General features: G+C 36.8%; 2 long non-coding RNA genes and 1 other non-coding gene across 3 annotated transcripts; 1 reads left to right on the top strand and 2 right to left on the bottom strand.

Annotated features, from left to right (window-relative positions):
* Window positions 1-15,719: 15,719 nt before the first annotated feature.
* On the bottom strand, window positions 15,720-18,120 carry LOC131644846 (uncharacterized). Its single transcript, XR_009296728.1, has 3 exons — window positions 17,649-18,120; window positions 17,099-17,513; window positions 15,720-16,061 (listed from the first exon to the last, which is right to left on the bottom strand). It is a non-coding gene; the product is annotated as an uncharacterized LOC131644846 (long non-coding RNA).
* A 6,486-nt stretch (window positions 18,121-24,606) lies between these two features.
* Window positions 24,607-27,007, bottom strand: LOC131644845 (uncharacterized). Its single transcript, XR_009296727.1, has 3 exons — window positions 26,536-27,007; window positions 25,986-26,400; window positions 24,607-24,948 (listed from the first exon to the last, which is right to left on the bottom strand). It is a non-coding gene; the product is annotated as an uncharacterized LOC131644845 (long non-coding RNA).
* A 24,267-nt stretch (window positions 27,008-51,274) lies between these two features.
* On the top strand, window positions 51,275-51,381 carry LOC131645339 (small nucleolar RNA R71). The gene has a single exon (XR_009296968.1). It is a non-coding gene; the product is annotated as a small nucleolar RNA R71 (small nucleolar RNA).
* Window positions 51,382-72,089: the final 20,708 nt, after the last annotated feature.

The following is a 72,089-nucleotide window of genomic DNA, read 5'->3' as shown; positions in this document are numbered from 1 at the left end:
TCCATTTGAAGCCTTAGATATTCAAAATCTTTTGATGAAGTGCAAACCCTAGCTTGAGGAACCTTTGATTAGGAGAGAGTGACTTGAATAAGCCCTTGAACCTTGAATCATTAAAGATGAAATGAAGAGGGCAAATTTTGGGGTATGACAGTAGTTCGTAGTATGTTGGTGTTTTTTAGAGGTTGTATGCCTTTGAAGTTTGTATGTTGAAGTGTATTTTAAATTACCGTGCGCAGTTTGGTAATTGTCGCAGTTTTGTGTAAATCGCAGTTTGTGAAGATGTTAAAAGTTTATTATATGGCATACAACCCTTTTTAATATTTTGAAATTTTATTAATCGCGTTGATCAATTGATTTGATCAACATAATTAACAAATTAGTAAAGAATTACTAATTATCGTAACCAATTGAATTGATTAAAACCTTTAGTAAATAGAACCAGTTTAAATAAATTAAATAAATTAAAGTAAATTTGAATAATTGATTATTAATCATCATAATCAATTGATTTGATTAAAACAATTAATAAATCGACCCTAATATAAATTAGCTTGACAAAAATTAATTTTTGTCGCTAATCATCGTAATCGATTGATTCGATTAAAACAATTAACGAATTAAACCTTAAGTGTGCATATAAAATTATATCCAATTATTAATATCAATTTGAATATTTTTGATCCGAAGAAATATTATTAATCAACGCGATTATTAAATACAATCGAACCAAATAACAACTATTTTAAATTAATCATGTAATTTAAAACAATTAATTAGTCTTTCTTTTGACTAGAACGCATGAGGTGTATTTTTTTGTTTAATATTAATCCAGGGGGTGTTAATCTAACCCTAAGTTGAAGAATCCTAACCCTAAATTTCCAGAAACCGACATCAAAACACATATGCATTCGACATAATAACCTAAGCTAAGTCCGATTTGTTACCTTTTGTCTTGTATTCTGGATCGTGTAAGCTCCAATCTCTTCACTAATCCTCTTCTTTTTTGCTCGCAGGTGTCTTCGCAAGGTTGAAGGCTATGGATTCGCGACTCTCCACCTCTGATTCCTTTTTTTATTTTTCTTTTTTCTCTTAGATTAGGTTTTAGTTTATATAGCCTTAGGGATCGATTTATTTTAGTAAGATTAGATTCAATCTGTTATAATCTTTAAATTTGATTAGATTAGATTGATTTGTATTTGATTGTAATATATTTGATTTGTTGTAAATTGATTCGTGAAATAAGATTTGATTTTATTTTAGGTTTTGATTTAGATTTTTAGGATTTGATTCAATTTGTAAATTAGATTGATTCTGTATTTGGACTTTAATTGTATATAAGATTTGATTTTGATAATAATAATGATTAATAGTAATATTATAATTGATATAATAGATTTGTTTTTAATGATAATACTAACTAAATAATAAAATAAAGATAATAATTTATATATAGTTTGTATAAAAAGAAATTAATGTTAGAAAAAAAACATGTTTTGAATAGGGAAAAACCGAAGTATATAATTTAAACAAAAAATTAAAAATTAAAAATTAGGAACAAGTTAATGGGCCTAAATTTTCAATTGGGCTCAAAGGACATCCTATAGATACACCCCCACATTCAATTAGAAGGTTTTTTATTATAAGAGATTTGGTTTAACAATACAAATGTTAAACCCCATAACTCCTAATTTTGATACCCTCAATAAATTAATAGACGTGAATCGTATCGGGTAAATTTTGGGGTATGACACTTTTCAACACTCCAGTTTTCATTTTGGATACCCCCTAAGCTTGAGAACACTTGAACAAACTTGTTTTTGATGGTTAGAGATAATTAAATCATTTAAAAGAAATATATTTGAAAATATGAAAGAGTTAAAAATAATTATTTTAAGGAGTTAATCAGATTATTTCAACCTTAAAATAATTTTACCTTTTTCAAGGAATAATTCTTGATAAATATTTCCCACATGGGATGAACATCTCATGGTGTATCCTTATCATCACATTGTTGGATGCAAGAATTGATAAATAAATAGATAAATAAACCCATCATAGACTTATTTATTTTATTGACCATCACATATTATTAAATTGGGAAATTCTCAAATAGAGTTTCTTTGATCATAACTATTGAGTGTATGTCATCATTGTTTATTCTCCGTAATCTAAGTCTTTAAAATGTATACTACTGGAGTATAATTCTACTCTTTCAAATTATCTTTCTTTTGAGTTCTAGAGTATTGCCTGCAAAACAATTTAAATAAGTTACTCTGATTTTTTCTTTCCATTTCTTATTTTCCTTGTAAGGTGCATTTGAGCACGTATTATCTTCTTCGTTGGAAGACGATTCTTTATATTTCTCCCCAAGGTTGAAAATTTTCCTCTTAGTTCAATTGACTGAAGAACTCCTTCATCTTTTTTCTGTTCTTTGAATATGAGGACTCCTTGAATGATTGGAATGTGATATAAGTGATGATCTTTTTGGTTTGATACTTGGAGAAACTCCATATATCCGTTGGTTTGATAAATGGATAAACTCCATATATCTTTTTCCAAAGTATCTTACATTTCCTTGGCGGTAAAACAAAAAAGAAAATTATAATTGGTCAAAAAAGTTTTTCCACTCCTTCATCAATTATTTGATGAGTAGGATAAAACAAACCAAAGAAAAAAATTCAAAAGGAAAATATTTAATAAATAAAATAAAGAATATATTTTCAAAAAAGGTGGTGGTGAGAAAAAGAATCTTGTGTCAGAAGTCATCCTCCTCCTGAGACAATTAGTCCTTTTAAACAGGAGTTAGACTTTGATGCCACTTGTTAGACTTGATACTTCACACACAAGAGCGAGGAGGGGTAAATTGTGTGGTTTGGAAAAACATGGTTTTGAAAACTTTTCGGGATTAAAAACAGAGTTTGAAAAACATTTTTCTAAATCTAAGAAGTTTGAAAAATATTTTTATCTAAGCAGCAGAAAATAAATATTAGAATAAAGTGCGGAAATTAAAGAGTTTAATGAAAGAAGAAAAACACAGAGAATTATAGAGGTTTGATTAAATCCAAAGGACCTACTCCTCTCCCCAAAAATTGATCTTGAGAGTTTCCATTAAGTACTTGAGAGCATTTAGTATGTGAAACTCACGAACCCCCTTATATAAGGAAATGGTGGTTGTCCTTCAACCATGATAATACAAGATATATGATATGATCATTTTAGTCTTCTCTATTAAAATGTTGAGATAGAAGTGGCCAAGCTTCCTTCCCAATGGTAGGTTGAAGCGGTAATACTTCTCTCCATAAAATATTTGAGCTCAATTTGGTTTAACGCAATAACCAATAACCTCTTTAATTTTAACAGGTTGATCATCTAACCTATGGTTTATACGGTCTAACCATGAACCTAATGGTAAGTTCATAAATATTGAAGAACTTCATCCTTTGAATGAACAAGGCTTTATAATAGTCTAAAGGGAAGTTCAATCATATTAAAGATATTCAACCTAACTAAATAGTAGGAACTTATCACATAATTCCCAACCAAACCTTTTAATGAGTTTAGCTTCCAACCACATATTTTCATCCTTAAATGAATTTTGTTCATCCAAGATGCATGAACAACATTCTTATACAACTTATACAATGCTACCCATCCAGAATTACAGAGATACCTCACTCACAAAGATCTTTCCACACAAAAGCATTTGACTATAAGAACAAATGAGAGAAATTAAAAAACAAAAACTTAGAGAGAGAGAGAGAGAATGTGAGTCAGTACTCAAATCGAGTTTTGAATGAAATGAAATGAGAAACAAGACCTCTTTTTATAGGCTTCTAATACTCCAAAAGAGAAAACCTCATTAAATCAAATTTGACCGTTACTAATCGCTTAGATCACTTAAAGGTAACGGCTATCAGTTTCAAAATAGGTATGAATTGATATATAGTCATCGCTAATCATTTGGGTACATTCAAAGACCCTTAATATTAAAAAACGCAGCAATCTAATCGATTGGCATAATCGATTAGATCCATTCAAAATATATTTTCAGGCTTTTTGAATGTTCCCATTTATTTTTATGCAACTTCTACATATCTTTCTCAAATTATTTCTTTTCGAAGGACATTTAAAAAGGTTTTCAGTGTGTGTGTGTGCTTATAGCCATATAATTCTATAAAGAAAGACTTTAGCATTTACAAAAGTTTCACTGAATTACTAAATTGGAATAACTTCCCTAAATCCGTGTATGATGTATTCGTTGTGTTGCCACTTTGCTTGAGATCTCCGGAGGCTTTTGATATAGTCTGTTTGTTTTCCTTGTTCTGAGTAACCTTTGATGTCTGAGGATTTATTTGAAACTTTTTAAGTCCTTTATCAAACCCATGGCTTGAATCTTTAGCTGCTTAAGTGCATTGGTTGGCTTTCACAATTGTTGCATCTTTATTATGCTGAGTGTTTATCTTTTTCACATCTTTTACTGTTGACATCATTTTGCATCTTTATCATGTTGAATATATTTTTCTATTTTTCATGGTTGAGAACATGTTGATGTGATCTTTATAGTTTCTCACAGTTGTCACGTTGAGGTTGTCTTTATAGTTCCTTACAGTGGTCATCATCAAAACAGAAAACCTATTATCTCCAAAACAAGATTCCACAACAACATGGTAGATCGATTATCCTTATTGCTTGGGGTGAGGATGAGATGCCCATCTATTTCTTTGTAGGTTGATTTTATTTATGGCCAAGCAACAAGGTTGTACCTTGGAGACATACATATTATGTCAGCCAATGGAGGGCAAAAAGGTACGCATTAGGGCCGTTCTTTTTTGCTCTTATGTGACGCATTAAGGCCAATTGTAAGCTTTTTCTTCATGCATGGTATCTTAATGATGGGACTATCATATGGGATTCACAGGAGGTAGCTAAAGCCCCTGACATCATTTAGGAGACTGGTCCAAGATTAGGTCTCGAATTGAATATTGGTAATACTGAGATAGTTTGGCCTTCACGCGATGGTAGTAAGCTTCGTGAGGATTTGTTCCCGTCAGACATTGGGATGCCAATGTTGGCGATGGATTTCCTTGGAGGGGCAGTTAGTCGAGATGATAGCTTTATCAAAGGGTTGTCCATGAAGAGAGCTTCCAGGGCTATTGAGCTGATGCATATCTTTTTCCACAACTAAGGATCCTCAAAGTGAACTTCTTCTACTTTGATCCAGCATGGATATTACCAAAAATTTCTTTGGCCTAAGAACGTGTCAACCTAATCATATGGAGGAAGTAACTATTTGGTTTGATAAAGAGTTGTGAAAGGATGTTGAAGACATGATGGATGTTGGAGGTCCTTTCTTAGGGGAACTTCAATGGAGTGTGTCTTCTTTATCCATTAGAGTTGGGGGATTGAGTTTGTACTCGTCAGTAGAGGTTGTCTCTTTTGTGGCTTCTAGGGCCAAATCTTGGGCATTACATGACCATATATAGAGAGACAATATGGTATATATATGGTATAGACTCAGATTTTGACATAGCTTTGGATGGTTTTAGGGCTGCTATTTCAGATTTTGACCTTAACAATTTTACTAGCAAGGACACCATCTCTCTTAAAGCACAACATGTTTTGGCGAGTGCACTTTTAGTAGAATTGTTAAGGACATGATTGTAAAGTTTTTCATGACTACTAGACTGAAAGCAATTTTTGGTTGTTTGCAAGCCGCACATGCTCCGTGATCAAAGTCTTTAAAATGTATACTACTGAGTGTATGTCATCATTGTTTATTCTCCGTGATCAAAGTCTTTAAAATGTATACTACTGGAGTATAATTCTACTCTTTCAAATTATATTTCTTTTGAGTTCTAGAGTATTACCTGCAAAACAATTTATATAAGTTACTCTGATTTTTTCTTTCCATTTCTTATTTTCCTTGTATGGTGCATTTGAGCACGTATTATCTTCTTCGTTGGAAGACGATTCTTTATATTTCTCCCCAAGGTTGAAAATTTTCCTCTTAGTTCAATTGACTGAAGAACTCCTTCATCTTTTTTCTGTTCTTTGAATATGAGGACTCCTTGAATGATTGGAATGTGATATAAGTGATGATCTTTTTGGTTTGATACTTGGAGAAACTCCATATATCCGTTGGTTTGATAAATGGATAAACTCCATATATCTTTTTCCAAAGTATCTTACATTTCCTTGGCGGTAAAACAAAAAAGAAAACTATAATTGGTCAAAAAAGTTTTTCCACTCCTTCATCAATTATTTGATGAGTAGGATAAAACGAACCAAAGAAAAAAATTCAAAAGGAAAATATTGAATAAATAAAATAAAGAATATATTTTCAAAAAAGGTGGTGGTGAGAAAAAGAATCTTGTGTCAGAAGTCATCCTCCTCCTGAGACAATTAGTCCTTTTAAACAGGAGTTAGACTTTGATGCCACTTGTTAGACTTGATACTTCACACACAAGAGCGAGGGGGGGGGGGGGGGGGGGGGGGTGAATTGTGTGGTTTGGAAAAACTTGGTTTTGAAAACTTTTCGGGATTAAAAACAGAGTTTGAAAATCATTTTTCTAAATCTAAGAAGTTTGAAAAATATTTTTATCTAAGCAGCAGAAAATAAATATTAGAATAAAGTGCGGAAATTAAAGAGTTTAATGAAAGAAGAAAAACAAAGAGAATTATAGAGGTTTGATTAAATCCAAAGGACCTACTCCTCTCCCCAAAAATTGATCTTGAGAGTTTTCAATAAGTACTTGAGAGCTTTTAGTATGTGAAACTCACGAACCCCCTTATACAAGAAAATGGTGGATGTCCTTCAACCATGATAATACAAGATATATGATATGATCATTTGAGTCTTCTCTATTAAAATGTTGAGATAGAAGTGGCCAAGCTTCCTTCCCAATGGTAGGTTGAAACGGTAATACTTCTCTCCATAAAATATTTGAGCTCAATTTGGTTTAACGCAATAACCAAATTTATTTATACCCATCCCCTTCTTCGTAATGTTCTTCGATCCTATTGAACGGAAAATTAGCAAGTGTACTATTTTTCATCAATGTAGTTTTAAAAAGGTGTTTATACCCAGTATCGAACTCGCGGACTGCGTAGGAAATACAAGTTTCACAATTATTCAACTGAACAAAATATCATGGGATTTGTTTGTTTGTAGAGAAATTATATTAATTATAACTAATGAAAGCAAAAGTAAAATAATGGTTCTTGACAATATGAGAAAGCATGCTAGGTTAGGTGTTTAAATTGCCGCGCAATGAACTTTATTCCCCAATTTATGAAATATAGTTATAATGAGCTACTACCGAATCTCAAGAGTTGTTTTCCTTAATTCCTTAACGGAAAACCTTTGGTGTTTATCTTTAATCCTAATTCCTTAGCTATTAAAGATAACAACAAGCGCTATAATAATGAATATCAAGAATTAAACGGTTACTACGGTTAAATCCTCATTCCTAAGCAATTTTACCGGAGTATTATTGTGCAAATTGCGTTGAGTTGGTTTGTCCGACCTAAATCTCAACCGTGAATCCGAAAACTATTTGTCCGATAGAAAAGGCATTAAGAATTTTGCACAATAAAACTAAACTCATAAAACTTCAATAACATAAATTGATGAAAATAAGGTTCATAACAATGTTAATTCAGGGACACCCCCTAGCAATGGGGGGTTTAGCTACTCATAATAATGTTCGAAGAACTAAAGATAAATATGATAGACATTACAAAAATTATGGAAGTCTTTGATCTTCAATTGCGATTGCTGTTGAAGATCTCCGTTCTTCGAAACTCTTGTTAGCTCCTCTCCTTCACCATAAAATTCTTCAATATGATCCAAGATAATCCAAAAAACTCTTAAACTAGGACTAAGTAGTGTTAGGTTACATTCCATTCATGCAAAAAGTCGAAAATGCCCTTAATGAGACTTGAAATAATGAAACAGCTAAAAAAACAATTTTTGGCCGCAACAGCTGACGCGGCCGTGTCCCACGACGCGGGCGCCCGCGTCAGCCTCTGTTTTCTCTTAAAAAGGCTCTTTTTCCATGTATCAGCTGACAAGGCCGTGTCCCACGACACTGGCGCCCGTGTCAGCTTCCAACAACATTGTTTTCCTTTTCCAGCTGACGTGGCCGTGTCCCACGACGCTGGCGCCCGCGTCAGCTTCTTTTCTTGCAATTTTGGCTTTGTTTTCTTCTGTTCTCGTCCCATTTTTTCGGCGATTCTTCCTTACACCTGAAATAACCAATAACTACCAACAAAGTGATCAAAAGTAACTATTCTACTAAAAATTACCACTAACAATTAGATTAACAAAACATGAAAGAACTACTTAAAACAAAGAACAAACCATTCACAGTGTTACCGAAATGACCGATTTTTACCAAATAATTTGCGGAGTATAAGTGAAATTGGTGACCGATCACCTATGCTCAGTTAACTTTGCGTTTCAACTTTAGCAAAGCTTGACGTCGTAACATTGACATTTGATGACGGATAAAGCAACGGGAGTTTATTTGGACAGGCAATCATCCCTTTTTGTAACTCTTTTTTCCTTTTGTCGAGGATTTGTAATGACCTCTTTTTTTTGACTTTGTTATCCCTAACTTTTGCCTGAACTGTTTAATTTGTGGAGTATAAGTGAAATTGGTGACCGATCACAACCCCAAACTTAGCTCGTTGCTTGTCCTCAAGCAATGCCTGAGACATCAAGCAAAGGTCACCCCTAAATTTATGCTTCCACAATACAACCGTGATTTTCACAACTCGACTTCCACCCTTCCGGTCAATCGTGGTAGCTTTTACTCCCCGAATTTTCCGTTCCACTTTCACATTAAAATTCTCCTTCACCTGTAAGCTTTTTCACACTTCTCACCAAGTCTCTCACGGTTAAAAGTAATTCACTCATAAATCACGATATGCAATATCAACTTTTAAATTTGAACAAATTCTACTTTCATACACAAACACTTTGCACACACTTTTTGAGGTCTTTGGGTTGTAACGAGGCTTAGGACAGGGTGGATAAACAAGGAAACGGATACACAAAGGTTTTGGGGAGCTCGGCATTCATGTTGTCTTTCTTGTCATTGTGCTTATTTTAATACGATGGGGTTTAACATTGACTCTTTAACTTCACTCAATTATTCGAGTGTTTCAAATGTAACCAAGTCATTTAGCTTGGACAGGTGTATTTTTATGAGTTCTATATTTTTTCTTTCTTCTTTTTTTTTCTCGGAGCATTCAAGAGTCTCCATTTTTTTTCACACTTGCCCTTTTCGTATAAGGTTCACCACCCCAAACTTAGAACTTTGCATAATTTCTACATCCACAGCGTTTATGCCGAGCACGGGTAAAAGGGAATATTTATTTTTTCTTTTTGGCCAAGGGGTAATATATGCGGTTTTAAAAAAAAGGGATACAGGCTCAAAGGGGTTTGCAATGGGTAAACATAAATAAGGGACGGCTAGAAAAGCTCAAGGGGAAATAAAAAAAAATGTGCCTCAGTGTGTGTTATCATGTAGTGTCATATGAATAGAACTTACGCAAATTCAAAGTGATAAAGTCATACCTGACTACTCTCTCATGATGATAAATTTCTGGCTTTTTATTATCTCACCATGTTGGGCATAACTTACAGGATCCCGAGTACTTATTGTGTAATGTCGCTTCTTTTCCGGTTTGTATGTACCAACTTTCAATCTCGGTCCGGTGTCATCAAGTTGCGTCCAACAATTATTTTCGGTTGTATCAATTTCCAGGGATGCCTGGGGTGCAAGCTTGGGTTGGATCTTTCATCCTTTTACTACCACTCCATCAACCATCCGATAAATCTCATCAATCTGTAACACATGGTAGACATAATAGCATAGAAATACTAGGAAAAACAAATACTCAAAATAAAAACGGAACGCAATAAAAACCCCCCCACACTTGAACCAAACATTGACCTCAATGTCTAAATTCGAGATAGCGAGGGTGAACTCACAAAGGGTACTGCGACTCCAGCTGCCGCTTACTAGCTTTCACCTGAGACACCCATTTTTTTTATTTTCTGAAAAACAAAACAAATAGTAAACCGCATTATTAAAACTGTGGGTTGCCTCCCAAGAAGCGCTTCGTTTAACGTCGCATGGCTCAACGGTCCATTACCCTTTATTAAGGAGGGTACTTCCTCCTCCAAACCTGGTTACTATTCACTTCTCCAAACCTGGTTGGTTTTCTCTTCAAGTTACTATCCACTTTCATCTTCTCACTTTGATTGTCCTCTTTTTTCTTCTTTTTGACTTCTTGAATGAACGCAGAACTTATGATAGATGCATGAGCTGAGCCCACATGAGAGACTATGCTCGAGACTTTTTCTGGGAGAGGTTTTGGACTTTTGCTTTCTCCCTCACTTCTAATCATACCAACCGATGATTTATTATTTCCACATGCACCTTTCTTTTTGACATCTAAGACCTTCATTGTTACCTCTTCATCAAATGATTTTACTGTCAGTGTCCCTTTCTCGAGATCCAGATTGCATCGACTAGTAATCAAAAATGGCCGCCCAAGAAGGATAGGAGTCTCTTCATCTTCGGGAATGTCCATAATGTGGAAATCAACTGGAAAGATAAACTCACCGATCTCCACCAATACATCTTCAACTATCCCATATGACTGCTTAATGGTGTGATCAGCAAATTTCAATTTGGTCTCACTCTCGCTTATCTTTCCAATGTCAAGCTTTTTGAAGATAGACAATGACATTAAACTTACACTAGAACCAGAATCAATTAACACCTTCTTGAACGATCTGTCATTGATAGTGCAAGGAATTGCCACTGCTCCAGGGTCTTCTTGATTGGGATCCTCCTTTCTGGTGAGACTCTACCACACTTTTCAGCTACCACTTCAGGCTCCACTCCTACTGGTCTCTTTTTAGAAATCACTTCTTTCATGAATTTCTTGTACAAAGGCATATTCTCCAGTGCTTCAAAGAAGGGTAAGTTAATCTCTAACTTTTTGAACATTTCAGCAAACTTCTCAAAATCCTTCTCTTTCGAATCCTTCTCGGCTACACTAGAGGGGAATGGTAATTTAATCACCGGTTTAGCCTCATTATTATTTTTCTCTTCAAGTGGCTTAACCGGTAGTGCCACTACTTCAGGTTCTTTCACATTCTCTCTTATTTCAAGATCTACCTCTATTACCAAGTTGTCATCTATTTCCATTTTTTCTTCAGACTCTGGTATTTTATGACTTCTTGTTGTGACAACATTGATATTCTCTTGGTTTTTAGGATTTTTCACAGTTGAACTTGGAAGAGTAATTTGTGCCTGTAGAGTGAGATGTTGTGCTATCTGACCCACTTGAACTTCCAGATTTTTGATTGAAGCTGTGGTGTTCCTATGGTTGTTTCTCGTCTCTTCTTGAAACTGAGAAAATTGTCCGGCCAGTCTCTCAATAGCTACTTCCCATTCCGCCTTCTGAGGTACTTGTTGTTGTTGATCTTTCCAAGAGAAGTTTGGATGATTCTTCCACCCCGGATTATAGGTGTTAGAATAAGGATTGTTCTGCTTCAAGAACTTGATCTCTTCAATTTGTTGAGGAGTTGCCAAACAATACACAGTTTGGTGAGGGCCATTACAGATCTCACAGCTGACAGTTTGAGCCGGTTGAACTTGAGCCACAGTTTGAGTCTCAACAGTCATCTTCTTGAGTCTTCTCTCGACTTCAGTTGCAATTTGGTCTTCCATTTTTATAACTTGATTATCCAACTTCAAATCAATTATCCCTTCAGGCTGGCTTACACTACGGTCATATAATTCCAAATGCTCATTCGCCACAATAGCTTCAATGATCTTCTTGATACCAGTGGCTGTTGTAAAATTAGATGAGCCACCGGCAGCTGTGTCAATAAGTTGCTTAGTCTTCATCTTGAGGCCATTCATAAAATTCTGCATTTGTTCAGTTGCATCCATGTTATGAGTAGGACATGCAACCAATAATCGTTTAAACCTCTTGTATGCATCTCCAAGTGATTCTCCTTCCTTCTGTTTAAAATTCACTATGTCATACCTCTTACGGATATACACAGAAGCAGGAAAATACTCGTTGAGAAATGTCGTCTCCATCTGTTGCCAAGTTGTAATGCTCCCAGCAGGTAAAGAGTAGAACCACTCTTCAGCATCTTCTGAAAGGGTAAAGGGAAACATTACCAATTTTTTTGCTTCCTCGGAGTGCCCTTCAATTTTCAATGACGTGGTCATCGTAAGAAATCTCTGTAAATGCTTATTTGCATCTTCATTGATTTTTCCCGAAAAAGGCCTCCTCTCGAGTTGCCGGATCGTTGAAGGGTGCAACTGAAAATGGGCAACATCGACCGGTTGATTTACTATTGTCATCCGGCCAGCTGGTGTATTTGCTCCACCATAATCACCTAACACTCTTTCTACGGGAGCTGCCATAGTTTCAGCCTCCGAATCCGAGTGCTCAGAATGAACAGAAAAAGTATCCTCGTTATCAGATTCAGAAGCTATCAGATTTCCTTCTATCGATTCCAGTCTTTCTTGCTTTGCTTTTCGAAGTCTAGCTCGCAACGATCGTTCTGGCTCTGCATCAAAAAGAAATTTTGCTGAGGTCTTACCTCGCATACAAAGATTAGATAATTATTAGTAATGAGCAAACACAATAAGAGAAAAATAAAATTTTAGTTGCAGAGCAACAAAAATCCAATTGAATTATTATTTAAACTTATATTTTGGCAGTCCCCAGCAACGGCGCCAAAAACTTGATCGGAAAATTAGCAAGTGTACCATTTTTCATCAATGTAGTTTTAAAAAGGTGTTTATACCCAGTATCGAACTCGCGGACTGCGTAGGAAATACAAGTTTCACAATTATTCAACTGAACAAAATATCACGGGATTTGTTTGTTTGTAGAGAAATTATATTAATTATAACTAATGAAAGCAAAAGTAAAATAATGGTTCTTGACAATATGAGAAAGCATGCTAGGTTAGGTGTTTAAATTCCCGCGCAATGAACTTTATTCCCCAATTTAGGAAATATAGTTATAATGAGCTACTACCGAATCTCAAGAGTTGTTTTCCTTAATTCCTTAACGGAAAACCTTTGGTGTTTATCTTTAATCCTAATTCCTTAGCTATTAAAGATAACAACAAGCGCTATAATAATGAATATCAAGAATTAAACGGTTACTACGGTTAAATCCTTATTCCTAAGCAATTTTACCGGAGTATTATTGTGAAAATTGCGTTGAGTTGGTTTGTCCGACCTAAATCTCAACCGTGAATCTGAAAACTATTTGTCCGATAGAAAAGGCATTAAGAATTTTGCACAATAAAACTAAACTCATAAAACTTCAATAACATAAATTGATGAAAATAAGGTTCATAACAATGGCAATTCATGGACACCCCCCTAGCAATGGGGGGTTTAGCTACTCATAATAATATTCGAAGAACTAAAGATAAAGATGATAGACATTACAAAAATTATGGAAGTCTTTGATCTTCAATTGCGATTGCCGTTGAAGATCTCCGTTCTTCGAAACTCTTGTTAGCTCCTCTCCTTCACCGTAAAATTCTTTAATATGATCCAAGATAATCCAAAAAACTCTCAAACTAGGACTAAGTAGTGTTAGGTTACATTCCATTCATGCAAAAAGTCGAAAATGCCCTTAATGAGACTTGAAATAATGAAACAGCTAAAAAAACAATTTCTGGCCGCAACAGCTGACGCGGCCGTGTCCCACGACGCTGGCGCCCGTGTCAGCCTCTGTTTTCTCTTAAAAAGGCTCTTTTTCCATGTATCAGCTGACACGGCCGTGTCCCACGACACTGGCGCCCGTGTCAGCTCCCAACAACATTGTTTTCCTTTTCCAGCTGACGTGGCCGTGTCCCACGACGCTGGCGCCCGCGTCAGCTTCTTTCCTTGCAATTTTGGCTTTGTTTTCTTCTGTTCTCGTCCCATTTTATCGGCGATTCTTCCTTACACCTGAAATAACCAATAACTGCCAACAAAGTGATCAAAAGTAACTATTCTACTAAAAATTACCACTAACAATTAGATTAACAAAACATGAAAGAACTACTTAAAACAAAGAACAAACCATTCACAGTGTTACCGAAATGACCGATTTTTACCAAATAATTTGCGGAGTATAAGTGAAATTGGTGACCGATCACCTATGCTCAGTTAACTTTGAAGGATAGAAAAACACTTAGAAAGGGGGGGGATTGAATAAGTGTGACTTTAAATCTTGGACGATAAAAATAAATTGCACAATTATTTTTATCCTGGTTCGCTGTTAACGAAGCTACTCCAGTCCACCCCCGCAGAGATGATTTACCTCAACTGAGGATTCAATCCACTAATCGCACGGATTACAATGGTTTTCCACTTAGTCCGCAACTAAGTCTTCCAGAGTCTTCTGATCACACACTGATCACTCCAGGAACAACTGCTTAGTTCACTCCTAAGACTTTCTCTAGAGTCTACTGATCAACACGATCACTCTAGGCTTAGTTCACTCCTAAGACTTTCTCTAGAGTATTCTGATCAACCTGATCACTCTAGTTACAAACTGCTCAGCCAACTGCCAAGACTTCCTAGAGTATACTGATCACACGATCACTCTAGTTCCTTACAACTTAATGTAATCAATTCAAGAGTTTACAAATGCTTCTTAAAAGCGATAATCACAACTGTGATATTTCTCTTAACGTTTAAGCTTAATCTCACTAAGATATTACAACAGCAATGTAGTGAGCTTTGATGAAGATTCTGAGCTTTGATTGAATAGCGTTTCAGCAAGTTAATTTGAGTTGTTTTGGAGCAGAATCGTTAACCTTGCTTCTCATCAGAACTTCATATTTATAGGCGTTGAGAAGATGACCGTTGAGTGCATTTAATGCTTTGCGTGTTCCGTACAGCTTTGCATTTAATGTTATACGCTTTTGTCAACTACCTCGAGCCTTGTTCACGCTGTGTCTACTGACGTAGCCTTTAGTAGCTTTTAACGTTCCTTTTGTCAGTCAGCGTAGTCTGCCACCTGTACTTCCTTCTGATCTGATTGTTGCACCCCAAAATTTGCCCATCCTAATTTACATCTATCTGGCTTATGCTTTTCAAATCATTTGCATACCTCCATTAAATTCATCTAACAAATCATGCATTCATTCATTTTAAATAATATTGGTTCATTAAATCAATGAGGATGAATTGGAGACATCAATTTGATCAGGGTTTGTTCCCATATTCATTTAATCAAGAAAAATTTTCTTATTGAGTTTGGATACAATTATGTGGGGCATTGCTTGAATTATGGTGCGATACTTGGTGAATTCATTTGGTTATTGGCGCATATCATTGAAAGAAAGCCTCGAGAAACAAGTTACTTGGAACTAGAGAAAATGGCATGTACGAGGTTATTTAAGCATCATGGAAAGCATGTTCATTCATCAAGAGTTAACTCTAGTTTGCTAGAAAAAGGAAAAAAGGTTCATATGCTTTTCTTGGAGTATCCGATAAGCTCTCAACATAGTTCGAGTTTGTGGTTCTATGCATACGCATTGCGTAATCATATAAAGAGTGCTTCAATTCTGAATTCAATGACGTCAATACAAGTTCATTCAAAGTCTATGAGGATCCATTCCGTTTTGGAAGGCAAGGCATTAAAAGAAAAAATTGAGGCAATCATCTTGACTCCAAGTCCATTCAACATCCAATATATTACATGTTCATTATTCTTGTTCAAAGGCTATTACAACATGAATTGAAAAAAAGAAAATCCTTTACAAAATATATATTTATCCAAGAGTCCAAATGTCATGTTGTCACATTACAAACAGAAATCTAAACATGAGAGATATTATGTTGTTGAACTTCATGTCACGGTCTAGATACAAGTCGCCTCAATGTCGCCTACGCTCTTACAAGTCCTTCATGTGCAAACATCAACTCCAAGCCTCCTCATTCAAGCTTGCCGTCTTCACCACATTATTCCCAAGCGGCGCATCCTTGCGACAATTCTGCTGCTACCTGAAAAAAATACCAATGCTGCCATATCAGAATTTATTCTAATTATAACTGACTGCAATCTTCATGTCTCGAACCTATCTATCATCAAGAAAATCCAAACAATACAAACTAAATGCAAAATCATAGTCATATACCATTCAGCCCTGTACATTTCAAACTTGATCCCTAATCCATTTCTATCCACTTCCAGTTTTTAACAGTTAACAGAAATTACAAACTAGCTTCTCATTTCCCAACTATCTAACTTTAACCAATTTTCAATTCCGATAACCAATTCAAACCTCAGTCCGAAACCCATCAAAATCGGGCCACATACATTCAGCATAACAAAAAGCCTAACAAAAGCCACATCATATATCAAAAAAACCAGTTTCAGAATAAACCAACACAGTTCCAATCCAATACACACACACTTCAACTCTAACAGGATTCCCTAACTCCTAACCAACTCTCAAACCTCCTAACAGTTTCATTAACTCCAAACAGCTGCTGCAAATTACAGAAGAAAAGTCCAAACAGTTACTATCCTAACAATCTATAACCACATCTCCAAACCAGCCCTGTGCACCATTAAACCCTTCGAGCCATGTTCGACATAACCTCTTAATTAACCTAACAGTAGTCTCTAATTAACACCATGCTACAAATCAACCACCATTCAGATTCCTAACAGTTTCTAACAACCTCTAAACCATGAACCAAACCGAATCTCTAACAGCTTATAACAGAAAACTAACCCACTTCAGTTACCCTCAAAAACCCCATATATACATAACCAGTCCCAACAGTTTTTTTTAATTGATCTTCCTATAACAGTTTTTGAACTATTCTCTAACCATATATCTGAACCCTTAACAGAATTTCCATCTATTTCTAGCAACCAACTTCCAAACATATATATAACTAACAACTAACTGTTTTGTTTATCTAATAACCTCTAACAGAAATCAGTTACATATACTAACCACCCTAACCAACTTTGTAACTAATTCTCAACCATCTAACTAACATAACAGAAAAAACAATTTATAACTAACCTCTCTACCAGGTTCAATCTTCTCCATCGAATGTATAACAAACTGCTTCAATCAAAGGCTGAGATGCATCCACAACCAACTCTCCAACCTCCTTCAACTTCTATAAAATCAGAACCACCACACTTCAGTTAGTCCTCTTCACCATTTTCTCAATTCATCATCTTCTTCTCTCCACCATTCCATTCTTCACTTCTCTTCTCACTCTCTCCACCATAATCATCTCATTTCAGCCCTTCACTTCCATAACCACCTTCAATCTTCACTCTCCACACAATCTTCTTCACTCTGAATCTCATTCATCATCATCTTCCATTCTCCTCAATTTCTCAAACTATCATCTTCAACCTTCATCTCTACCACAACATCAACGCACCAACAACAATCATCACCTATCCACTGTTCTTCTTCAAAAAATCTGCAGAACAATAACGATAACAAGATTCAGAAACTTCATCCATCTCCATCTTCGTCATCAATCTCAACGTAACAACATGGCAGAAAACGAAAAGAAAGGGGAAGATCGTAACAGAAAATGAATGTTGCAACTAACCTCTTGAAACTTCAATGTTCAACTTGATTCTCCTCTCAATTCACGATTTCCACATACTGTCCTTTGAATCTTCCTCCATCATGATACATCGACCTTCAATCATCACTCTATCATTGTTCAACCGAACCTTGGTCCATTTGGAAATTACATTCAACTATCTCTGTTGTAGACAACGATCGCAAGAAAAATCTTCAAGCTCTTCTCTGCATAAATCGCGCGTCACATCTTCACCAACGGACAACAACAAGGCGGAAAGACGAAGAATTAGAAGGGAAGAAGTGTGAATCGACACGGAGAAGCTTCGATCGGGGTTGAATGAGAGGATCGTCGCCGCTGTTGGTTTGATCGACGGAGAAGAAGAGAGGAACCTCGCCGGAGAGGGTGACACCGGCGCCGCCGTTCGTTCGCGAGAAGGGAGAAAAGCATTTCAGAATTTGAAGCGACTTAACTCGTAACCCTAATTCCCTTCTATTTTCTTTTATCCATTTAATTGTTTTTTATTCTAATTATTATTATGATAATAATAAAAATGGACCAATCAATCTCTGAGCCTGAAACGTTGCCGTTCACACCCTGGGCCCAGCGCCTTTACTATTTGCACCCATTTATTTAGTTTGCACCCCCCTGCATCTCTTTATTTTACTAGTTAATTTTAGACTTTTTGTTAAGTAATAAAAACACAATAAAAGTTAGTAATCTTCTTTTTAGACTTTTAACACAATTCTTGACATATAATGATCACAAAAAATATTAGTTTAGGCTATTATTGTAATTCTTTTGCTTGATTAGAATTCTTGTTTTTGTCATATAAAAATCATAGAAACAATAGTATTTTAATTCGATTTTTGTACTATATTTTACATCTTTTGCTTCCATGCTTTGTACTATATTTCAAGTCATCTTTAAATCATTTTGTACTATTTTGTATCATTTGTTTACATTGATTCTTTTGACTTATAATTTTGTGACTTCACTTGTATGTTTCCTTTAAGATTTAGGACCTATAATCTTCATAATATTAGGCCTAGTCTTTTCCCTTAAAATCCTAACACTTAGGTATAATCATAACATTTAGGCTAGTTATTCATTTTAGGCTAGTTCTCTTTCTCTTTTTCTTTTCAACTTTAAAACATTTAATAAAGGAAGAGGCGGATCACACTTCACTAAAAGTGGGAGAGAAATGAGTGGGATTCATTCCCTAATCTGTTTCTCAATCACTTAGTGGGAGAGAAATGAGTGGGATCCATTCCCTAATCTGTTTCTCGATCACTACAAAGAGAAATGAGTGGGATTCATTCCCTAATCTGTTTCTCAATCAATAGAGAAATGAGTGGGATTCATTCCCTAATCTGTTTCTCGATTATGCAGAGAAATGAGTGGGATTCATTCCCTAATCTGTTTCTTTGACATCATACATTCTATGTGATTCAACTCGCAGATTAAAATCCCTTAAAAAACACTCAACCAAAAACATCTAAAACATCTAATAAAGGCTCAGACCTAAATCAAAGTAACGAAGTGGTGCGGAACCTTGTATTGGGTTTTGTTCATCATGAAGTTACATAAAAAACACAAACCAATTTTCTCTCTTCTCTCTCTTGCCTCCGAGGCATTCTTTCTCTTGCCTTCAGGGCATTCTTTCTCCTAATCGGACACGTTATTTCCGCTCCATTCCCAGCTTAAGACTCCAGAGGTCGAGCAGCGGAGTGCGAATGTAACTTCGTCCACTAAAAAACACAAAAACAAACAAAAACTAAAGAGCCGAACTACGGCGCTCTGATTCCTGAAAAGGATACGTAGGCATTAGGTCGCGGGGCCTAAGCGAGCACAACTATTTATAAACCTTATTTTCCCCGTGTTTCTTTTCTTTCATTTGCATGCATTCCCTTAGTAATTAAGCTTTAGATTTATACACCCTTAGAATAGAACAAACATAGGTGGATACCATCGAGTACGATGGGCGTGAGGGGTGCTAGTACCTTCCCCTCGCGTAACCGACTCCCGTACCCTATCTCTGGTCGCAAGACCTTCTCTTATCCTTATTCTAGGTTTTCTGATATTCCTTTCCCTCTTTGGGATAAATATATTGGTGGCGACTCTGTTCATTTTCGCGAGCGTGCGACAGCTGGCGACTCTGCTGGGGATGTGATAGACCTGTGCTGGTCCATTCTTAGCGAGTCGATCCTAGCTTGTGTTTGTTTTCTTTTCTTTGGGTGTTTATTTATTGCTTTATTGCTTTATTACTTTATTGCTTTATTGCTTTATTTCTTTATGCATCGCATTTTATTTTCATATACTATGATTATTATTCTGCTGTCTGTTGGGATGGGATGTTACTGATTTGAGGTAAAAGGCCCAATACCCAGGCCAAAGTGATACTTAGGCTACCTAGGACAGAGTGGATAGTCATGACGCCAACAGAATGTCAGGTTCTGTTGATTGCGATCATGAGACCCACGACCAGTTGAGGTTCAAATGGGATACCATTGTTGGCATGTATTTGCAACAATGATGGTGTTTCAGGAGAACTGTTAACGCTGGAGACCTTTTGACCTACCTTGTATTAGATCCTACCTGTGAGAGGGGTTGGGAAATTTTGTTTTGCAGGAAAACAAGCCTCCATCCCACCTTATGCCATTCAGACTATCTATCATAATCAATGTCGAACCTCCGAATCTGGAAGGTTTGACCTTATGTTGACTTATGCAAAGGTTATCTATCAGAATCAACGTCGGACCTCTGAATCTGGAGGGTTCGACCATCTTTGACTTATGCACAAGCTATTTATCCAGAAAGCAACGTCGAACCTCTGAATCTGGAGGATTCGACCATATCTTATTGAACATGAGAAGTTATTATCACAAGAGGCCTTGATCCTTGATCCTGATTCCTACTGCATTTGCATCATCATTAACATTTTTGCATTCATGCATATGCATCCATGGTTACCAAGACTCCTACATTCTTCCTCTCCATCAGATCAGACAAGACAATTCCTCCACACCGATATCTGACGAGAGTTCACCGACAAAGAATCATGGGGAATTACAAACAAGATCAAGCTACTATCAGAGAATCCCATGCCTCCTCATGAGAGAACCTTCCACCAAATGAGCCTAAAGACTTTATGTTTGTCGGAGAACATTTCATTTGCATTAGAATAAGGCCAAGCTTGTCATTGTTTAGACTTCTCAAGTATTTTCAATTGTACTATTTTCGTTGTTATCAATTACTTCTTATTGTAAGAAATTCATTATGTTTGAATAAATAAAAATAATGCAATATACATGTTTTTCTCAAATCATTTCATCTTTGTCATTATGTTCATTGATACTTCACTCATTTGTCTTAAGCAACTAAAAAAGGAGAATGATGAAAATCAAAAAACACATGAACTACTAACCGTATGCTTTTGGAACAAAGATCCTGCTGAGGATGTACAGGCATTGTTTCAATTCCTAAACACCGGAGTTATAAGGGAGTGAAACCTTCGTAAACCCCTTTGAGCCTATGGAGTAGTAGTTTCTTTTCAAAAAATGCAAAACCCTCAATCTTTACCAGGGGCAGGGTAGTATTCAGTTAGTGCGACCGAGCGCTCAACTTTCAGGTATTCCATCAGAGGATCAATCATATTCTATTTCTCACAACAAAGAAGAAGAGCATAATCCACAATGGATGTCTCTCATTCACTGAGAAGAAGGCAGTCACAACCTTTTCATCAAGTCAATCATCAAAGTCATACAACTTGTTCCCGAACGAGACAAAAAGAATAAAAAAAAGAAAGTTATGAATCATGATCAAAAGAAAAAAAGAAAGAAGCAATAGCCCGCTAAGTCAAAAAAAATAATAAAGCTTTGAAGCAAATGACTTAGGCAAAAATTAGGGCATATCCCGCTGGACAACGAAAGCCAAAATCAAAAGAAACTTTTTGTCCAGGCAAAAAAATTAGGGAAAGCAAAAAGCAAAGCAAAAGAAATTTCCTCCAAGGGACAAGTTGTCATGATCATCAACGAAAGTATCAAAGGGTGGCTGCCACCTCCATCAAAGTTGCAAAGGATCCTCATCCATTACAATCCTTCCTGAAAGGTGAACACTCGTGTCAAGCTAACTGAACGTAGGACTGGAGAACATCACGAAGAGGGGTGGGTTAAGTAGAACTTGAGCCTTTATCCTTTGTTTCTTAAACCGTGAACCCGGCCACGTTACAACCCTCGAAAGTCCTAATTGAAGCAGGGTTCGTTCCGAAAGCATACAAATTGTAAAAACATGTCAAACTGACTCCTAATGTTGCTGCGTCACTTGTGTTAGTATCAATACAACATTTTGACAAATAAAACTTTTCTTTGAGATTAACATGTGCATTGCATTCTCATTATCTCTTTCAAAACAGAATTGTCTCCAACATTGAAAGTAAGTGCTTGATACCAAGAAAAGTTCAACATCGAAAGTCAACCGAGTAATCTTACAAAGGCAAAGGTTGGTCATTCACAAGGCAAATACCTGAAGCATCCACCTGGTGGAAGAGTTCCCTTCAATCTGGGGCATTCATCCCATGACCCACACTGGGGCAGACTATTACAAATCTCCATGATTCAAGCATGTCAAAATTCTATCTCAAAAGGTCATACAAGCTGGGGCAAGCTAGTGACAATTCATTTTTCATCCCCAAGCAAGTGTCAGATATCGAGACAAGTGTCGAGGGGTCAAACTAAACACCTCACCTTCACAAGTTTTATCCTTCAAGCAATAATCTTCCACAAAGGCATACTCCATCCACTCCTGGTATCTTGGAGACTATCATCCCATTCATAATCATACAATCATCATGCATATCTTGCATTCTCATTATCATTTTTCCCACATGATCCGATCATTAATAAAGCAGGGGCATCCACCCTCACCTTGAATCGCAAACAGAGTTTCAGAACTCCACCTAATCTATTCCATACAAAGCAGAAACCCTGAACAATCCATCAGTACATTGCATATAGAAATCATTGCATCGCATCTTCAAAAGTGCATAGAATAAATCAAACATTTGCATATGAAGCATAAGCCAAGTTACTCATCAGATGAGGTCCCTACAAGCGTTCAATTGATAGTCCACTGGATCACTCAGAGTTACCATTGTGGTGTCATCTCCTAAAGTCAATCTTGTTCATCTTTCTTCAACCCAGAGTTGATGTTTTTGAGTTCAACCCAGAGTTGATTTTCCCTCCATATTTTAACCCCGAGTTAATTATCTCTTCCCACTCAACCCAGAGTTGACGGTTATCTTTTATTCAACCCAGAGTTGATCCTTGTCTTTTCCCACTCAACCCAGAGTTGACGGTCATCTTATCCTCTTCCCACTCAACCCAGAGTTGACGGTCATCATTTGTCTTTTCCCACTCAACCCAGAGTTGACGGTCATCTTATCCTCTTCCCACTCAACCCAGAGTTGACGGTCATCATTTGTCTTTTCCCACTCAACCCAGAGTTGACGGTCACCTTTTATCCTTTCCCACTCAACCCAGAGTTGACGGTTATCCTTATTTCAACCCAGAGTTGATCTTTTCCTTTTCCCACTCAACCCAGAGTTGACGGTTATCTTTTCCCCTTTCCCACTCAACCCAGAGTTGATGGTTATCTCTTGTTCAATCCATAATTAATTCCTTTTCCCTCTCACCCAGAGTTGACGGTTATTTATTGTCCTTTCCCACTCAACCCAGAGTTGACGGTTATTCCTTGTTAATTTCTTTTTCCACTCAACCCAGAGTTGACGGTTATCTTTTCTCTTTTCCCACTCAACCCAGAGTTGACGGTTATCCTTTGTTCAATCCAGAATTGAATTTCATTTCCTTTCCCACTCAACCCAGAGTTGACGGTTATTTTTAATTGTTCATCCTTCCCTCTCCCAACCCAGAGTTGATGTGTATTTCTTGTTTTCAACCCAAAGTTGATTTTCTTTCTTTCTTTCTCAACCCAGAGTTGATGCCTATATCTTGTCGCATTAATACTGATTTACCTTTCTATTCTCAACCCAGAGTTGATATTTACATCTTGTCCAACCCAGAGTTGACTGCCCTTTATTCTTCGACCCAGAGTCGACCCACTTTTCTTTTTCAACCTAGAGTTGATATGAGTTCATTTCTAACCCAGAGTTAACTTACTCAACCCAGAGTTGATACAATTTTACTCAATGGAGTTGACACCATTTGTTCCCCAGTGGATCCTATCTCTCATCAGGCAAATTTTCAGGTTCACTTTGTATTTAATCTTCTTCTACCTTGAACGCCCGAAAGGCTAATGCCAATCGCACATTCAGGTTTAAGACGATTAAATAGGGGCAGCTGTTGCACCCCAAAATTTGCCCATCCTAATTTACATCTATCTGGCTTATGCTTTTCAAATCATTTGCATACCTCCATTAAATTCATCTAACAAATCATGCATTCATTCATTTTAAATAATATTGGTTCATTAAATCAATGAGGATGAATTGGAGACATCAATTTGATCAGGGTTTGTTCCCATATTCATTTAATCAAGAAAAATTTTCTTATTGAGTTTGGATACAATTATGTGGGGCATTGCTTGAATTATGGTGCGATACTTGGTGAATTCATTTGGTTATTGGCGCATATCATTGAAAGAAAGCCTCGAGAAACAAGTTACTTGGAACTAGAGAAAATGGCATGTACGAGGTTATTTAAGCATCATGGAAAGCATGTTCATTCATCAAGAGTTAACTCTAGTTTGCTAGAAAAAGGAAAAAAGGTTCATATGCTTTTCTTGGAGTATCCGATAAGCTCTCAACATAGTTCGAGTTTGTGGTTCTATGCATACGCATTGCGTAATCATATAAAGAGTGCTTCAATTCTGAATTCAATGACGTCAATACAAGTTCATTCAAAGTCTATGAGGATCCATTCCGTTTTGGAAGGCAAGGCATTAAAAGAAAAAATTGAGGCAATCATCTTGACTCCAAGTCCATTCAACATCCAATATATTACATGTTCATTATTCTTGTTCAAAGGCTATTACAACATGAATTGAAAAAAAGAAAATCCTTTACAAAATATATATTTATCCAAGAGTCCAAATGTCATGTTGTCACATTACAAACAGAAATCTAAACATGAGAGATATTATGTTGTTGAACTTCATGTCACGGTCTAGATACAAGTCGCCTCAATGTCGCCTACGCTCTTACAAGTCCTTCATGTGCAAACATCAACTCCAAGCCTCCTCATTCAAGCTTGCCGTCTTCACCACATTATTCCCAAGCGGCGCATCCTTGCGACAATTCTGCTGCTACCTGAAAAAAATACCAATGCTGCCATATCAGAATTTATTCTAATTATAACTGACTGCAATCTTCATGTCTCGAACCTATCTATCATCAAGAAAATCCAAACAATACAAACTAAATGCAAAATCATAGTCATATACCATTCAGCCCTGTACATTTCAAACTTGATCCCTAATCCATTTCTATCCACTTCCAGTTTTTAACAGTTAACAGAAATTACAAACTAGCTTCTCATTTCCCAACTATCTAACTTTAACCAATTTTCAATTCCGATAACCAATTCAAACCTCAGTCCGAAACCCATCAAAATCGGGCCACATACATTCAGCATAACAAAAAGCCTAACAAAAGCCACATCATATATCAAAAAAACCAGTTTCAGAATAAACCAACACAGTTCCAATCCAATACACACACACTTCAACTCTAACAGGATTCCCTAACTCCTAACCAACTCTCAAACCTCCTAACAGTTTCATTAACTCCAAACAGCTGCTGCAAATTACAGAAGAAAAGTCCAAACAGTTACTATCCTAACAATCTATAACCACATCTCCAAACCAGCCCTGTGCACCATTAAACCCTTCGAGCCATGTTCGACATAACCTCTTAATTAACCTAACAGTAGTCTCTAATTAACACCATGCTACAAATCAACCACCATTCAGATTCCTAACAGTTTCTAACAACCTCTAAACCATGAACCAAACCGAATCTCTAACAGCTTATAACAGAAAACTAACCCACTTCAGTTACCCTCAAAAACCCCATATATACATAACCAGTCCCAACAGTTTTTTTTAATTGATCTTCCTATAACAGTTTTTGAACTATTCTCTAACCATATATCTGAACCCTTAACAGAATTTCCATCTATTTCTAGCAACCAACTTCCAAACATATATATAACTAACAACTAACTGTTTTGTTTATCTAATAACCTCTAACAGAAATCAGTTACATATACTAACCACCCTAACCAACTTTGTAACTAATTCTCAACCATCTAACTAACATAACAGAAAAAACAATTTATAACTAACCTCTCTACCAGGTTCAATCTTCTCCATCGAATGTATAACAAACTGCTTCAATCAAAGGCTGAGATGCATCCACAACCAACTCTCCAACCTCCTTCAACTTCTATAAAATCAGAACCACCACACTTCAGTTAGTCCTCTTCACCATTTTCTCAATTCATCATCTTCTTCTCTCCACCATTCCATTCTTCACTTCTCTTCTCACTCTCTCCACCATAATCATCTCATTTCAGCCCTTCACTTCCATAACCACCTTCAATCTTCACTCTCCACACAATCTTCTTCACTCTGAATCTCATTCATCATCATCTTCCATTCTCCTCAATTTCTCAAACTATCATCTTCAACCTTCATCTCTACCACAACATCAACGCACCAACAACAATCATCACCTATCCACTGTTCTTCTTCAAAAAATCTGCAGAACAATAACGATAACAAGATTCAGAAACTTCATCCATCTCCATCTTCGTCATCAATCTCAACGTAACAACATGGCAGAAAACGAAAAGAAAGGGGAAGATCGTAACAGAAAATGAATGTTGCAACTAACCTCTTGAAACTTCAATGTTCAACTTGATTCTCCTCTCAATTCACGATTTCCACATACTGTCCTTTGAATCTTCCTCCATCATGATACATCGACCTTCAATCATCACTCTATCATTGTTCAACCGAACCTTGGTCCATTTGGAAATTACATTCAACTATCTCTGTTGTAGACAACGATCGCAAGAAAAATCTTCAAGCTCTTCTCTGCATAAATCGCGCGTCACATCTTCACCAACGGACAACAACAAGGCGGAAAGACGAAGAATTAGAAGGGAAGAAGTGTGAATCGACACGGAGAAGCTTCGATCGGGGTTGAATGAGAGGATCGTCGCCGCTGTTGGTTTGATCGACGGAGAAGAAGAGAGGAACCTCGCCGGAGAGGGTGACACCGGCGCCGCCGTTCGTTCGCGAGAAGGGAGAAAAGCATTTCAGAATTTGAAGCGACTTAACTCGTAACCCTAATTCCCTTCTATTTTCTTTTATCCATTTAATTGTTTTTTATTCTAATTATTATTATGATAATAATAAAAATGGACCAATCAATCTCTGAGCCTGAAACGTTGCCGTTCACACCCTGGGCCCAGCGCCTTTACTATTTGCACCCATTTATTTAGTTTGCACCCCCCTGCATCTCTTTATTTTACTAGTTAATTTTAGACTTTTTGTTAAGTAATAAAAACACAATAAAAGTTAGTAATCTTCTTTTTAGACTTTTAACACAATTCTTGACATATAATGATCACAAAAAATATTAGTTTAGGCTATTATTGTAATTCTTTTGCTTGATTAGAATTCTTGTTTTTGTCATATAAAAATCATAGAAACAATAGTATTTTAATTCGATTTTTGTACTATATTTTACATCTTTTGCTTCCATGCTTTGTACTATATTTCAAGTCATCTTTAAATCATTTTGTACTATTTTGTATCATTTGTTTACATTGATTCTTTTGACTTATAATTTTGTGACTTCACTTGTATGTTTCCTTTAAGATTTAGGACCTATAATCTTCATAATATTAGGCCTAGTCTTTTCCCTTAAAATCCTAACACTTAGGTATAATCATAACATTTAGGCTAGTTATTCATTTTAGGCTAGTTCTCTTTCTCTTTTTCTTTTCAACTTTAAAACATTTAATAAAGGAAGAGGCGGATCACACTTCACTAAAAGTGGGAGAGAAATGAGTGGGATTCATTCCCTAATCTGTTTCTCAATCACTTAGTGGGAGAGAAATGAGTGGGATCCATTCCCTAATCTGTTTCTCGATCACTACAAAGAGAAATGAGTGGGATTCATTCCCTAATCTGTTTCTCAATCAATAGAGAAATGAGTGGGATTCATTCCCTAATCTGTTTCTCGATTATGCAGAGAAATGAGTGGGATTCATTCCCTAATCTGTTTCTTTGACATCATACATTCTATGTGATTCAACTCGCAGATTAAAATCCCTTAAAAAACACTCAACCAAAAACATCTAAAACATCTAATAAAGGCTCAGACCTAAATCAAAGTAACGAAGTGGTGCGGAACCTTGTATTGGGTTTTGTTCATCATGAAGTTACATAAAAAACACAAACCAATTTTCTCTCTTCTCTCTCTTGCCTCCGAGGCATTCTTTCTCTTGCCTTCAGGGCATTCTTTCTCCTAATCGGACACGTTATTTCCGCTCCATTCCCAGCTTAAGACTCCAGAGGTCGAGCAGCGGAGTGCGAATGTAACTTCGTCCACTAAAAAACACAAAAACAAACAAAAACTAAAGAGCCGAACTACGGCGCTCTGATTCCTGAAAAGGATACGTAGGCATTAGGTCGCGGGGCCTAAGCGAGCACAACTATTTATAAACCTTATTTTCCCCGTGTTTCTTTTCTTTCATTTGCATGCATTCCCTTAGTAATTAAGCTTTAGATTTATACACCCTTAGAATAGAACAAACATAGGTGGATACCATCGAGTACGATGGGCGTGAGGGGTGCTAGTACCTTCCCCTCGCGTAACCGACTCCCGTACCCTATCTCTGGTCGCAAGACCTTCTCTTATCCTTATTCTAGGTTTTCTGATATTCCTTTCCCTCTTTGGGATAAATATATTGGTGGCGACTCTGTTCATTTTCGCGAGCGTGCGACACTGATGTTTGTGAATACGACGTTTGAATATCATCAGAGTCAAACAGCTTGGTGCATAGCATCTTCTGATCTTCTGACCTTGAAGTGCTTCTGAGCGTGATACCATCTTCTGATCTTCAGTGCTTCTGATCTCATGTTCTTCTGATGCTTTCATAGACCCATGTTCTGATTCTGCTTCGACCATCTTCTGATGTCTTGCCAGACCATGTTCTGATGTTGCATGCTGAACCATTTGGGACACAACTTCTGAGCGCTGAATTATGCGTACTCTTTATATATTTCCTGAAAGGGAAATTGCATTGGATTAGAGTACCATATTATCTTAAGCAAAATTCATATTATTGTTATCATCAAAACTAAGATAATTGATAAGAACAAATCTTGTTCTAACAATCTCCCCCTTTTTGATGATGACAAAAACATATATAAATGATATGAATTTGCGATCAGAAAGAGTAGACGGCAAAAGACAAATTACACAGCTATAGCATAAGCATATGAATATGTCTCCCCCTGAGATAAATAATCTCCCCCTGAGATAAATAATCTCCCCCTGAAATAAATACTCGAAGAACTTTAATAAAAGACTTCCCTGATTATTTCGGTAGAGACGATCATATAAGCTTCTGCCTTCAGAGAATTCATAGCTTCTGACTTCTGCTTCCATTGGACAGCTTCAGAACTTGAATTTCTTTAGATCCTTAGAACACTCACAGCTTCTGATTCCTGCTTCCATCGTGGACAGCTTCAGAACTTGAATTTCTTTGATCTTCAGAACATTCACAGCTTCTGACTTCTGCTTCCATTCAGGACAGCTTCAGAACTTGAATTTCTTTGATCTTCAGAACATTCACAGCTTCTGATTTCTGCTTCCATTCAGGACAGCTTCAGAACTTGAGTTTTCTGGATCTTTTAGAACATTCACATCTTCTGATTTCTGCTTCCCTCGGATAGCTTCAGAACTTTGAATGTCTATCAACATCACTTCATGCTAGATTTGTATCAGAACATTGTTGAATGTACCAGAGCATCATCAGAGCATCTCTACATCCTGAAATGTTACAGAACAAAAACTAAACGACAAAAGTCTGCATGAACGAGTTAGAACATAAAATGTATGTTTGAACACATTATATGTATCAGAGCCATATAGGCTGAAATAATGTGTCAGAGCAAATAATGTATCAGAGCCATAACATTATATGTATCAGAGCAAATAGAATTTTGTCAGAACAGGATAGACAATGATATTCAAATTCTGTTATCAGTGCTTCTGATTCATTCTTCTTTCTTGCTTCTGATCTCTGAAGCTTGACAGCACTCAGCTTGCTTCAGTTTCCAAGAGCTTATTCCTTTTACAGAATAACGCTTCTTATGGTTTTGCTTCTAGTGTTTGCTTCTGAAGATTCACTTCACTTTTCTGTACCTGCAAAACACTTAAACCATATAGAACTTGCAGTTCTTGTTAGTGAATGTGTGGGAGCCTTTACCCAGCAACTGATAGATTTAATCAAATCATTTATCATTTATCTTCTCCCCCTTTTTGTCATATCATCAAAAAGAATATTTAAAAAGATTCAGATGTATAAAACGACAAAAAAAACATTTACTGGAATGTAAAACAAAGAAACTTTTTCATTGATAATCAAAAGATATTACAAAAGGTTCCTATGTTTAACAAGATGAGAAACATTCCTAGCAAATACAAAAAAGGATTTCCAAAGAGGAAATGACTACAAAAATTAAAAAATACAACATTCGGTCAAGAAACTCAACATAGACGTTGAGCATATCTTCCCACAACTCAAGAAAGTCTTCTGTCTTTGGATGAAAGTTGATAACAACATCAAAGAAGGATCTGACTTGAGAGGTATTAGAAGAGCCATCCCGAGATGCACAGAGATCTGTCACCTTTGAGTCATGGAGCTTCAACAGACGCTAGGTTTTGAGAGAAGAAATGAAAAACGAGAGAGAGAGAGAGAGAGAAAAAAAAAACTTTAAGAGGAAAACAAAGAGATAGGAAAACAAAAACCATTTTGAAGAGTATTTAAAAGAAAATAAAATGAAACGAATGATGACTAGCATTTAATGTTACGAGACGTGAGGAGAGATAATAAAGACAAATGAGGTGACTAGCACAGTTACCTATGGTCGGCGTCCCTTCAACTGCACGCGCGCTTATCCATGAATAGTAACGACAGGTTTACCATCCCGAGATAAAACGTAACAGCTGTTTTGCTTTAAAAGAGGTTCTGAATCAACTTAGACAATGAAACGTTAGTAATAACCGAATCATAATTTCTAAAAGAATTCAATCAGAACTTCTGATTAAAAGAAAATGTTCCACATTCATTTCAGAAGATACTCATACATGAGAACTTCTCATCTTCTCATTCTGGGCATAAATCCATACTGATGTTCTTCAGAATGAACTTAAACCTATCTTCAGCCAGGGGTTTTGTAAAGATATCAGCCCATTGATGGTCTGTATCAACAAAGTTTAAAGATATAACACCCTTCTGAACATAGTCCCTTATGAAATGATGTTTTATCTCAATATGTTTAGCTTTTGAATGAAGAATAGGATTCTTAGATAAACATATAGCAGAAGTATTATCACAGAATATAGGAATGTTACTCTCAAATATCTGATAATCTTCTAACTGACTCTTCATCCAGAGCATCTGTGTACTACAACCAGCAGCTGCGACATATTCTGCTTCTGTTGTTGATAGCGCAATGGTTGCTTGCTTCTTGCTGTACCAGGAGATTAAGTGACTTCCAAGAAATTGGCAACTTCCTGAAGTACTTTTTCTTTCAATTCTGTCTCCAGCATAATCAGCATCGCAGAATCCTACTAAGTTGTATTCTTTAGATTTTCTGTAAACTAAGCCAACATTAGTAGTACCTTTCAGATACCTTAGAATTCTCTTAACAGCAGTTAAATGAGATTCTCTAGGATCTGATTGGAATCTAGCACACAAACAAACACTGAACAGAATGTCAGGTCTAGAAGCAGTCAAATATAGAAGAGATCCAATCATACCTCTGTATAACTTCTGATCTACCTTCTTACTTACCTCATCCTTACCTAGGATGCATGTTGGATGCATAGGAGTTTTGGCTTCTTTGCAGTCCAGAAGATTAAACTTCTTCAGAAGTTCCTTCACATACTTGGTTTGGTGAACATATGTTCCTTCTGATGTTTGATTTATTTGTATTCCAAGGAAATACTTGAGTTCTCCCATCATGCTCATTTCAAACTCAGCCTGCATAGACTTAGCAAACTCCTTTCCAAGTGTAGCATTAGATGTTCCAAAAATAATATCATCCACATATATTTGACAAATTAAAATATCCTTTTCAAAGGTTTTACAAAAGAGAGTAGTGTCCACTTTTCCTCTAGTGAAACCATTATCCAGAAGGAAAGAACTTAAGCGTTCATACCAAGCTCTGGGAGCTTGCTTCAATCCATATAATGATTTCTTTAGTTTAAACACATGATTCGGAGACATAGAGTCTTCAAAACCAGGAGGTTGATGGACATAAACTTCTTCATCTATATAACCATTTAAGAAGGCACTCTTAACATCCATTTGATAGAGAGTGATGTTATGTTGAGTGGCAAAAGAAATTAATAAACGAATAGATTCTAACCTGGCCACTGGTGCAAAGGTTTCTGTATAATCAATCCCTTCTTGCTGACTATAACCCTGAGCCACCAGTCTGGCTTTGTTCCTTACCACTTCACCTTTCTCACTGAGCTTGTTTCTGAAGACCCATTTTGTACCAATTATATTGAATCCATCTGGTCTAGGAACAAGATCCCAAACATCATTCCTTGTAAACTGATTTAGTTCTTCTTGCATAGCAATTATCCAGTCTGGATCTTCTAGAGCATGATCAACAGAAGTTGGCTCGATCAAAGATACAAGACCTAATTGACAGTCTGCATTGTTCTTAAGGAATGCTCTTGTTCTGATTGGATCATCCTTCTTTCCAAGAATGACATCTTCTGAATGACCAGAGATGAGTCTGGATGATCTTCTGACAGATGGCTCTTCAGAAATGCTTAGATCCTCCAGAGAAGCTGATACTTGATCTTCCGATTCTTTGCTTCTGAGAGGTTCTGCTTCTGATGCGTTGCTTCTTGGCTCAACAACTTCTGATATGTCAATATCACAATCTGCAAAATTATCAAACTGCTTTGGTTTTTCAGAACCAAGCTTATCATCAAACCTGATATTGATTGATTCTTCTACAACCAATGTTTCAGTATTGTATACTCTGTAGCCTTTTGAGCGTTCAGAATATCCAAGAAGGAAACATTTTTGTGCTTTGGAATCAAACTTACCAAGATGATCTTTAGTGTTCAGAATAAAACATACACATCCAAAAGGATGGAAATATGAAATGTTGGGCTTTCTATTCTTCCACAATTCATAGGGAGTCTTATTTAGAATAGGTCTGATAGAGATTCTATTCTGAATATAACATGCAGTGTTTATTGCTTCTGCCCAGAAATGCTTAGCCATATTGGTTTCATTGATCATGGTTCTGGCCATTTCTTGCAGAGTCCTATTCTTTCGTTCTACAACCCCATTTTGCTGTGGAGTTCTAGGACAAGAGAAATCATGGGCAATACCATTTTCTTTGAAGAACTCTTCAAAGGATCTGTTCTCAAATTCACCACCATGATCACTTCTGACCTTTATGATTTTACACTCTTTTTCAGATTGAATCTGAATGCAGAAATCAAAGAACACTGAATGAGTCTCATCCTTGTGTTTCAAGAATTTTACCCATGTCCAGCGACTATAATCATCTACGATGACTAATCCATATTTCTTTCCTCTGACAGATGCTGTTTTGACTGGTCCAAACAGATCAATGTGCAAGAGTTCTAATGGCCTTGAGGTAGAAACAACATTCTTAGACTTGAATGCAGGTTTGGAGAACTTGCCCTTCTGACATGCTTCACAAAGAGCATCTGATTTGAATTTCAGATTAGGGAGTCCTCTGACAAGATTCAGTTTGTTAATCTGAGAGATCTTTCTCAAACTAGCATGACCTAATCTCCTGTGCCAGACCCACTGCTCTTCAGAAACAGACATAAGACAAGTCACCTTCTGACTCATAAGATCTTGCAGATCTGTCTTATAAATGTTGTTCTTCCTCTTGCCTGTAAATAGGATTGAGCCATCCTTCTGATTTACAGCCTTGCAAGACTCTTGATTAAAGATTATATCATAACCATTGTCACTTAATTGACTGATAGATAAGAGGTTATGAGTTAAACCTTCTACAAGAAGTACATTAGAAATGGAAGGAGAGTTACCAGACTTTATAGTTCCAGAGCCAATTATCTTGCCCTTCTGATCTCCTCCGAACTTGACTTCTCCTCCAGACTTAAGCACCAGGTCTTGGAACATAGACCTTCTTCCTGTCATGTGTCGCGAGCATCCAGAGTCCAGGTACCATGACATGTTGTGCTTTGTCCTTCTTGCAGCCAAGGATATCTGCAATAGGAATAATCTTATCCTTAGGTACCCACATTTTCTTGGGTCCTTTCTTGTTAGATTTTCTCAAGTTCTGATTGAACTTGGGTTTGACATTGTAAGCAATAGGAGGAACAGCATGATAATTCTTAATGTGAGTTTCATGATATTTCCTAGGTTGTGTCACATGCTTTTTAGTGTGTGTTATGTGAAAACTTTGTGCATGTGAAGTGTGCCTAATATCATGAGAGTGGCCATACTTGAACTGATCATACAATGGCTTGTATGTAATTTTCATTTCATCAACAGGTTCAAGTTTGTATGGGGTTTCACCCTCAAAACCAATGCCGACTCTTTTGTTTCCAGACACAGCATATATCATAGAAGCTAGCTGACTTCTGCCAATACTTCTAGATAAGAACTTCCTGAAACTTAAATCATATTCTTTCAGAATATGGTTTAGACTGGGAGTGGATTTTTCTGAATCAGAAGTAGATCCAACATTATTGGATAATTTTAAAAGTTTTTCTTTTAATTCAGAATTCTCCAACTCAAGCTTCTTTGTTTCAAATTCAAATTGCTTTTTCAGCTTTTTGTATTTGAGACTAATCTGAGACTTGAGTTCCAGAAGTTCAGTTAGACCGGAAACTAACTCATCTCTAGTAAGTTCAGAAAATACCTCTTCAGAATCTGATTCTGATGTAGATTCTGATCCGTCATCTTCTGTCGCCATCAGCGCACAGTTGGCCTGCTCATCTTCTGAATCATCTTCTGACTCATCCCAGGTTGCCATAAGACCTTTCTTCTTATGAAACTTCTTCTTGGGATTCTCCTTCTGAAGATTTGGACATTCATTCCTGAAGTGTCCTGGTTCATTGCATTCATAGCACATGACCTTCTTCTTGTCAGATCTTCTGTCATCAGAAGATTCTCCATGTTCGAATTTCCTTGAACTTCTGAAGCCTCTGAACTTCCTTTGCTTGGTCTTCCAGAGTTGATTTAGCCTTCTGGAGATCAGGGACAGTTCATCTTCTTCTTCAGATTCTGATTCTTCAGGATCTTCTTCTCTAGCCTGAAAAGCGTTAGTGCATTTCTTGATATTAGATTTTAATGCAATAGACTTACCTTTCTTTTGAGGCTCATTTGCGTCCAGCTCTATTTCATGACTTCTCAAGGCGCTGATAAGCTCTTCCAGAGAAACTTCATTCAGATTCTTTGCAATCTTGAATGCAGTCACCATAGGACCCCATCTTCTGGGTAAGCTTCTGATGATCTTCTTTACATGATCAGCCTTGGTGTATCCTTTGTCAAGAACTCTCAATCCAGCAGTCAGAGTTTGAAATCTCGAAAACATCTTTTCAATGTCTTCATCATCCTCCATCTTGAAGGCTTCATACTTCTGGATTAAGGCAAGAGCTTTTGTCTCCTTGACTTGAACATTTCCTTCATGAGTCATTTTCAAGGACTCATATATGTCATAGGCCGTTTCCCTGTTAGATATCTTCTCATACTCAGCATGAGAGATAGCATTCAGCAAAACAGTTCTGCATTTATGATGATTCCTGAAAAGCTTCTTTTGATCATCATTCATTTCTTGCCTTGACAGCTTTGCGCCACTGGCATTTACTGGATGTTTGTAACCATCCATTAGAAGATCCCATAGATCACCATCTAGACCCAGAAAGTAACTTTCCAGTTTATCTTTCCAGTATTCAAAGTTTTCACCATCAAACACCGGCGGTCTAGTATAACCATTGTTACCGTTGTATTGCTCAGCAGAGCCAGATGTAGATGCAGGTGTAGGTGTAGACTTTTCACTTTCATCAACCATCTTTTAAATGAAGCGTTTTTCTCTTCCTGAATCTTTTCTAAACACGGTTAAGTGCTTGCACCTTAGAACCGGCGCTCTGATGCCAATTGAAGGATAGAAAAACACTTAGAAAGGGGGGGGGGGGATTGAATAAGTGTGACTTTAAATCTTGGACGATAAAAATAAATTGCACAATTATTTTTATCCTGGTTCGCTGTTAACGAAGCTACTCCAGTCCACCCCCGCAGAGATGATTTACCTCAACTGAGGATTTAATCCACTAATCGCACGGATTACAATGGTTTTCCACTTAGTCCGCAACTAAGTCTTCCAGAGTCTTCTGATCACACACTGATCACTCCAGGAACAACTGCTTAGTTCACTCCTAAGACTTTCTCTAGAGTCTACTGATCAACACGATCACTCTAGGCTTAGTTCACTCCTAAGACTTTCTCTAGAGTATTCTGATCAACCTGATCACTCTAGTTACAAACTGCTCAGCCAACTGCCAAGACTTCCTAGAGTATACTGATCACACGATCACTCTAGTTCCTTACAACTTAATGTAATCAATTCAAGAGTTTACAAATGCTTCTTAAAAGCGATAATCACAACTGTGATATTTCTCTTAACGTTTAAGCTTAATCTCACTAAGATATTACAACAGCAATGTAGTGAGCTTTGATGAAGATTCTGAGCTTTGATTGAATAGCGTTTCAGCAAGTTAATTTGAGTTGTTTTGGAGCAGAATCGTTAACCTTGCTTCTCATCAGAACTTCATATTTATAGGCGTTGAGAAGATGACCGTTGAGTGCATTTAATGCTTTGCGTGTTCCGTACAGCTTTGCATTTAATGTTATACGCTTTTGTCAACTACCTCGAGCCTTGTTCACGCTGTGTCTACTGACGTAGCCTTTAGTAGCTTTTAACGTTCCTTTTGTCAGTCAGCGTAGTCTGCCACCTGTACTTCCTTCTGATCTGATGTTTGTGAATACGACGTTTGAATATCATCAGAGTCAAACAGCTTGGTGCATAGCATCTTCTGATCTTCTGACCTTGAAGTGCTTCTGAGCGTGATACCATCTTCTGATCTTCAGTGCTTCTGATCTCATGTTCTTCTGATGCTTTCATAGACCCATGTTCTGATTCTGCTTCGACCATCTTCTGATGTCTTGCCAGACCATGTTCTGATGTTGCATGCTGAACCATTTGAGACACAACTTCTGAGCGCTGAATTATGCGTACTCTTTATATATTTCCTGAAAGGGAAATTGCATTGGATTAGAGTACCATATTATCTTAAGCAAAATTCATATTATTGTTATCATCAAAACTAAGATAATTGATAAGAACAAATCTTGTTCTAACAAACTTTGCGTTTCAACTTTAGCATAGCTTGACGTCGTAACATTGACATTTGATGACGGATAAAGCAACGGGAGTTTATTTGGACAGGCAATCATCCCTTTTTGTAACTCTTTTTTCTTTTTGTCGAGGATTTGTAATGACCTCTTTTTTTTGACTTTGTTATCCCTAACTTTTGCCTGAACTGTTTATTTTGAGATTACAGTCAGCGGGATGTTTCAGTTTTGTATAAGTCTCCTTCATAGGTTTTGACTTAATAGCTTTTTTCTTTTGATAGATGTTGACTGCCTGACTTAATGGTTGCGAGAACCCATCATTATTTGTATAAATAACAGCTAGTATAATTGAGTTAACTGAGTAACTACCCTGCCCCAGGTTATGATCAAAGGTTTTGAATTATTCAAGAAAGAAAACTCCTACGCCTTAGGCTCAAAGGGGTTGATAAGGGATTAACATCCTTATATCTCCACTGTATAGGAATTGAAACAATGCCTGTACATCGTCAACATAGTCCGTTCAAAAGCATACTGTATGAGGTTGCGGTATCGTTTTCGTCATCCTCCCTTAAAAGGCTTACAGCTTAGCAGGAGTTGAATATCATAAAACGTATGCAAAGTAAAGACATAATTTAAAATGAGTGATAGCGAAATGATTTATTCAAGACAAACATATGCAATGCACTGATGATGATTATTAAAACAGATAATGTCTATCATAAGTCGAATGTTTAAACAAACAGAATAGAAATTGTAAATAAAAGTAAAGCTAATGATTAAAAGTTCATCCACTTAGACATTAATCAGTCTTGTCGTGGTTATTCCTGGGAGTAGTGATCACTACAGGATTCTTGGGATGAGGGAATTCAATTTCACCAGCATCGATCATATCTTGGATCTTGTTCTTTAATGGCCAACAATCATTCGTATCATGTCCAGGGCTATTGGAGTGATATGCGCACCTCGCTTTGGGCTTATAGCTAGGAGCGGAAGTGTTGGACTTCACATGAGGATCCCTCACAGTAATCAAGTTTGCTTTCAACAAATGTTGTAATGCCTGAGCCAGTGACATGTTGATCTTTGTGAACTGACGCTTAGGTGCACCTGACTTGCGTCCTTGTTATGGAACTTGTGTAGAGATTAGGATTGTCCCCACAGATTGGCTGTGTTCATTGCGACCTTTCCGATTGTATACAACATTAGCCATATGAGGTTCCTCTGGTGAGTGGAAGTCAATGGTCTTGTCGTCGATTAAATCTTGGATCTTATTCTTCAATAGCCAGCAATCATTAGTGTCATGTCCAATGCTGTCGGAGTGATAAGCACATCTTGCATTAGGATTATACTGATGAGACAAAGTGTTAGGATTCCGAGGAGGATCCCTCAAAGTAATTAGCCCTTTCTTCAGCATCTGTTGCAACGCTTCAGCCAAAGTCATGTTGATCTTTGTGAATTGTCTTTTAGGCGCGCTATGCTTACGTTGTGGTTGTGATGCTGGTATAGAGATCAGAACTCCCCCAATCTGTTGGTTGCTTTTATCTCGACCTTTCTGGTCGTGCACAGCATTAGCCACGTAGGGCTTCTCAGGTGAGTTGAAGTCGATGATCTTGTCGTCAATTAAGTCTTGAATCTTGTGCTTTAATTGCCAACAATCTTCTGTATCATGACCAGGGCTATTCGAATGATAAGCACATCTCGCATGGTATTTATATCCAGGAGTGGATTGGTAGGAAATGAATATGGAGGTAATAGAGTTATCAAGTTCTGATTGAGCAATTGTTGGAGGACTTGAGACAGCGGTATATGTAACGGAGTAAATGACCGCTTAAGCTTGGATCTCTGATTATCTTGACCACCTTGATGCTTATGTTGATTCTTCTCCTTCTCGATCAGAAGATTTTTGACTGATTGCTCGAGATTCATGATGCTGAAATAAACAGCAAGGAAGGATGAGAGACCTATTGTAAGAAACCTGTGATGCGATGTTATGAATGCGGATGCAATATTTTCAAGGATCTTTAGGATTTTAGTTAGCAATATTAGAAAATGATTTGGTCACGTCTTTGTTTGAAGAACTCTGACTTTTGTCGTTGAACGTCCTTCTTTGAGAATCAAGCTCACCATATCGAGTGGGTCATCGCCTCTGATTCAGGATACTTCTGAATTTGAAGGTACATGGCTAGAGAAAAATAAATCCTCTTGCCCCTTGATAGGTATCGAGTCTCTGAATTGGAAGGTATGTGGCTAGAGAAAAATAAATCCTCTTGCCCCTTGATAGGGATTCAGTCTTTGGTAAGGGCACCTGAGATTGTGCGCCCTAAATTCCTAAGATCCTTGAAAGGGTTAGTTAAATCATGTTATGCTTATGATGTCATGATGTCATGATGTGATCGCAACTTTACGTGTCTATAAATCTGATAACTGCAAGTGCACAGTCGTGTCGTGTAGTTTTAAAAGATATCGAATCCACAGGGACTATGAATCGATCTACCGTTATCTAAGGTTACTATGTAAAGCTAGGGCTACTAATATTTCGATTGTTCTTAAGGGAAAGTGAGTGAAAAATTAAGAATATAATAAAAGACAGATATCAGTATGTATTTCGTTTAACTTAAGGTGATCCGAAGGTCCATTGGCTTTTGCATAATTTTAATTAAAAATCTTTACTAATTCAATTGATTAAAAATCCTCGTCTCAAACTTTCGCTCTATTGATTTTAGATTACTGTCCTAATCCTAATGTACGCTTTCGCCATCCCATTAGATTTTAGAAAAGCTTTTTGGAAACAACGTAATTAATAAAATGCCCGTTTTATGAAGTTGTTATCTATTTAAATCTCCTAATCTCAAACTTTCGCTCTGTTGACTCGGAACATGCTAATATCCCTAACGTACGCTTTCGCCATCCCGTCGGGTGTAAAAACAATTTTTGAAAATAAATAAGTTCTAATTAGTTTTAATACGCTTTCGCCATCCTTAAAACTAATGTCCTATGTCTACTATCCAGTTAAAGATCTCAAACTTTCGCTCTGTTGATTTTAACCTTTGACCGTCTTAACCCCTCAAACTTTCGCTCTATTGGTTTTAAGACTTGCTAATTAAATTAGACATACAGACCAAAAACAGGTGATAGTTAATAAAATATAGTTAAGCCAATTTATTTTGGATCCCTACGGTTAACTTACTTTACATACCGATATCATAATAATTTAGCCAGACATATTAATATGGTTAAACATGCATAAATCGGTTCGGTTCACAATAATAGGCATAGTAATTGGCATATAATATATCATGCAAATAAATATAAATAAAGCGGTAAATAAAAACCTGAATTAAATAAATGGTAATTGAATCTTCGAGTACCGAACTTCCACCACAGGCTGGCTGGATCGTTCTTTGAATGGCAGTAAATAAAACAAGGAAATAAAAGCGATAAATCTAACGTAAGGCTAGATCTATAAAAAGTTCACAACAATTTCCAGTGTAGAAATCGTTGTGAGAAAATAAGTGTTTGAATGAAAGCAGAATAAAGAAATACGGTTCGCGGTACAATTTCGGCAGCACTTCGTTGGCAGGAAATCGGACCCTTTGGAAGTGAGGTAGCAGGTCCTATTTATAGGAGAGGTTTTGCTGTGACGTTGCGTGAAAAGTGGGATTTTTGCAGACTGGGTGTGGAGACGTGCGTCTCCGTTTCTTCAGGAAGCAGCCTTGACTGACTTGAGACGTGCGTCTCAGGTGGAGAAGATGTAGGAGCAGTTGGAGACGGGCGTCTCCTCTTGGTGACGTGGCAGAAGAACGTTGGAGACGTGCGTCTCCACTTGCTGGGAAGGTTTGGGCCACACGCCTTTGGTTCCATAGTGGGCTGAACTGTCTCTTTTGGGCCTTTTGGGTCCTAATTGCACCCCTCTTTCACTTCAGCACTCCTTTTTCATCTTTTAGGCATAAATATTGGTCATTTAAGCTCCATTTTCTTTCCTTTTCGCAAATAGTCGTAATTAGAGTGTAAAACCTGAAACAAAGCAAATACTCGCGTAATATCATAGTAAATTAACATAATAAACAGAAAATGCTATAAATATCTATGGATTTCAAGCTAAATATACGATATAAAATCGTGTTATCAAATTCCCCCAGACTTGAACCTTTGCTTGTCCTCAAGCAAAATAATAAGATAAAGATAAATGAAACACACTTCCACCACGTCGTTCGGTCATACTCAGCTACATAGTGTTCTTATTTGAAAATAATGATAATGATCCTAGCAATAAACTTATAGTAACAACACTAAATAACTCCCAGTATACATACCAATCCGAATCATGCCATTATAGCTCGACCTTTTTTTGACTCGTCATCATGTTTCACCCTTTTCATTCGTGCGCAATCACATTAAGCCCATTATCTTGACACGCACATAGCAGAGTAGTCGGTTAGTGACTATGATCCTTCTCATGGAGTTCTGGCACAATAAGTGGTATACTCCTTAGCACTCACTTGTAGATTGTGGGGAATCGGACAATAGGCCTTCCTACCAAGTTCAGTACCAGACGACTTCTGAACCAATCGACAATGAGTTTTTAAATTCTTTGTATTTGAGATTTGCGACCGTTAGGTTAAATGATCTTGTGAGGATCACCTTACTTAGTAGGCACATTTCTTCTTATGGTTAAGCACATAATTATTATTATGAGGATCATACACTTATATTCATCGACTCTCTGCGTAGTTTGTATCTAAGACGGTGCCGACTGCTAGAATAAACTACTAAGGGTTATTTCAAAACTTAAAGTCGATGGTTTTGGTATAACGGGTATTCAAATCGGTTACGCATACTTGGGGGTTTTAGAGTGTTGGGACAATAAGGATATTGACTATATTCAGTTTCAATGCGTTGAGTGTTTGAGTAGCTTCGTATTTCTCGAACGTGTGGGGTTTGCGTTTATCGTTTAGGAGCAAAAAATTTTTTGTTATGGCTCAAGAAAATGGAAGAAATTGAAATAACTACGGAATTATACATATAAGACTTAAATTCCATAAATATTCTTTTATTGAATTAGAAAAACATTACAAGGAAGGGAAATAACTGAAGGGAAAAATAAAACTAAAGGAAATAGAAATAATACGACTCCCCCAGACTTAGATGATGCAATGTCCTCAGTGCATAAGAACTACTCCTCATTGTCGCGGTTGCGAGAACTGCTCGCGCCTCTTGTACAAACACGGCGACGTCTATCAGGAGGAGAGTCATTCACACGAATGTCAAGATCATGCAAATATGTAGCAATTTCAGTGTATTGACTTTCGTTCCTAATAGCATAGTCACGGTGCTCCTGTTGCATCTCTCGGATGAGCCTAATTGTTTCAGTTTGGTTTGTCTGCATAGCTTGAACGAGTTGATCTTGGCGTTGAATAGCAGCATACATGGCTTCAAGAGTGATAGGCGGAGGGTTGTTTGGAGGAGGTTGGTTGACATCAGCTTGCCCTTGGTTGAGTTCTTCTTCATTTGCATCCATAGGTTCATTAGGATGTTCTTGTTGGTTATCTTGAGGGTTGTCTTCAATAAGCCTCCAACGTTGAACATAACGGATGTTGATTCTTTCAGGGCATGGAAGGATGACATAAGGAATAAGAACTTTGTTGACGACCAAAGTGTATCGGCCATCATGGAGGGGTGAAACCAAGTGGGAGTCACGGCAGTAGGTGAGATCGAGTGACTGAGCAGGCTTCATGAGATGTGAGAGTGAGAGGAGCTCGTCACCAAGACCTAAAGCACAGGCCAAGGAAGTAATAATTCCGCCAAGCAAGAATGGGTTTGTAGCGGGGGCGTTGACTAAACCTTGGATGTGTTGGAACATAAACGGTGCGGCATTGAAACGGATATTGTTAAGCGCACAGTAAAGGAAAAATAATTCATTTTGGTTTACCTTGTGGTTGTTAGATCTCGCAAAAATAGTATGCCCCAAAACACGTTGAAAATAACGTATAGCGGGGTTTTGAATGTGAGAAGCATGGAGAGCTCTCCAACCGGTAGGAATTTCTCCAGTGAGATTGAACCAAAATTCAAAAGCGAGATCCTCCCAAGATCGACCATTGAGTTCTTGAAAGATTGAGCGGTGAGCAATTGGTGCATGATTAAAATGCAAATATGAAGCTACGACATCTTGATCTAGAGCATATTCACGGTTGAACATCCGAAATTGGATGCTACCGGTTGAGAGTGGTTGATTAGAGGGAGTGTCGTAGTTGAAAGAACTCAAAAATTCGAAGACGAGCGGCTCATAAGTAGGTACGGGTTCGGTACAAAGATGGTGGAGGCTAGATTTAGTGAGCAAACGGGTAACACCATCAATGAGACCCAGAGTTTCTAGACACTCGGTGTTCACAAATTTTGTGGGAACAACCGAACGTTCGTAGAAGGCGACATATTTTGTTCGTTGAGCATCATTGTCGTCATCTCGGAAGATAATATTTGAAAGGTCGGGAGGTGGTCTCTCGGGACGCTCACTACGGATGAATGAACGTGGAGGCATGGTGAGTATGAAAATGAAAAATAGAAATGGAGTGTAGAAGAATAGAGAATGGTATGAAGGTTGTGAAGAAGAAGAGTGGTGGTGGTGTGGTTTTATAGTGAGGTTTGAAAATGGTGTGGTTAATGGAGAATTAAAATGGATTAATGGTGGTGTTTGAAGTTTGAATGGAATAGAAGGTTAGGAAATGATGAAGAATTAAGAGGTGAATGATGGAGGATGAATGACGTTTATGGTGTTTAAATGGAATAAATAGGGGGAAGAATGAAGAAGATTGAAAGATGAATTTTGAAATTCAAATTCAAAATTCAAAATGGGAGTTATGGTGGTGCTGCAGCGTGGTCAACAATGCAGACTGCTGCCCTTGGGAGACGCGCGTCTCAGGCAGTCAGTCTGCAAGGGGACAAAGCATGGAGACGTGCGTCTCCTGTCCTCTGAATGATTTTTTTTTCTGGTCCCACATAGATGGAGACGTGCGTCTCCTATTGCAGGCAAGTGGTTCACGCATGCAAGGGACCAGACAGTGCTGACAGATGCCATAAATTGTCCATCAGTTCAGAGCAGTGTCGAATTTTAATACTATTAACAGCAAAAAGTGATAAACAGGCAAATATATAGAAGTCAATAGCAGTGTAATATAACACAGTAGCAGTAATCAAAAGAATATCGCATTTAAAATTAAACCGGTACTGAGTGTTAACATAAGCAGAATGTAAAATGCAGAAAAATGAAAATCTAAACTTATGAATAAAAATTGCTAAAACTAGAAATAAAATCTAATAATCTAATACGGTAACATCTAGCCACGTCTATTGTTATGCTCATTAGACTGAATGTGTTTGAAAACTTCGTCGAACTGAGCATTTACGGTGTCGATAAAATCGAAGAACTGCATTTGCAAAGTGTGTAGCTCGTTGCGCACATGTTGGACATCTTGTTGTAGTGCAGTGATGGCTTGCTCGTGCGTGTTCAGATTAGGCATTCTTTGATTCTCCGATGCGGTAGATGTAGCGGGTTGTTGTTGCTCGAGCTCGACATCAGTCATATCAACAGTGTAGTCATCAACAGAATCTTCAGAACGAGTTTCAGGCTCATACTCAGATATAGGTTCATCAACAGGAAGAGGTTCGTAATCAGGAATGGGTTCATCTTCAGGATTAGGTTCATAGTAACCAGGAGGAGTGTCAAGCTCAGATTCCGATACGTGCATTTCCTCATCAAAATGTTCATAGGCTTGAGGTGTTTCAGGTGAGGGTTCTCTTTCAGGAATCTGATCATAGAAAATCCAGTTAGCAGGGTTGTGCACACTCGTCCTAGGACTTGGTAAAGTGAACTGATCCAAAACTTTGTTATCAATGAGTAAATCGAACTGATCAGGTCCAAGGTTACCGATGATACCTCGGTTAAAGCAGAAGTGAATGTCCATAGAATTGTGGGAACCAAGAGGTGTCAATCTAAGCAAAGGTACTCTCATTCCTATAGCATTAGCAATCATAGTGACAAATCCGCCGATCCTAATAGGTGAAACTTCATCATGCGTGATGCGCTCGAAGTTTGTTAGCATGAATGCGATGGCATTGACCGGGCGATTCTGAGAGGTACAAAACATGATGAACAACTCTTCTCTAGAGACTTCAGTGACATTATCGGGTTTACCAAAAATGTAGTGAGCAAGGATCTTATGGAAGTATCTGAAGGCGGGGTTATGGATGTTCTCAGATTGAAATTCATTCTCTTCAGGGTTGTCGTTTCCAGTGATCTTGCCCCAGTATTTTTCCAACTCCCAGTAAGCAAGATTGTCTTCAGTTACTTTGGTATATGCATCTGATCCATGAGGTAGTTCTAACATTTCAGCAAAATCTCGGATGCAGAAATTAAACTCCATACCAAAGAGTCTAAAGAGAATAACTCCTTTTCTCAGTCCTTGTCCACAGTTTGGAAGATAGGTCAGGGAGCTCAAGAATTCCAGAGTGAGCTTCCGGTAAGTGCTAAACTTGCGGAACAAGTGAGAACCAGTCCAACCAATTTGGTTAAGCAGGTGTAGGATGCTTTCTTCGATACCAAGTTTCACCATAGTTGGTTGGTGAGGATAGCAAGTCAAATCCATGTGTCTCTCTTCCAGCTTATTAAATCTTGCTTCTTGTCCTCTACCACGGAACACAACTTCCATATTATCAACTTCTTGCATCGTAGTTAGTAGTTAAATGAAAAACCTAGAAGTTGAAAATATTAAGATTAAGTTAGAACTAGGCTAGTGTTCATTTTTAAAAATAAAATTAAATAAAATAAATGAAATAAAATTAAGTAACAAGTTATAATGATAATTATAATTATAAAAAGGAAGTATTTTCTCGAATTAAGATAGCAGTTATAATTATAATAATTATTATAAGATGTATGAAAAAAAATAAAAAATGATTAAAATTAGAATAATTAAAAATAGAATAATTAAATGAAAATTAAAGGTTAAAAATTAAAAATAAAATAAAATAAAAATAAAAAGAATAAATAAATGTGGGTTGTCTCCCACCAAGCGCTTTGTTTAATGTCGTAAGCTCGACGATTTTAAAATAGAAAACTATTTTTTCGAAAGAGCGGGCAGTTCGTCAAGTTTAAAAACTTCGATGTTTTCATCGTATTCGAGATGATGGTAATACTTAAGACGTTGCCCATTTACGACAAAAGGTTTGACGGTTTCTCCTTTGATTTCTATCGCTCCACTTGGAAATATGTTAGTTATTTCGAAAGGGCCAGACCATCTAGATCATAACTTACCAGGAAATAATTTTAGTCTAGAATTAAATAAAAGTACTTTATCGCCTATGCTAAATTTTTTCCTAGATATACGCTTGTCGTGCCATTTTTTCGTTCGCTCTTTATAGATTTTGGCGTTTTCGTAAGCGTCTTGTCTAAGTTCTTCTAATTCGTTTATGTCTAGAAGTCGTTTTTCACCAACGGCAGTGTAGTTTAGGTTTAAGTTCTTAATGGCCCAATAGGCTTTATGTTCTAACTCTACCGGTAGGTGGCATGATTTTCCATAAACGAGTTTGAATGGGGTAGTTCCTATTGGAGTTTTGAAAGCTGTTCTATAAGCCCATAAAGCTTCATTTAGCTTGGCTGACCAATCTTTCCTAGATATAGCAATAGTTTTCTCCAATATTTGTTTTATTTCGCGGTTAGAAACTTCTACTTGACCACTTGTTTGTGGATGGTATGGTGTGGCTATTCGATGATTCACTCCATATTTTCGAAGGAGTTTCTGAAGTATTCTTGAAATGAAATGGGAACCACCATCGCTAATTACCAATCTTGGCACACCGAACCTAGGAAAGATGACGTTTTTGAAGAGTTTGATAACTACTCGTGTATCGTTTGTAGGAGAAGCAATAGCTTCTATCCATTTTGAAACGTAATCGACGGCTACGAGTATATATTGATTTCCAAACGACGACGGAAACGGTCCCATGAAGTCTATTCCCCAGACGTCAAATATTTCTACTTCTAGAATGCCTCTTTGAGGCATTTCATCGCGTCTTGAAATGTTTCCAGTTCGTTGGCATCTATCACAGCTTAGTACAGCAAAATAAACGTCTTTCCACAGGTTGGGCCAGAAGAGTCCAGATTGAAGGATTTTGGCGCAGGTTCTAGATGTGCTATGGTGTCCTCTACACGGTGCAGAATGACAGTGTGTTATTATGCTTCTTATCTCTTCCTCGGGTACACAACGTCTAAAGATTCCATCGGGGCCTCTTTTGAACAGGAGTGGGTCGTCCCAATAGTAATGTTTTAGGTCATGGAAGAATTTCTTCTTCTGTTGGTAACTTAGATCAGGAGGAAGCACACCAGCAGCTAGGTAGTTTATGAAATCTGCATACCAAGGTGCGTCAGATTGGGCTAAAGCTATTTCTGCTAATTTGTTGGTTTCAGAGTTTGGACGGTACGGTTCGAATTCATTTGCTTCTAATTGGGCGATGAGTCTTTCATAAGGGAAATCGTCGTCAATTGGTACTTGTTCGGGTTTCAGATTTTCCAATCGAGAGAGGTGATCTGCTACGACATTCTCAGTGCCCTTTTTATCTTTAATTTCCAGGTCGAACTCTTGTAGTAATAAGATCCATCTCAAGAGTCTTGGTTTAGCGTCCTTTTTGGTTAGGAGGTATCTAATGGCGGCGTGGTCAGTGTATATGATTATTTTGGCTCCTACCAGGTAAGAACGGAATTTGTCTAATGCAAATACGACAGCTAATAATTCTTTTTCTGTCGTGGCATAATTCATCTGAGATTCGTCTAGGGTTCTACTCGCATAATATATGACATGTAGTTTCTTATCCTTTCTTTGTCCTAGAACGACTCCTACAGCATAATCACTCGCCTCACACATTATTTCGAAAGGTTCATTCCAGTCGGGAGGTTGCATAATTGGCGCAGAGATTAATGCTCGTTTAAGCGTTTGAAATGCTTCAGTGCATTTATCGGTGAAAATAAATTCGGCGTCTTTCATTAGTAGTTCAGTTAAGGGTTTGGTTATTTTAGAGAAATCCTTAATGAAGCGTCGGTAAAAACCAGCGTGTCCCAGAAAACTTCTTATTTCTCTAACGGTTTTGGGAGGTTGAAGGTTTTCGATAATTTCGATTTTTGCTTTATCAACTTCGATTCCTCTATCGGATACGATGTGTCCAAGTACAATTCCTTGTCGAACCATGAAATGGCATTTTTCCCAATTAAGGACTAGGTTTACGCTTACGCATCGTTTAAGTACCAGTTCGAGGTTCTCTAAACATGTTTCAAAACTTCCTCCACAGACAGAGAAGTCGTCCATAAAGACCTCCATTATTCCATCTAAGAAGTCGGCAAATATTGCCATCATGCATCTTTGGAAGGTCGCGGGTGCATTGCAGAGCCCAAAAGGCATTCGTGTATAGGCGAATGTACCATAAGGACAGGTAAACGTGGTCTTCTCTTGGTCGTCAGGGTGGATAGGAATTTGGAAAAATCCGGAGTATCCATCCAGATAACAGAAATGCGAGTGTTTAGCTAGGCGTTCGAGCATTTGATCTATGAAAGGTAAAGGGAAATGGTCTTTTCGGGTAGCTTTGTTTAGCTTCCTATAGTCAATGCACATTCTCCATCCAGTTTGAGTACGTTGTGCTACAGATTCTCCTTTTGCATTAGTGATTACAGTGACTCCTCCTTTCTTTGGTACGACGTGAACAGGGCTAACCCATTTACTATCGAATATAGGATATATTATTCCAGCTTCTAGCAGTTTTTGGATTTCCTTTTTAACCACATCGCTCATAATAGGATTTATTCGCCTTTGATGTTCCCTAGAGGTTTTACTATCGTCTTCAAGCATAATGCGGTGCATACAGAGGGAAGGGCTTATACCTTTCAGATCTGATATGTTATATCCTAAAGCGGTAGGGTATTTTCTTAGGACATTAAGTAATTTTTCAGTCTCGGTTCGTCCTAAGTTGGCATTCACTATAACTGGTCGGTTTAGTTCTTCGTCTAGAAATTCGTATCTAAGATCGGTAGGAAGTGTTTTCAGCTCTATAGCAGGTTTCTTAGGTCCAGGTATAGGATCGGGAGTTAAGGCTAAGCATTCACTCAGGTGGTTATCTTGATATTCCTCACGCCAGTTGTCATCTTCAAGAATTGGCGGCATAGGAATTCTTAGGATCTCGGTTTCCTTATTTGGTTCGGATTTTATTTCTTTGACACACTCGTCGATTATGTCAGCAGAACAGCATGTGTCAATTATAGAAGGTGCTTTTAGGAATTGGGAAAGGATAAATTCTATTTTCTCTTCTCCTACTTCGAAAGTAAGCTTTCCTCTCTTTACATCTATAATTGCACCAGCGGTTGCTAAGAATGGTCTTCCTAATATGATCGGGATGTTAGAATCTTCTTGGATATCCATAATGATAAAGTCAGTTGGGATGTAGAATTGACCTACACGAACAGGGATATTTACTAACATTCCTACAGGGTATTTGACTGAACGGTCAGCTAGTTGAAGAGACATTCTGGTTGCTTTAAGCTCACCTAGATTGAGTTTCTTACAGGTCGAAAGAGGCATCAAGCTAACACTAGCTCCTAAATCGCACAAGGCTTTCTCTATGATGGTTTTTCCTATTACGCAGGGTATAGAGAAACTACCAGGGTCTTTCAGTTTTGGAGGCATGTTATTTTGGATGATAGCGCTACATTCAGCGGTAAGCGTTATAGTTTCGTTATCCTCGAGTTTCTTTTTGTTTGATAGGATTTCTTTTAAGAACTTAGCGTACGAAGGCATCTCAGTTATGGCTTCTGTGAACGGTATGGTTATGTTTAATTGCTTCAGAAGTTCTACAAATCTTTTAAATTGCGCTTCGGTTTTTGATTTAGCTAATCTCTGAGGGTAAGGAATTGGTGGCTTATAAGGTGGTGGTGGAACGTAAGGTTTCTCTTTTTCAGGTTCCACTTCGTTATTGCTCTCATCAGTCTTAGCAGTTTGTTCGTCAGTTGTTTTCTTTTGGGTTTCCTTTGGCTCTTGTTGTGACATGGGTACGTTTTGAGTTATAGGATCTATGGGTCCATCGTAATTCGTTCCACTTCGTAGTGTTATTGCGTTCGCATGTCCTTTAGGATTGGGTTGAGGTTGAGCAGGAAACGTGCCAGCAGAGGCAGCAGTAGGTGCTTGTTGTTGAGCTACTTGTGAGATTTGAGTTTCTAACATTTTGTTATGTGTAGCTAAAGCATCTACTTTGTTCGATAGTTGTTTTAGTTGCTCGCTATTGTGGATGTTTTGATTCAGGAAGTCTTTATTGGTTTGTTGTTAGGAAGCTATAAAGTTCTCCATCATGATTTCTAGATTTGACTTCCTAGGGGTGTTTTGAGCAGCTACAGGCGCTTTTTGGTAGCCAGGTGGTACAGCAGGTGCTTGTCCAGGCGCGTACAGCGCATTGTTGTTCTTATAAGAAAAGTTCGGATGGTTTTTCCATCCAGGGTTGTACGTGTTAGAATAAGGGTTTCCTTGAGCATAGTTTACTTGATCAGATGGGACTCCAGTCAAGAGTTGGCATTCAGCAACTACATGTCCAGTCAATCCACAAATCTCGCAATTAGGTGTTACAGCAGTAGCGGTGGCTGAAGGAGTGATGGTTAAGTTCTCGATCTTTTGAGTTAAAGCGTCTACTTTAGCGTTAACGCGGTCTATACCACTTATTTCGTACATTCCTCCTTTGGTTTGGGCTTTCTCTAGAGCGGCTCGTTCTCTACCCCATTGGTAATGGTTTTGTGCCATGTTCTCTATGAGTTTGTATGCTTCATCATGGGGTTTGTCCATTAATGCTCCGCCAGCAGCGGCATCTATAGTCATTTTAGTGTTATATAAGAGACCACCATAGAAAGTATGGATGATCAGCCATGGTTCGAGTCCATGATGAGGGCATATTCTAAGCATGTCCTTGTAACGTTCCCAAGCTTCGAAGAGTGATTCGTTATCTTTCTGGGTAAATCCGTTGATTTGACCTCTAAGCATAGCAGTTTTGCTAGGCGGAAAGTATCTCGCTAAGAATACTCTCTTCAATTCGTCCCACGTAGTTATGGAATTGGAAGGCAGGGATTGAAGCCACGCTCTCGCTCTATCTCTCAAGGAGAAAGGAAAAAGGCGTAATCGAATAGCTTCGGAACTAACGTTGTTGGCTTTGATAGTGTCGGCGTATTGCACGAACACAGATAAATGGAGATTGGGGTCGTCTAGAGGGCTTCCAGAGAATTGATTCTGTTGAACAGCTTGGACCAACGAAGGTTTGAGTTCGAAATTGTTTGCCTCAATCGCAGGTGGTGCGATACTTGAATGCGGTTCAGTGCGCGAAGGAGCGGCATAGTCTCTAAGAGGACGAATAGCAGCCATCTCTAACTTCGGGGTGATTTGATTAATTTGATCAGTAAAAATTAATTCCTGATTAATCGGAATTTCTGCTACTTCGGGAAGATTGCGAGCTCGACGTTTGACGTTAATGAAACGTTCGATCTCGTTAATTCGTTGTATTAAATCTCCTCCTTGTGAACGAGTATTTGGCATACAATCGTTCAGAAAGAAAGGGAAGAATTGTCCTAGTCTCTACGGTGTAACAGTGAGTTACGATATCGACTTAAATAGTCCCCGGCAACGGCGCCAAAAACTTGATCGCGACTTTACGTGTCTATAAATCTGATAACTACAAGTGCACAGTCGTGTCGTGTAGTTTTAAAAGATATCGAATCCACAGGGACTATGAATCGATCTACCGTTATCTAAGGTTACTATGTAAAGCTAGGGCTACTAATATTTCGATTGTTCTTAAGGGAAAGTGAGTGAAAAATTAAGAATATAATAAAAGACAGATATCAGTATGTATTTCGTTTAACTTAAGGTGATCCGAAGGTCCATTGGCTTTTGCATAATTTTAATTAAAAATCTTTACTAATTCAATTGATTAAAAATCCTCGTCTCAAACTTTCGCTCTATTGATTTTAGATTACTGTCCTAATCCTAATGTACGCTTTCGCCATCCCATTAGATTTTAGAAAAGCTTTTTGGAAACAACGTAATTAATAAAATGCCCGTTTTATGAAGTTGTTATCTATTTAAATCTCCTAATCTCAAACTTTCGCTCTGTTGACTCGGAACATGCTAATATCCCTAACGTACGCTTTCGCCATCCCGTCGGGTGTAAAAACAATTTTTGAAAATAAATAAGTTCTAATTAGTTTTAATACGCTTTCGCCATCCTTAAAACTAATGTCCTATGTCTACTATCCAGTTAAAGATCTCAAACTTTCGCTCTGTTGATTTTAACCTTTGACCGTCTTAACCCCTCAAACTTTCGCTCTATTGGTTTTAAGACTTGCTAATTAAATTAGACATACAGACCAAAAACAGGTGATAGTTAATAAAATATAGTTAAGTCAATTTATTTCGGATCCCTACGGTTAACTTACTTTACATACCGATATCATAATAATTTAGCCAGACATATTAATATGGTTAAACATGCATAAATCGGTTCGGTTCACAATAATAGGCATAGTAATTGGCATATAATATATCATGCAAATAAATATAAATAAAGCGGTAAATAAAAACCTGAATTAAATAAATGGTAATTGAATCTTCGAGTACTGAACTTCCACCACAGGCTGGCTGGATCGTTCTTCGAATGGCAATAAATAAAACAAGGAAATAAAAGCGATAAATCTAACGTAAGGCTAGATCTATAAAAAGTTCACAACAATTTCCAGTGTAGAAATCGTTGTGAGAAAATAAGTGTTTGAATGAAAGCAGAATAAAGAAATACGGTTCGCGGTACAATTTCGGCAGCACTTCGTTGGCAGGAAATCGGACCCTTTGGAAGTGAGGTAGCAGGTCCTATTTATAGGAGAGGTTTTGCTGTGACGTTGCGTGAAAAGTGGGATTTTTGCAGACTGGGTGTGGAGACGTGCGTCTCCGTTTCTTCAGGAAGCAGCCTTGACTGACTTGAGACGTGCGTCTCAAGTGGAGAAGATGTAGGAGCAGTTGGAGACGGGCGTCTCCTCTTGGTGACGTGGCAGAAGAACGTTGGAGACGTGCGTCTCCACTTGCTGGGAAGGTTTGGGCCACGCGCCTTTGGTTCCATAGTGGGCTGAACTGTCTCTTTTGGGCCTTTTGGGTCCTAATTGCACCCCTCTTTCACTTCAGCACTCCTTTTTCATCTTTTAGGCATAAATATTGGTCATTTAAGCTCCATTTTCTTTCCTTTTCGCAAATAGTCGTAATTAGAGTGTAAAACCTGAAACAAAGCAAATACTCGCGTAATATCATAGTAAATTAACATAATAAACAGAAAATGCTATAAATATCTATGGATTTCAAGCTAAATATACGATATAAAATCGTGTTATCATGATGTTATGCGAATGTAGTTTATTAGTCAAAGCGTGAGACAGTAAGGGCGAACAAGTCCTTTTAACAAAACCTGCAAGGAAACGAAGGTTAGTAGAAAACACAGACAAGTCACGTAGGTCACACAAGTCACACAATTTCCTTAGGCTCGGCTTGCATGGAGTTTAGATCATGTGAGATACCCTTCCCCAAAGGTGTTTCTAAGGATAAAGATGATATCAGCAACGGGTTCTACCGAGTTACCCAGAATTGTCAGCCCTCCTAAAGCACCCTCGAACATGATACATACATACCATGCAATGATACTTTGAGAAAGAACCTATCTGAGCTGTAGTATCGGGTAGCGACTATGCTCTCAACATACATCAAGAGTAGTCCCCCCACTACGTTCCTAAAAGTCAAGATGGGTTAAAGGTTACTAATGGTCATTAAGCTCCGACTCACCCACAAACATACGCACGAACCTCCCTCATACAAGAGAAGCATGCAAACACCCATAGAGGCCTAACTTAAGCGTGAACTCTCATATTGACCAATCCTCCACATACATGAAGGAGGTCGCCATGACTATGCCACTTCCTATCTTAGGTGTACTTGAATCCGGGTGTAGGATTCGTCCTTCATTTAATTCCCAAAACAGCCCTGAAAAATAAAGCAAACAAAGCAAACAATAGAAAACATTTAAGTGAATCCTAAACTTTTAAGGTAACCCCTCTTTTATAAGAAAATTCTCCCCAGCAGAGTCGCCAGTTCTGTAATACGGTGAACTGACTTTACCGAAATGTCACGGTAAGCAAGAGTCGCCACCAACTTTTATTTTATCCAAATATCAGAAAGGCTAAAAGAACAGGAAAAACCTTTTTAAAAGAAACTGAGTACGGGGGGTAATTTATGCAAAGGGAAGGTGTAAGGAACCCTTTGCATCCATGGTCATCCATGGGCTCTTAATTGCTTTGCTCTTTTTTTGAAACCAAAAGGTTAGAAATGTAGAAGAAGAGAATACGGACTTTAGCTCGTAAATGAGCGTAGCCTTATTGAAGGTTTATGAAAAAGTGTAAGAAAAAGATTTTAAAACCAGAGCATGCAATTAAGGGAAAATCACCTGGTTAGATGAAAAATGTTCTTTTAGCCTTTCAGGGTGAAAGGGTCTATCCATACCATAAGAAGGCAAGAAGTCTTTCGTTTGGATGTTTACGGGTCATCGAATTATCATTCGCCATAAGACTGTCCCATGCCATAGAGAGGCAGGTAGTCTAAGGGAAGGATCAGAATAGCCTTTCGTTTAGGCAACCAGAGGATACCTCAGCACTTCGTAGGCAACTTCCAAGGGACGAGATCATATTTAGTGTATCGAAGGCAGCATCATTAGGGACTTATGATCTTTGCATTAGTCGAGGCAACATGGCTGAGGTATCCTCGTATTCGAGGGACAAGGCTATTCTGCAAAAAACACAAGGCAACAGGCAACAAGAGGGGTACCATAAAAGGTGCGTGGGTGCAACAATCACGTGATTTTTTCAAAAATTTTATCTTATAATTAGTGATGCTAATTCAGTTCAAGGCTTGCACTCCCTAGGATTACTAACCACACAATAATATGGGGAAGGGGAAAAAGAAACCAGCGGATCAATAGTGCAATAGGTCTAAACAAGTAATAATTAAAAGTAAACCAAGGTTTTAGGGTTACCGACTATTGAGCTTTGACGGTTGGCTAACCCTGAAAATTGGAAAAGGAAAAATAAACACGAAGGGGGGTGAGTGTATGGACAGTTCATTTTCTAAAAGGGTAAAAAATAAATAAAAAAGGAAGAATAATTAAATTAAATTAAAGGCAAAATAAAAGAAGTTGAATCGAGACTTAGCTTTGATCTGACATGGTTCGTAGTCGGAGGTAGCCTCGAGGTTAACCCTGGAAAATGGGCAAAAATAGGCAAAATGCGTGAGTGTAAAAGAGTCCATTGACTTTCTAGGTTTTAACCCTAATAACAATTTTATAATGCAAATAAACATTTAAAGGAAAATAAAGCCAGGACTTAGCTTTGTAAAAGACGTGGCGCATAATCGGAAGTCATCTGATAATTACCCTGAAAAAGGAATGCGCAAAAAAACATTTTTTAAGTGTATGGCAAATTCTCGCAAACCCTGATGTGGGCACAAATTAAATAAAAATATAAACGATTGATTTAATTAATTATTGGTTTCTCAACCTAATTAATTAAATCGATAGAGAAATAAATTTAATCGAAAAAAAGGCATTTCCATAATTTTTGTGAATTAAAACAAATTAATTATGATTTTATGAAAGAAAATGAATTTAAGAAACCAATTAAATAAAAAAACATAATTAAATAAACCAAATAAAGGTGTATTATAAATAAAAATAAAAGTTTTATTATATATAAACAAACAAAAAGTTTTATTATATATATAAAAACAAATTTATTTAAAAGGAAAAAAACAATATATATATATATATATATATATATATATATATATATATATATATATATATATATATATATATATATATATAAACTAGTTTATATAATAATAAATTAAAAAAAAATTTAAAAAACTTAGCTTCTAATCCTGTGCTGCGCGCGCGTGGGGAGCATGGTGCACCTGCATGGTCAGAAGCGTTGGATTGATCCATCTGGAGATCTGATGGCTCTGAAGGTGAGGCACACAATATGAGCATGAGTCATAACGCGCAGGATCATTGGGGATCCCAACTTTGTTCGCGCGCTTTTGGGATTTGAATGGGCCAATCAGACTGCGCCACACAGTCATCTTCTTCACTAAAACTCTGAAATCTCTGTTTTACACCGCTTTTGTATGTACGCTGTAAAAGAGCCAACCTTCTACACCTGCAAAAATACACAAACACCCCAAAACGAAACGAAAATTTGGCGCGACCCTACCATTGACATCGTCCAGTGCCCCTGATCATCACTATGGCCCTGGTTTTACCTAATTTTGGCTTAAACGAAAAGCCCTAAATTCGAGTTCAAAACCCTAACAATGGTGAAACTCATATAACATGATATTAATGCAATTAAGTTTCCAAAATCGATCATGGAGTCAATACAAACATGAATATGCCATTAAAATTCAGTTATGATGCCTGTATTAACGAAATCGAAGAAGTTTAGAAAAGCTCAAACCGTGAGTTCTGGTGACGTGTTCTTGATGCGAGGGAGCCTGGTAATGATCTGAAATCGTTCAGTGGAGTCCTTGGAAGGTATTAGGATCAAAGAGAACTCTTCAATCGGCCTGCAACTTGGAAATTGAATTTGAAGTTTTCTTGGATTTTTTCACTCGGGTTTATGGTTCTTGAGGCAGAATTTCGTGAACCTCTGCTTTAGGATTTGTTTGTGTACTTATAGAGGTTGTATTAGGGGAATCAAAATAGAAAAATCTCATTCAATCAATTAGTTGGAAATTTGAGTGAATATGATTTTTTAAAGTTTCTAAATATGTCCAAATTGATCCAATCTCTTGCCAATCCTTATTCCGCGAAATTGAATCAAATATATGTGTTAAATGATGATTAAAGGTGATTGAAATTGAGACAAAATCAAATCTTTTCACTCTTTTTCAAATATTGATTAAATATATGATTTTTTTAATTCAATAAAAATCAAATTTCATCATATTTTCGTGGCTTTAAGATTGAAGGTCCTTGATGACATGGAGAACAAGATTGGGCCATAAAACTTGGGCTCCTTTTGCAAAAGAAATCAATTTGAGGCCTTTTACTTCACATTTTCCCTCTCAAATTTGTCCAACTTTGACAAGGCATATCTCCCTCAATATTTGAGGTATGGAGGAGTTCTAGGACTTTTTAGAAACCTTGAAGAGTCCTCTAACCAATGCTTTTGGTCTCATGTCAAAATAATTTTCCATGCTCCTTGTGTGCCCTTTTGAAATAAATGACTTTTTGTTGAGTTTTGAAAAGGACCTATAATGTTTTGGTCCATATCTCCCAAATGAAGCATTTTTAGACTTGCCATCTGAGAGACAAATTTGTGGAGAATTCAATTTCCTTCAAAATGAGCTTTAGATGGAAAATTTCTGATGTTCCATGTAGGAGTTATGGCTGGTCAAAGTTCAGTTGACTTTCTCCTATGAAAACCTTAATTTAGAAACTTTTGGAATTGTTGATTTCTGATCTTTCCTTGATGAACCATGATCAAATCTTGATCAAATGGTGAATGATACTTCATAATAAGGATGTTGACAAAAAATCGGGAGTTTTGACTGTACTTTGACCACAGTTGACTTTTAGGTCAAATCAATAGACTGTTGACTTTCTGAGCAATTAAGTGATCAATCTTTTGAATTGAGCCCTGAACTTGGTCATGGAAGTAGTTTAGAATATCATAGACCATGAGATGCCTTGGAGCTTTTGATCCATTTATTTTTCCTCAGAACATCAAAACTCTAGTTCCTTGATCCTTGTTTAGGAGGGGTGTCTTAGAGCCATGTGCTTTGACTTTGAATTTGAATAGGAGAAATAGTATGGGCAAATTTTGGGGTATCACACTAGGGTTTTGTAATTTTTATAATTGAAATTAGTTAAATTAATTAAATCGGGAAAATAATCGGGAATGTAGTTATGGCCCTATTCCTAATTCACTTCCTAATCCTAATTTAAAAAAATTATATATACATACACTAAAAAATATATTAAGATAATAAAACACTTATATAAAATATAAATAACATATATATATATATATATAAAATAAAGGAAATCTGGGCTGTGATCATGTGTTGCTGCTTATTGATAGTGTACCATAAGACTTCATGCTGGCTCCCTTGGATCTTCGCTAGTGGAAATCCAGTGGTGGATGGCGAAGGCGCATGGAGGCCGTGCGTAGATGTTTTTGTACCGGATCAAATGAATTTGCACTCCACTAAAAAATATTGTTGGGAGTGGGAATCGAACCCCTCCCCTCATGCTCATAACATGCGCTGCCTTTCCACTAGGGCGTTTGATTTTCGCTGTCAACAGTCGTCACGATAAAGTTAATATAGAGAACATTATAAAATAACAAAAAGATTTCAAAACCGGACGCGCGCTTCCCCTCTCCTTCTTCCTCGCGAACTTTTCTGGAAAAACGATACAGACATTAGGCAACGGTTTCTACGTGTTGCCGTAGACCTGCCATGATCAATCTCGACACACATGCTGACTAAATTCAAGATAAAGACGCCATTCAACCAGAAATCATCCACCAAACCTAATGGAGCTATCAATTTGGGCCAATTTTGCCTTTATCTTAATATCCCCAATTTAAAGCTTACAAACCCTAATGATGGTGTAATCCTTTACGAAAATCAAATTAAACTATCCAGGAAGTTCTCACACATAATTCTAAACACGAATGTACGGTCGAAACATGTTTTGGATGCATAAATTCAGAAAATTATTCTTTGAAAAGAGTGTGTAAACCGTGGCCTTGATAGGTGCAGTTCTGGACGCGTGAGCCCTTGAAGGTGATCCCTATAGTTTCAGTGAATATCCAGGAAGCTGATTCCAGTCTCCAAACTCCCTGAATCCGTATACAAGTTAGAGAACGAAATTTATTTTTTCCTTGAATTTGTGAGTCCGGTTTTGGTTCTTTGACTGCAAAACCTTGTCCAAAAATCCTCCCCTTGCCTTTTTCTTGAATTTTAACCAACTTGTACAAATCATAACTCCCTCAATTTTCATGGTATGGAAGTATTCTAGGACTTTTTGGAAAGCTTAAAGAGTCCTCTAAGCACTCCTTTTGGTTTCATATCCATTGAAGCTTTCATGCTCAAGTTATGAGCTTTGACCCAAAAGGTGTTTTTTGTTGACCTTTTAGAAGACCTGCGATGTATTGAACCATATCTCTTGAATGAAGCATTTCTGGCCTTGGCATGTGAGAGACAAAGTTGTAGAGAATCCAATTTCCTTCAAAATAGGCTTTGGTTGGGAAATTTTTGATACTCCATGTGAAAGTTATGGCCGGTCAAAGTTGAGTTGACTTTTCCTATAAAAATCCTAATTTGAACCTTTGAATTCGTTCATTTCTGAGCTTTAATTAATGGATCATGATCAACCTTTGATCAGATGATGGATATAACCTCAAATACTTGATGTTTGCCAAAAGTCAGGAGTTTTGACTGTACTTTGACCATAGTTGGCTTTTTGGTCAAACTAGTCGACTGTGGATCACCTGAGCATTTGAATGAGAAATCCTTGGGATTGAAGCTTGATAATTGACATGGAGATACCTTGAGACATATGGGACACCTTGAGATCCATTTGAAGCCTTAGAGATTCAAATTCTTTTGATGAAGTGCAAACCCTAGCTTGAGGCCCCTTTGATTAGGAGAGAGTGACTTGAATAAGCCTTTGAACCTTGAATCATTATAGATGAAATGAAGAGGGCAAATTTTGGGGTATGACAGTAGTTCGTAGTATGTTGGTGTTTTTTAGAGGTTGTATGCCTTTGAAGTTTGTATGTTAAAGTGTATTATAAATTACCGTGCGCAGTTTGGTAATTGTCGCAGTTTTGTGTAAATCGCAGTTTGTGAAGATGTTAAAAGTTTATTATATGGCATACAACCCTTTTTAATATTTTGAAATTTTATTAATCGCGTTGATCAATTGATTTGATCAACATAATTAGCAAATTAGTAAAGAATTACTAATTATCGTAACCAATTGAATTGATTAAAACCTTTAGTAAATAAAACCAGTTTAAATAAATTAAATAAATTAAAGTAAATTTGAATAAGTGATTATTAATCATCATAATCAATTGATTTGATTAAAATAATTAAAAAATCGACCCTAATATAAATTAGTTTGACAAAAATTAATTTTTGTCGCTAATCATCGTAATCGATTGATTCGATTAAAACAATTAACGAATTAAACCTTAAGTGTGCATATAAAATTATATCCAATTATTAATATCAATTTGAATATTTTTGATCCGAAGAAATATTATTAATCAACGCGACTATTAAATACAATCGTACCAAATAATAATTATTTAAAATTAATCATGTAATTTAAAACAATTAATTAGTCTTTCTTTTGACTAGAACGCATGAGGTGTATTTTTTTGTTTAATATTAATCCAGGGGGTGTTAATCTAACCCTAAGTTGAAGAACCCTAACCCTAAATTTCCAGAAACCGACATCAAAACACACATGCATTTGACATAATAACCTAAGCTAAGTCCGATTTGTTACCTTTTGTCTTGTATTCTGGATGTGTAAGCTCCAATCTCTTCACTAATCCTCTTCTTTTTTGCTCGCAGGTGTCTTCGCAAGGTTGAAGGCTATGGATTCGCGACTCTCCACCTCTGATTCCTCTTTTTATTTTTATTTTTTTTTTCTTAGATTAGGTTTTAGTTTATATAGCCTTAGGGATCGATTTATTTTATTAAGATTAGATTCAATCTGTTATAATCTTTAAATTTGATTAGATTAGATTGATTTGTATTTGATTGTAATATATTTGATTTGTTGTAAATTGATTCGTGAAATAAGATTTGATTTTATTTTAGGTTTTGATTTAGATTTTTAGGATTTGATTCAATTTGTAAATTAGATTGATTCTGTATTTGGACTTTAATTGTATATAAGATTTGATTTTGATAATAATAATAATGATTAATAGTAATATTATTATTATAAGTGATATAATAGATTTGTTTTTAATGATAATACTAACTAAATAATAAAATAAAGATAATAATTTATATATAGTTTGTATAAAAAGAAATTAATGTTAGAAAAAAAACATGTTTTGAATAGAGAAAAACCGAAGTATATAATTTAAACAAAAAATTAAAAATTAAAAATTAGGAACAAGTTAATGGGCCTAAATTTTCAATTGGGCTCAAAGGACATCCTATAGATACACCCCCACATTCAATTAGAAGGTTTTTTTATTATAAGAGATTGGGTTTAACAATACAAATGTTAAACCCCATAACTCCTAATTTTGATACCCTCAATAAATTAATAGACGTGAATCGTATCGGGTAGATTTTGGGGTATGACACTTTTCAACACTCCAGTTTTCATTTTGGATACCCCCTAAGCTTGAGAACACTTGAACAAACTTGTTTTTGATGGTTAGAGATAATTAAATCATTTAAAAGAAATATATTTGAAAATATGAAAGAGTTAAAAATAATTATTTTAAGGAGTTAATCAGATTATTTCAACCTTAAAATAATTTTACCTTTTTCAAGGAATAATTCTTGATAAATATTTCCCACATGGGATGAACATCTCATGGTGTATCCTTATCATCACATTGTTGGATGCAAGAATTGATAAATAAATAGATAAATAAACCCATCATAGACTTATTTATTTTATTGACCATCACATATTATTAAATTGGGAAATTCTCAAATAGAGTTTCTTTGATCATAACTATTGAGTGTATGTCATCATTGTTTATTCTCCGTAATCTAAGTCTTTAAAATGTATACTACTGGAGTATAATTCTACTCTTTCAAATTATCTTTCTTTTGAGTTCTAGAGTATTGCCTGCAAAACAATTTAAATAAGTTACTCTGATTTTTTCTTTCCATTTCTTATTTTCCTTGTAAGGTGCATTTGAGCACGTATTATCTTCTTCGTTGGAAGACGATTCTTTATATTTCTCCCCAAGGTTGAAAATTTTCCTCTTAGTTCAATTGACTGAAGAACTCCTTCATCTTTTTTCTGTTCTTTGAATATGAGGACTCCTTGAATGATTGGAATGTGATATAAGTGATGATCTTTTTGGTTTGATACTTGGAGAAACTCCATATATCCGTTGGTTTGATAAATGGATAAACTCCATATATCTTTTTCCAAAGTATCTTACATTTCCTTGGCGGTAAAACAAAAAAGAAAATTATAATTGGTCAAAAAAGTTTTTCCACTCCTTCATCAATTATTTGATGAGTAGGATAAAACAAACCAAAGAAAAAAATTCAAAAGGAAAATATTTAATAAATAAAATAAAGAATATATTTTCAAAAAAGGTGGTGGTGAGAAAAAGAATCTTGTGTCAGAAGTCATCCTCCTCCTGAGACAATTAGTCCTTTTAAACAGGAGTTAGACTTTGATGCCACTTGTTAGACTTGATACTTCACACACAAGAGCGAGGGGGGGTAAATTGTGTGGTTTGGAAAAACATGGTTTTGAAAACTTTTCGGGATTAAAAACAGAGTTTGAAAAACATTTTTCTAAATCTAAGAAGTTTGAAAAATATTTTTATCTAAGCAGCAGAAAATAAATATTAGAATAAAGTGCGGAAATTAAAGAGTTTAATGAAAGAAGAAAAACACAGAGAATTATAGAGGTTTGATTAAATCCAAAGGACCTACTCCTCTCCCCAAAAATTGATCTTGAGAGTTTCCATTAAGTACTTGAGAGCATTTAGTATGTGAAACTCACGAACCCCCTTATATAAGGAAATGGTGGTTGTCCTTCAACCATGATAATACAAGATATATGATATGATCATTTGAGTCTTCTCTATTAAAATGTTGAGATAGAAGTGGCCAAGCTTCCTTCCCAATGGTAGGTTGAAGCGGTAATACTTCTCTCCATAAAATATTTGAGCTCAATTTGGTTTAACGCAATAACCAATAACCTCTTTAATTTTAACAGGTTGATCATCTAACCTATGGTTTATACGGTCTAACCATGAACCTAATGGTAAGTTCATAAATATTGAAGAACTTCATCCTTTGAATGAACAAGGCTTTATAATAGTCTAAAGGGAAGTTCAATCATATTAAAGATATTCAACCTAACTAAATAGTAGGAACTTATCACATAATTCCCAACCAAACCTTTTAATGAGTTTAGCTTCCAACCACATATTTTCATCCTTAAATGAATTGTGTTCATCCAAGATGCATGAACAACATTCTTATACAACTTATACAATGCTACCCATCCAGAATTACAGAGATACCTCACTCACAAAGATCTTTCCTCACAAAAGCATTTGACTATAAGAACAAATGAGAGAAATTAAAAAACAAAAACTTAGAGAGAGAGAGAGAGAATGTGAGTCAGTACTCAAATCGAGTTTTGAATGAAATGAAATGAGAAACAAGACCTCTTTTATAGGCTTCTAATACTCCAAAAGAGAAAACCTCATTAAATCAAATTTGACCGTTACTAATCGCTTAGATCACTTAAAGGTAACGACTATCAGTTTCAAAATAGGTATGAATTGATATTAGTCATCGCTAATCATTTGGGTACATTCAAAGACCCTTAATATTCAAAAAACGCAGCAATCTAATCGATTGGCATAATCGATTAGATCCATTCAAAATATATTTTCAGGCTTTTTGAATGTTCCCATTTATTTTTATGCAACTTCTACATATCTTTCTCAAATTATTTCTTTTCGAAGGACATTTAAAAAGGTTTTCAGTGTGTGTGTGTGCTTATAGCCATCTAATTCTATAAAGAAAGACTTTAGCATTTACAAAAGTTTCACTGAATTACTAAATTGGAATAACTTCCCTAAATCCGTGTATGATGTATTCGTTGTGTTGCCACTTTGCTTGAGATCTCCGGAGGCTTTTGATATAGTCTGTTTGTTTTCCTTGTTCTGAGTAACCTTTAATGTCTGAGGATTTATTTGAAACTTTTTAAGTCCTTTATCAAACCCATGGCTTGAATCTTTAGCTGCTTAAGTGCATTGGTTGGCTTTCACAATGGTTGCATCTTTATTATGCTGAGTGTTTATCTTTTTCACATCTTTTACTGTTGACATCATTTTGCATCTTTATCATGTTGAATATATTTTTCTATTTTTCATGGTTGAGAACATGTTGATGTGATCTTTATAGTTTCTCACAGTTGTCACGTTGAGGTTGTCTTTATAGTTCCTTACATTGGTCATCATCAAAACAGAAAACCTATTATCTCCAAAACAAGATTCCACAACAACATGGTAGATCGATTATCCTTATTGCTTGGGGTGAGGATGAGATGCCCATCTATTTCTTTGTAGGTTGATTTTATTTATGGCCAAGCAACAAGGTTGTACCTTGGAGACATACATATTATGTCAGCCAATGGAGGGCAAAAAGGTACGCATTAGGGCCGTTCTTTTTTGCTCTTATGTGACGCATTAAGGCCAATTGTAAGCTTTTTCTTCATGCATGGTATCTTAATGATGGGACTATCATATGGGATTCACAGGAGGTAGCTAAAGCCCCTGACATCATTTAGGAGACTGGTCCAAGATTAGGTCTCGAATTGAATATTGGTAATACTGAGATAGTTTGGCCTTCACGCGATGGTAGTAAGCTTCGTGAGGATTTGTTCCCGTCAGACATTGGGATGCCAATGTTGGCGATGGATTTCCTTGGAGGGGCAGTTAGTCGAGATGATAGCTTTATCAAAGGGTTGTCCATGAAGAGAGCTTCCAGGGCTATTGAGCTGATGCATATCTTTTTCCACAACTAAGGATCCTCAAAGTGAACTTCTTCTACTTTGATCCAGCATGGATATTACCAAAACTTTCTTTGGCCTAAGAACGTGTCAACCTAATCATATGGAGGAAGTAACTATTTAGTTTGATAAAGAGTTGTGAAAGGATGTTGAAGACATGATGGATGTTGGAGGTCCTTTCTTAGGGGAACTTCAATGGAGTGTGTCTTCTTTATCCATTAGAGTTGGGGGGTTGAGTTTGTACTCGTCAGTAGAGGTTGTCTCTTTTGTGGCTTCTAGGGCCAAATCTTGGGCATTACATGACCATATATAGAGAGACAATATGGTATATATATGGTATAGACTCAGATTTTGACATAGCTTTGGATGGTTTTAGGGCTGCTATTTCAGATTTTGACCTTAACAATTTTACTAGCAAGGACACCATCTCTCTTAAAGCACAACATGTTTTGGCGAGTGCACTTTTAGTATAATTGTTAAGGACATGATTGTAAAGTTTTTCATGACTACTAGACTGAAAGCAATTTTTGGTTGTTTGCAAGCCGCACATGCTTTGTTTTTTCTCCTTGCTATTTCTATTGGCGGGCTAGGCCAACATATGTTATCGGTGGAGTATCGTACTATCCTAAGATACGCCTTATGATTCATTTATTTCTTATTGACGAGGTTTGGCATGTTTGTCGTAAGGCGTGTTTGAATACATTTGAGGAACACACGATTCATTGTAGGGATCTTTCAGGCTTCAAATTCATGGCCTTGTTAGGGATGTCTTGTTTGATATATTTCGTCGAGGCAGAGTATCTAAAAAGAAAGAGGCACATGTAAATTTCTTGATTGATCCACATGAGGGGTGATCAACACTTAGACCGACAGATGTTCTGGTGTATGGCTGGGTAGGAGGGAAACATACTTGTGTGGACTTGACTGGGGTTTCTCCACTGGTGAGACTGAGAACGAAAGATTTTACTGATAGACAGCTCTTAAAACTACTTCAAATAAAGTTGTCAAACATAAAAAAGCGTGTATCAAAAACAGTTGATCTTTTACAAATAATTCAAAAACTTATGAATAACAATGTTGTATCTCTTAAATTTATGAATATAATTTTTATGAGAATTAACTTTATAAAAAAAAAAACGGCGTAACTTATTATCTATTTACCTTTTATTTCTATTTAGCTATAAACTCAAATTCTCATTTTAAAATTGAATCTTCATCTTTATAAAAAAAAAAAAAAAAAACTGTTGTTTATAGTTATATTAATCTTTTGAGCACAAGGTGTGCTCTTGGAATTTTATATATTATCATCCTCATAAACATGGCAAAGTTAAAACTTATGCATTATTTCCTCTATATATAAACGACCATGTACTTAAATTAAGGCAAAACACAAACATCATAAGCCAAAAACAGTACAATGAAATTCATTGCACTCTTTTACTTCCTTTATGGCTTCGTGTTGTTCAAAGAATGCCACTACAAAGAGATATTGAAATTTCAACCTATATTAGATTATTATATATATTTTTTATACACAATTACGTGATTATGCTAGTAATGATTTTGTAGAAGGCTGGTTCTTCACCCCCTGCGTCACTTTTTCCTCATTAAGCCGTAATCTCAATTTCTGTTGAAAAACAAATTTTGCACAATATTGAAAATTTCTTTGACCACCTCCCTATGGGTCACCCCAGCAAAAATTCCAAAATACACCTGCTTCGGAAGTTCGTTTTCGAAAGCGTCTTTTTTTGAAAAAATTTACATACTTCGGAAGTTCATTTCCGAAATACTGCGATTTCTGCAGATTTATCAAAACACTCCCCCTCCCCCAATCATTTACCCTAAATCAAAACAAAAAGTGGCAAAGGCGAAAATTTGTGCAAACAGAATTCCAAAGCTGCATCAAGGCTCCAATCACACTGCTAAACAACATTCAAAAGCCCTCAATCCTAACACTTTGTAAGTTTTGAAATTTTTAGATCTATTATTCAAATGCATGTTATTTAGGGTTTTAATTGCATAAATGATATATGGTTAGGTTGTTAGTAGTATTTAGGTTGTTTAGAAGCATTTTGATTTGGTTTGAAGTTTGGTTTAGGGGTCTGTCATGGAAGTTGCAGAAAACTCCATCACAGGGGTGTTTCGGAAGTTCATTTCCGAAAACACCTCCATCCTAGTTTTCGGAAATGAACTTCCGAAATGTATCAGAAGTTCAAATTTTTTTGTTTTTTATTTTGTCTATGCATATTAATCGTTTTCAATTGTTTACAGGAACATGTCAGGCAACCAACCAGCACGCAGGACTGCGTCTTCTAAAGAGGGCACTAAGGGAAGAAAGGGTTCTTCAAAGAAGGAGGTGAAAGAGGTGAAGGAGGTGAAGGAGGTGAAGGAGAAGAAGAAGCTTTTGACTGGTTCTGCTTCTCGTCCCCTGGGGGTCCATGGCTCGGACGTGCAGGCTCAGCCTTCAGGCGTGATCAACGCTGATGGTTCTGATACTGAGTGGGATGAGGATTGGTATAATTATCTTCATTCGGAGGAGTTCGCTCGTCGGGAAGAATAACGTGTTTTTATTTTGTTTGATGTGTATTTTGTAACGCTCGTCGGGCAGAATAACATGTTTTTGTTTTGTTTGACGTGTTTTGTTTTGTTTTGTTCTGATTTCGGATTGTATCGCACAGTGTTTTTGTATTGGATTTATCATGTTAGTTTTTGGAAGTGGTAACCGGGGTCGGAACATATGACGGAGGAGGTGGATGTTCGGAGGAAGAAGAACCGGAGGTACGTCCACCGCGAGACAAAGGAGCCAATCAATGTAAGCTATAGTTTATCATTATCATCTGGGGACGTCATTTCTAAAAAATCAAGATTAAAAATAATAAGATTTTTTTCCCAATTTTTTGTAATGACGTCCCCTGATGATAATGATAAACTATAGCTTACATTGATTGGCTCCTTTGTCTCGCGGTGGACGTACCTCCGGTTCTTCTTCCTCCGGACATCCACCTCCTCCGTCATATGTTCCGGCCCCGGTTACACCTCCTCCGTCATTTGTTACTTACAGTAGTACGTATTTTTATTAAAAGAATAAAAAAATCTTTTGAAATTTGGAAGCCTTTTTTTCTCCCCACCACTCTCTCATCCCCACCTACCCGTGTTCAACAATATGTAACTTTAATTTTATGTAATATTATCGTTGTAATCTTCACCCGATTAAATAAAGCGAATTGTTGTTGTTTTTCATTTTATTCTGTCCAGACATATTTTCGGAGGTTCATTTCCGAATTCTCCAAGGGGGGTGCGTTCGGAGATGAACTTCCGAAACACCACATTTTCTGAAAAGTAACTTTATTTCGGAGATGCATCTCCGAAATCAATATTTTATATTAAAAAAAACACGTTTTCGGAGATACATTTCCGAAAACACATTTTTTAAGAAAAAAAGTACAGTTTCGGAAATGAACTTCCGAAACAAAGGGTATTGTGGTAAATTCACCAGGGGTGGGCAAGAAGGTTAGGAGGTGGGTGAAGAAATTTTTTCAATATTTTATACAAAAGAAATCATCGTTGGGAGAGTCAAAGCGATTAAATTTCTGAATAAAGAAATAAACACAAGGGTTTTTGCCTGCCACTTAAATATTAGAATATAAAAATTAACTAATACCTAATTAGTAAGTTTCCTCCCATGATTCATGGCTGAAGAGACTCAAGTCTCTCCCACCCCTCTTCTTTTCCTTTAAATGTCTCTGTCTCAAAAAAAATATTAACTCTTGTGTATTTGTTTTTAAATTTTGAAAAAATTATATGATAAAAGAAACCATTGTAAAAATTTGTAGTATATTATTTTATAAAAATAAATATAATAATTATATTTCTTATCAGTTTATTGTTATACCTTAAAAAGAATATTTATTTCTAAAACTATTCTCAATAAATAAAAATTAAATAATTTATTATGTTATTTTTTTTTTGGTCAAGAAATTTTTTGGTGAATTGGAGTCTGAAAAATTAACTAGGATCCGAGCACAGTTCAATGAATAAAAAACGCTTATAAAAATAGTTACGAATCATCTTTTAAAGAGATCCTCACATCACTTTTAAAGAAATCCTCACATCAGAGTTAAACCGATTATTTAAATAAAAAATTTTGATAAAAAAGATTTTAGATAACATCTGCAGCGAAAATTGAACCCACTATCATATTTCTTCAGGTCGAGAAAGTTTAAATAAATTGAATTGCTGAGGTTTACTAGAATCAGGAAAGGCCAATGAACTTAAGCAACCCAATTTATTATGAATAAAATATATTTATTATGTTAGAATAGACAAAACAAACTAATACTAATATAATGAATAAAATATAAATTACTTCCTCGAATTCTTCCTAGTGTAAAATGATCTTTGGACAAGCATCTAATCTACATTTTAAGAGAGAATGAAAGAAAAGTGATGTAATAGATTCATGAGGTGATAGGAAAAGACAAGTATAACAAACATAATGTGTTGGATTAATATTAAAGTTATGGATATCTCAAGATATAATAGTTCATTCTAATAGACAACTAACTTCTTTCCGATTCATATATATCAGTGGTATTTGATTTACTTTTGAAAAAGTAAGTTTTTTAAACTTAATTTAAATTATTATCTTTAAATTTAATCTAATTTAATGATTACTAACATTTTTACTTATAATCATTTAATTAATTTTAATTTAAAGACTTAACTTAATGATTTCCGGTGGGATGAAGACGATTTCCGGTGATCAACTTTGTAAAGATCAACTTTATCATAAAGTAATGATTTCTGGCAGGATGAAGACGATTTCCGGTGACTTCTTTTTCTTCTTTATTTTTCTGTGGTGAGCGTTTGGTGGGGGCTGTTCTCAAGGGTTCCAAAATTCCTTCGTCTTCTGTTTAAATTCTTGTTCTTAGAAACAAGGACCTTGTCGAGAGATTTTTTAGGGACTTTTGTTTAGGGTTTCTCCATCGGGCTTCCTCAGGTTCGCTTCCTATTTTTTCTCTCGTTGGTCCCGTGCTCTCGTCTTGCTGTTTATCTTCATTCGTTTTTTTGGGGCGTCATTCTGGTGGTGTTATACTCATGAATCGTAATTTCCAACAACAAAGGAATGTTTGGTCGGAGGTGAAAAGGAGGCATTTCAGGAGATGAGTTCCGGTCTGGGATTCTTTTCCTTCTAGTAATACTCTGAGGACGGTGGATTTCAGGAATCTAACTTCGATCTATATCTCCGAATTTTCAGATTCCATCAAAGCGAAAGATCTTTATGATTTGTTTGGTTGTATTGGTCAAGTGGTGGAGGTCTCCATAGCTCCTAGAAGGAACAATATCGGGAAGAGATTCGGGTTTGCGAGATTGAAGGAGGTTAAGGATGTGAGGCTTAAGGCGATTGAGGTGGACAATGTTCAGGTTTTGGGTAGGAAAATCCATGCTAATTTACCGAGATTTGAACGTTCCAGTGGGGTTTATCAAGGAAGGAATAAGGATCGGGAGAGACATGGGATTTCTAGGGAGGTGGTGGCAGGGAACAAGAGATATCAGACGGGTGGAGATAATTTTGTACATAAACACTTGAATCGTTCTTTTGCGGATGTGGTTACCAACAGGAAGATGGAGACGACTGAAGTGATGAAGAACATTCTGAAATACAAAGCTCCGGAGGAGGCTATGAAATGTTTTCAAAAAGCGTTTGTCGGGAAGGTTTTGATTTCGGGTTCTACTTGTAGTATACAAATAAAGCTGGAGATGGAGGGTTATTTCTATATAAAGACCACAACGCTGGGAGATTCGTTATGTATGTTGGAGGAAACATAAGCGAGGTTAATCGACCAAATCATAGGGGAGGGAGAAACATGGTGAACGAATTGTTTCGAGGAAGTGAAGAGACGGGAGGACGACATTGTAGACGGAGGTAGATCAGTATGGTTAAAGGTTTTCGGAGTGCCAACAATCGCTTGGAACCCTGAATTTTTTTTACGCTAGCAAACAACCTAGGCAAGTTCATTTATTTAGACGATAGGACGGCTAGTGGTTCATGGTTTGACGTTGCAAGGCTGTTGGTGGAGGTACCATTGGCATTCACGACGCATGACTTATTTCCGATTGAGATAGATGGAAAAACTTATCAATTGGTGATCCGGGAAGAATATGGGGGAATGCGTTCTTGCTCAGGTATATCCTAAACTCACTACTCTGGCTCGTATCTGAAGATTCTGAAATGGTTTCGATAGGTAATATGTTCACATCCAATAATGATATTGAGGAGTTTTCTAACTCTAAGGAGATGGAGGTTTCGTTGGTGGGGGATAATCATTCGGTCTCAAATGGCAAGGATGTCGGAGAGAGCGGTTAGATTCCGGGGGAGACCAGTTCTAATGTTGTTACGGTTCAAGGGCTGGATGCAGAGATCAAAGAAAATATTGCCATTGCTACTGTTTTTACGCAGGGAAATAACACAGCAGAGGATTTTGGAATAAAAGTGGGAGCGTCTTCATCTTCGTCCATTAAAACATCTTTCATTGCGGATAGCCTTCCAGTATGTCTTGATCCACCGACAAAGGTTAATTTAGTCAATGGTTTCGAAGGAGTAGGGGAGGTGGTTGAAGGCCTGGCAGCAACACCAACTGAACAACATATATTAAATTCTTTAGGTTCCTTTAATAAAGCTGTCAACAATGCGAAATTTAGGAAAAAGCGGTGAGCTAACAAAGTTATTTTTCGTAATATAGCAGAACTTGGGGGTTCTCTTCATTAGAAGGCAGTGTGGTCTATCCACAAAAATAAAGGGCGCATCCCGGTCATTGCTGGTACGAAATTGGTGAAGAAAAGTAAATCT

The sequence above is a fragment of the Vicia villosa genome, linkage group LG1 (genome assembly GCF_029867415.1).
Source record: "Vicia villosa cultivar HV-30 ecotype Madison, WI linkage group LG1, Vvil1.0, whole genome shotgun sequence".
Lineage (NCBI taxonomy): Eukaryota > Viridiplantae > Streptophyta > Magnoliopsida > Fabales > Fabaceae > Vicia > Vicia villosa.
Note: the sequence above shows the minus strand (reverse complement) of the source record. Positions and strands in the feature narration are given on the sequence as shown.